The sequence below is a fragment of the Anopheles ziemanni genome, chromosome 3, assembly GCF_943734765.1.
Source record: "Anopheles ziemanni chromosome 3, idAnoZiCoDA_A2_x.2, whole genome shotgun sequence".
NCBI classification, from domain to species: Eukaryota; Metazoa; Arthropoda; class Insecta; order Diptera; family Culicidae; genus Anopheles; species Anopheles ziemanni.
In genome coordinates, this window is record NC_080706.1 from 8,400,300 (window position 1) to 8,471,132 (window position 70,833).

Genomic DNA, 70,833 nt, shown 5'->3' on the forward strand with positions numbered 1-70,833 from the left:
GGATTTTTCCATCGGGCGGCATTAAGTTCTTTATTAGCCGGGGACGGCTGGCAGCTTCGCCTGCGAAACCGTGTGGCGTAATTGTTGTTTCCTTGCATCGCGCCGTATGCACCCGTCGGTTCCGTTCAATAAAACCGAGCGTCTTAAGACGCGATTCCCGGGGGAAGGGCCTCGCAAATCCGCCAACGGGACGCCAGCAGGGCCGCGGGGCGGGTGGGACAATAAATCCACTTTGGATCATACTTTTCAGCAGTTCGCCGCGCGAAGCAAAGGTGCTATAATATATTGTTCGCCTGCAGGTCGTAAAGGTGCAGGATATGTGCTCAGTGCTCAGTTGTATGCTGCTTTACCTTCTTATCCGGCCCTCGAACCGGACTTTATTTGATTTTATATTTCGATTACTCCTGGATCGTTCTAGTGTTCATACAAAGTGCTAATAATTAAATTGATTGGAAATGAAATAAATGGATTGGATTAAGACAGAGGAGTAGCGAACAAGATGTGTCATGCTTTTTTAACAAATTCGATTGATTTATATACAACCACTTAGCCATTTAACTAATGTTGCTTTGAAAACAGTGTATGATTTATTCGATTAAGTTAGTCGCGTCGAGCACGGACTACGATCGAAAAATATACGTTCGAATCGAGTTGTCAAAGGTCACTCAAGTGAAAAAGCGCGGGAAAAATTTCACTCATCTCCCCTTAAATATGTTCATTTTACCTGCCATTTTGAATGTGAACGAAATGAACTCTTTGGGCAAATCCGTTCGTTCCCGTTTGTATTGGAAGAAATCCGCGAGGTTTTAAGCCGCGGATTCTCAACGAATTCGCACATTTGAGGGTTCTTATTTAAAACAAGAGTGTTAATCGCTTTTCTGAGGATGCTATTTGTAGTTTTTATGAATTAATTATCTTATTGTATAATTATTGAAATGATTACTAACGACTTCGTTTGAAAAGAAACAATCATCCATTACATGGAAACACTTCAACGCTATCGGTATAAACGAAGCTGCAGGCTTCAAAGGAACCTTTGAGCATGAAAGGTATACACGCACAGAGTTCATTTTTCACCGACCGTCGAACGGATTTTATCCGATCGTAGTCCGTGCTGTACCCGAGTATTTAAAATATACTGTTCTTGTGCCTTGGTTCGTTTAAGAATAGATTTAAAATCACAACAATAGTGAGTTCGTAAAGATTTTGGTAAACTATTCCAAGAGCAAATTTGACGGTCTTTTCAAACTGATATCAAAGTAGTCCAGATAGATGCACATAAAAGAAGGACATCTCGAATACGTTGGCTAAAGCGGTTGCAGTTGTGGAACCGGTACCGAATGAAGATGAGATATCATTAGAAGGGGGTAACCTAAGGCTAAAGCGCAGTGAAAGCGCCACGTACCTGGTCATTTCTCAAGTTTTGTCACAAGAAGCGAACTTTTGAAAAAGTTGTGAATCGCTTTCGAATGAATAAATGTAATCCGACACAATTTAAACGGCTAGTCAACAAAATAAGAATGTCGGATTGAGAGGGGGTTATATCAAAGTAGTCTAGATAGATGCATATAAAAGAAGCAAACCTCGAATACGTTAGTTAGTTGTTAAGCAACCAGTCAACCCGAAGCATTTATTATAAACCTGAACCTGAGTTCTTTAATTACAAGACAAACGATGGCAATGTAATACTTATGTAACTTCTGCCGAGTAATCACTGGAAGCTTACCAAAACTACGTTTTTTTATGTTAAAGACTTCAAACAGGAGTGATTGCTGAGTTTTATTAATTCTTGTCGGTTGGTTTTATTTTATTTTATCTTTCATTCCCGCTATTACGTGAAATTTAGTTTCAACACATAATTTAGATATTGTTTTATTTTCAACTGATCGTCTATTTTAATATTCAATGTTACTAGTATTACATTCTCCCGATATTGTTTTATTCTTGCAGCATTAAGGCAACGGAAAACAACATCACAAGAGAATGGTAGGAAAGTTGATCGACATTTGCCGGACAGATTGCAACATGAAATCAAACATGGAAAAACTCCCGCTTCCCGAACGACGCGCCCGTGACTTCCTTCCGTTTATTTAAACATTCCCGACAGCCGACCGTCCCGGTTGTTCGATGTGTGCAATCCACGCCAACGCAACACGCGCCTTCCCACTTCCCTGGAGAAAAGTCTCCCTCCCCTCGCTCCACCACGAACCCCAACGGTGGCTAATTGATCCTGGCTGGTAAGATTCCCCCCCCCCCCCCCCCCCCCTCCCACGCAACTCCCTGGAAAGACGAGGACGTGGCAGTTGGACGTCGTGCTCGGGCGATCAATCCGCTCCGTTCCGTGGGTTTCGCTGGCAGAAAGGGCGTCGTCTTATCGTCCTTAAATCTCTTCTCCACACCCATCCCGTGGCAGGAACGGCAAACACTATCGGACACAATCGGACAGGTAACGAGCAAGCCAACACGGCCAGCAGCTTCTCACCGCGTCACTGTTTGCACTTCGCGGCCTCACCGGGTCCGGCCTCCATCGTGATCGCGGTTCGATGCCAACCAGATTAATTGAGATAATTAATTTTAATTATGAAATAAATTTTATCTCCATCTTTTCTCACTTCATTTTCCGCCCGATGTGGGTTTCCCTTCGCTTGCCAAAAGGGCTTGCGATCCTCGGCCGCAGCATCTCAACCGTCGCGATGCGTTGTCTTTGGCCGTTCACGGCGGCGATAAGAGGTAAGATCTTCCCGGGACAACGCTACGTTGTTTAAGATGATTTTATTATACAATGCAATGTTCCTCCCCTATTTCCTTGTTACTTTCTTTCGCTTTTCTTCGTTGCAGCTCCGTTAGACAGAGATGAGAATTCGATAAGATTGCCCTCGAGGAGCAAGGGCTCTATAATGCATTTTCCTTCCATTCTGTAGTTGACAGAATTAAGAAATGAACCACCGGCAAGTACCTTCCGCAGGATGCCATTTCGGTGCGCGAAGGGAGATTGATTGATCTTTGCTGTACGTGTGTGTCTCCGCTTTCAAAGTGTTGCGTCTAAGTCGTTAATGCTACTTGCAGCTCGCGGAATTCATGTCCACTCTGCGGTCGACTAGATTGAGATAGCACCGTCGGGTGGGAGGGAAAACAAGAAAAATGAAAACCAGAGAACAGAAGGCAGGGAGAAGCCGGTTGGAATGTCAACTCCCAAAGGGCGGCTGCGGACGAATCACTCCCCGCATTTGCGTGATCCTTGAGACACTTTTCCCGGCCGCTACTCGAAGTGACATTTTGACTGTTTACGGATTAAAGCTCTTTCTCGAGCTCGCCTCTCGAGGGGGGCGTGCGTTTGGGGTGCGTGTCCCGTCTACTTTACGTTAGTGTCAGTCCCAGTCCGGAGCCGGTCTTCCTCCCACGAACGATTAGCGTGATGGCGGCGGCAATGGGAAGCCGATGGCGGGAAAAGATTGATCGATCCTGCCCGGCCACCGAACAGGAGTCATAAATGTACCTCGGCCTCGGATCGCCGGACGGTTTTTAACTCATCTCTCGCGGATCGGCCGGAACGGGGGAACCGGCAAGGTGACGGATGGTCACGCTTTCCAGCGTGCGGCCGAGTGGAGTAGTACAAAGTTGGCTGGAAAATGTTGAAAACGTTCGTCCCGCGTGCGAGAGTGCGGGATACTTTGCATAACATTTCCAGCCGACCTATCGACTATCTCTTAGCCAGGCCTTAGTCTCGTCCGTCTGGTCCGCGGACAGTGACAATCGTTCATTTTCGCTTCCCGAAGCGAGTCAGTTCTGACCGGTGGGTGTCAAGGCGCCTATCTTGCGCTGGCGATCATCTTCCGGCGGAGGGAAGTCAGCCACCTCTGAGAGAGCCCTCGCTGCGGTGTACTAATAAAACATTCGATATCTTACGCTCTTACGGTGGAGGACCCCGGTGGACCTCTTCAGCAGTCCCAGTATCATCATCATCATCATCGTCGTCATCGGAAGGCTCATTATCGGCGTGGGGAACTCGACGGAACGGGTCTCCGGCCACCGTTACGATCGCACGCGGGGAGATCGATGATCCTGCAATAATACAAAAAAGTTAAAAGTACCGTTCCAAGTGCCAATGCTTTGCCTTCCATCTTCCCCAACCGCCCCACGGTAGTACAACTCCCCCAAGGAGTGTTTGAAGCGAAAGTGTGCCTTTAGTGCGCGCATTATTGTGTGTCATTTGTAATGTTAGGCCACCGCTCTGGCTGCTTTTCCTCCAAATGTTTTGTTTCTCCTCCCCTACATTCCCCCTCCCCAAGGGAGGCTTATCTTTGTAAGAAGGCGACCGACCCTTCGTAGGGTTCCATCCCATTGCTGTTATGAATGTTATTATTCTTGGTTGGATTGGGGGCTGCGCATTCGTTTGCCCCAACACAAGACACCCTCTCCAAGCCGGGCTGTGTTTGTGCGCCACCCTCCCTTTTATTCGCGCCCACTCTCGAGCGCCCAGCTCTCCTCAGGGAATGGCTGGTTTGAAAAATCTTAAGCAGCTCGACTTGCACTCTATGATATGCAAATGGATTGCATACACACTCGACGCCCGAGCCCGCAAGCTTTTGAGTGATTGGATGGAATGCTGCTCAAAGGGGTCACAATCCACACCTCCACCGTGCCACCCTTTTTCCGCCACCTCGCAGCTATGCAGCCGTCGGAGCCACCGTCGAGGGTAGGATACCTTTCGCACAAACAACTTGATACAGGACGCACCGAAGCCAACGCAAAGATGCCGCCGATCGCGTATTGTTTGCGCGGTGAAACATTATTCGGAGGATGCGCTGCGCCCGCGAGACGCCCGGTAGGCATCGCCCAATAGTTAATTATGGTCGCTGAATGACTGACGTTTTTCTGTAGGAAGATGCCACGCGATCTTCACCGGTTTTTGGAGAGCGCGGGGGGGAGGGTTTTTGATTTCCCCAAGCCGGTGGAGGATGGTTTATGCTAGGTGAAGATAAAATAATGTGCCACATTTTCTATTGAAGACGGGATCTTCCTTCTGTGGAACGACTCCCACGTGGATTGGAGGGAAGGAATAAAAACTTATCGCAACATACTTTTGCGTAAGAAAATAAAGCCCAGCGACAACGTAACGTAAATGCCATCACCATGGCATAATTATGGCAATTTGTGGAAAAGTATCTGCATCTCGCGTGTACCCTTTGATAGTAAAACTTGATTTGATTGGCTCTACTGCTGCAAAGAAAAAGAAATATTTTGCGGCACTTATAAGAATAAAATTCTCGTATGATTGGAAAGCATCTAATGTTGAATATGTTCTATTCCATTTTCATTTCCAGTAAGTGTAGCGGTAGATATTACGAATTAACATAAGATAGATGCTGCACATTTTCATATTTCCGTCATATAAACTAGTTTAAGGCTATACTAAATTCCTCTGTTCATTTCGCTATCCATTTTTTGGTTTAGTTGTTTAGATTTACTTAAAGCTTAACTTAATCTCACTCAACATAACATACAGTAGTTATTATTTTGAAATCATGTATTGCGAAATGTATATGAATCACTTGATCCATTGTAAAACTTGAATAAACATGGCAAATTTTAATAAATATAACATTCAAATGCCGTAATTCGTTAAACTGAATTTTCAAATAGTTGAACCTACATGAGTCCGGTCTCTTTTGCGGAACGGAACTCACATTCACTCATCTTGATGAGTGTACACATTCATTTAAGAATGAACCAATGAACATGCCACTCAGATTCGCTTCAAATTTGAATTTGCATTAATGCAACGGAAGTGAAATGGAAAAAAAACGTTAAGGATATTACTTGAATAAAATCCAAGAAACGATAGCAGATATCACATCTTGATTATTATTTGTCATACAAATTGAGTACAATAAAGCGACCATCGTAATTGTATGCGCCTCGTACGCGCGTATATATTTTGTAGTATCGTGTTTGCAACTCTTACTGGGTGTAGTAGTATCATCTGCCAACGAAATACCCACTGTTTTTATTTTATTGCCAACCAGCCCGGGGTCGGTTCCTCACCAACGACGGTTAAAACATCAAAAAATCAAATATAAATATCCGTCCACTTCTTCGCACCACTACCGCTGCGCGCACAAACTGCAACATATTAAAGTTATGTTTTTTTTTAATTCCCTCATCCTCCGCGTTTCAATAATTTTAACTATATATAAGAAATATATATCTATTTGCAATGTGTATGTATATGTATACTCTATATACTCTATAATATAACTCACGTTATGCACCTGGTGTGTACGTTGCTCTTCAAATCTATCTTCCCTCGTGCTCCCTCCCTTCGGTTCGCTCAAAGCAAACCTCCCGACAACCTTCTCGGCGTCAGTGGAACACGCTTTTCAGCACTTTATTAATTGTTGTTTCCGCCGTGCGCTTCCTTCCGATTCGGGACAAAAAAAAAACTCATTCCAAACGACTTAAAACGGCCCTACGACGGACAGGCGGAACGGAAATGAAGGCGCTACTGAGGGAACGGAACTCTGAGCTGCGAGCGTGTTTAGTTTTTTTTTTGGTGGCGCCTTCTTACTCGTTGGGCAATGGAGGAGGGGGAGGAAGGAAGGAGGAATTTAGTTTACTTGTCAAGAATGTGGAAAATCAGTTCAAACACAATATCGTGCTGGTCGAGGTGGAGGGCGGTGGCCTGGCGTTGCAGCATGCCCATCACCTCCTGACCGAGCGCATTCGAGTAGAGCGGGGCCAGTTTGCTGCCGCCGCTTCCCGCCACGTAGGACATCTGAAAAGGTGATGGAAACAAGCAAGGGTTGATGAAAATGGCTCGAAAAACTATTCTAATTCGTCGCCGAACTTACCTGGCCGCGGTTTGAACTGATCCGAAGAGCGATCTTCGAGTGTCCGTTCGATGCGAGCAGGTCCAGGTATTCCACCAACGCCTTGCAGGCACTCTTTGCAACCGTTTCGGAAAGTTTCGACATGTTGATCGGATCACCGGGATGGTTCGATTCTTCGTCACCCTTAAAAATGAAAACGAAAACTTGGTCCATAGTCCCATATCACCCCAAATGGACCATTCCCTTACCTTTAGTACGAAAACCTCCGTCCACCGGATGATGTGGTTCGCGTTGGAATAGTCTGTCCCACGCTGCACGCGAATACTCGGCACGCCATCGAACGCCTTCCGATCGATCGGCGACGTGACACCGATGTTGTAGTTCAGATCATTCGTCGTCCACTCGATCGCGACCACTTCCTTTGCCTGCTCGTCCACACCCGCGCCTTCCCCGCTCGGGCCACACACGATCTGGTAGTTTTTCATCGCTTTCAGCGCTTCCTTCACCAGCTGCAGTTTGACCGGCGGAATTTGCACGATCAACCCGTCCTCCTTGATGATGCACATGCCCGTCAGGCCCGCGTTCGGTTTCAACGACCCATCCAGCACCAGAAAGCTCGCCCCCGTCACCTTCCGCGGTTGCCCATCGATGTTGATCGCGTGCGTCGAGTACTGGGTCGCTTCCGGGCAGCCCGATTCGGTGTTTTGGATGCAGACGAGGTGGCCGTCCGCCAGCTTGCTAAAGTTGCCCGCCACCGCCATCAGCTGCTCGCTCGAACCGTCCACCACCTTCACCATCTGCTCGTAGCGGTTCCGCGGGATCAGTATGCTCGTCTTGCGGTGCTCGATGTGGATCGCCATCCCGCGCACGGTCGGAATGGTGTAGCTAAAGTGCCGGAAGTCAGCCAGCAGGTTCACGATCGTTTGCGCAATCTCCACGTACACTGATTCGCGCTCCCGGACGCTTACGTGCGGCGAAGGATAGTACCGGTAGAGGGCACCGAGGCGTAGCATCAGCCGCAACGGGAGCACCTTTGCCCACGGCACTTCCCACCGGTGAATTAGCAAGCCGATCAGGTACGGTGCTTCCGGCACGATCACCGCCTTCATACACTGGTACGTCGGTCGGACGTAGAGGAAACCGCCATGATGTTTAGAGCCGAGAAAATTGTTCGTACGCGCCGGCGAGAAACCAAGCTCGATTATAATATGCCCACGGGATGCGGCCTCGCAGTATATCTCATTCAGATGCGTAAAGATGTCTTTCGGAAGCGTTCGCGAATCACCAAGCTCCAACAGAATGATGATCTCATCCTGACCAACGTAGTGTAGACCACGTGTGGTGAAGTTGATGACCGTCCGATTGACGCAACACGCCAAGTCGACGATCGTCACGTGCACGTGGAAGTTTTTCTGCACCGCAAACGTCAGCGTGACCTCACGGAGACCTTCCACCAGCGAGGCATCATTCTCGATCTCAACCAGCTTGCTCTCTGTCGGACTAATGCGCTTCAGCACCGGGGGCAATTTGTTCTCCTCGGCTGGAATCAACGAAACCAACGGCGTTCCGGTCGAAACCATCGGTAGCGCCGGGGCTCCTTCCTCGTCCGCCCCGGGAGGGGTCTGTACGCGCGGCTTGCGAGTCCTCGGAGGGGAAGTTCTCGTCGGTACGGCGTCCCAGTTGTGATCGAGCTCCGTCAAATCGCACCCGGGTCGAATGCCATCGCTGAAGATGACATTCTTATCCTTTCGCATGCTTCGTGGCGCTCCGGCTCGCTTGAGCACCCCGACCGGAACCATGACCGATATCGGGGACTGCGGCTGACTGCCTGCGGCGGCCGCCTGCTGAAGCGGAGGAATCACCGAGCAGTACTCCATCGGATTGTTCGGGTTCGGCTGTCGTTGACCGGCGGCGACGAGGGGACTCCTTACCGCTCCCGCTACGGTGCCTCCCATCGCCAGCTGGAGCTGCTGTTCCGCCTCCATCGCTTGCTGCAGTTGAATGTTTAATATCACGTCGCATTCGATGCAGATGCGGGCCTCAACGTCACCGAGATAGTCCAGCTTCGCCTTCAGGCAGCAGCAGGAAGCGCAGAGCAGCTGGCCACAGGCTCGACAGTGGTGCCGTCGTTTTATGACGGAAAACTTCTGATTGCACTGCATACAGAATTTGGTGGAATTGTCCGGCACCCAGAATGGTTGTACCTTTCCGAGCTGCACTTGCGCTGGGCTGAGAATCGGAACCACGGGCATCCCGGATGACGAGAGGGCCAAAGGGGATTGAATGGGATCGGCCATCGGAAGTCGGGCGGCCAAATCTTCCCCCACCATCGTTGGGGGTTGTTCCGAAGTTGTTCGCGCACCGATCGAGGCGACAAAATCATCCGAACTGGTGGATGAAAGTGTCAGCCCATGGTCCGGATCCATGACCCGCGTGGAAGGTGGCGTGTGGCCAGGTGAAGCACCAAGCTCCACACCCATTGCGGCGGTCCCCGTTAGCTCGAGCGAAGTCGGTCGTTCCCGGGGACGCATAAGCTCGTGCTCGTCCTCCGGGAGCGCGACATCTGCGATCGGTCGCTGTTCCGATTCCGTTTCGGTGCAATCGATGAACCTTATTTCACTACCATCTTCCTCGAGCGGGAAGTCAGCTTCGAGTTCGGTATCGGCGGGAACGGGGATTTCCACATCCGACCCGTTCAGCGGTATTTCATGTGGATCGTGTACATCCTCCACTGGCGGGGTGGAAGCCGTCGCGGCCGTAGCTGCCGCGGCCGCCATCGCTAAGTCGTTGAATTCCAACGTCGAAGCTTGCGAAATAAGATCTTCCTCGTTTTCTCCCCGGGATGAACTGGGACTTATGTCATCGTCGCTGCGACTATCGATGCTGGTGGCGTCGGCCCGATCTTTTGGAACCGGAGGTGGTGGTTCTTCCGGTGTTGCCGGTACATCCTCCACAACAATTGCCGTCTCGGTTGGCTCCACGGGCTCTTGCGTTTGCTGTTCAGCTGTTTGTTCCACCCCGTCGGGTTTTGGCGGAACCGTCGACTCAACGTTTACGCTGCGAAAATCAAACTCTTCCAACTCCTGCAAGTAACTCTCGAGCTCCGTATCGGAAACGTCATCCATGGTCGACTCAAACCCGACCACTGGCTTCCGAGCGTCATCCTCTTCACCCTGCTGTTTTCCCTGCGGTGCTGCTTCATCGTTTTCCGTTTCGATCTCATCCTTCGCCACCGGTGCTCCTACCTCCGCCTGCCCATTCTTATGTCCTGCCTGGCCGCTCTTTGTAAGATCCACCGCTACGATCGACGAGATGGACGAGATTCCTTCCAAGTTTATCACATCGTTGCTTAGCGTGTCCGAGTACAGGCTGTTCTTGTAGGAAAAGGCGGACGTGTCCTGTGGATCGCTTGGTGCGGCCGTTACCACCTCCACCACCTCCTGCCGCTGACGTTCCTCATTGGTGGTGGCTAGTGTCGTGATCGAGGACGAATCGAGCACGTAATCTTCGGCACTGAGAGAAGACAACTCTTCAGGAAGCTTCACATGCCCCGGGCCCGGCTCTGCGTCAACGTCCTTGTGTGCTTTTTCCTCTTGCCCTTGCTCGCCTTCATCACTCGAGCTTCCCGAAGACGACGTCGACGACGACGAGGAAGAGCGGCGCGAAGCCGACGACGACCTGGAGGAACTGGCCACCCGTGATGAAGACGCCGACGTAACGGACGAGTCGGGCGAGGAAGCTGGAGACGATACGGTCCGCGGGGAAGATGTGGTCACCGCGGGCGACGATGTCTTTCCGACGTCCGACGAGATGGATGAGGTCGATGGTGGTGTTAGAAGGGGCTTTCGCTCAATCGGTATGGTCAGTTCGTTAGCTGTGTCTTCGCTGACCACTGGTGGTTTTACGCCTCCCAGTTCCGTGCCTCCCGCATTCACGTATTCGTTGAGACTAGAAAACACCGTCGACACGTTAACTACGTTGGCCTTAAACTTTAACTTTTCCTGCGCCGATGACGCGGCTGCTGGTGTGTTTTCCGTCGTTCCATTCACCACGGGCGTTTCGTCACGTTTGTTTGGTTTGGTATGTTCTGAAAGGCAAAGAACGGAAGAGGTAAACAAATACACCCGAAGCGGGTCACGGGTTGTTTCTTCCAACTTCTCACCAACTGCCCGTTGAAGTATGCTGTTGCCATCGTCTTCGTTTAGCTCGAGGTCGTCCAATACCTTATCGATATCCACCAAGTCCATCGCGGTGTCCTCCAAGTTCTCGTCACAAGACCTGCAATGATCGGAACATGTTCGACTCTACACTCCAGTGTTTAGCGCTGGTCCGCTAGTTTCCAGGGTTTGCTTATCGTCCATGGTAACAAAAGATGTCCGGATAGATTATTTCAGAGGCACAAAGGCGTTATTTACCTGCTTATCTGGCGAGAACAATTTACGCTGCGATTCAACTAGTGTTGGCAGAATGGGGATTCGGAAGATCCAAAGATTCGATCCTTAGACGGATTCCAAAGATTCAAATCCCATTTGACGGATTGAAAAGATTTGATTCGTTTGGGATTCAAATCAAGTTTGATTTGTTTGAAATTTGATTCAGATTTGATTTGTTTGGGATTCGTATCAGATTTTGGTTTGGGTTCGAATAAAATGTTATTTGTTTGAGACTCGATTTGATTTGTTTTGAAAAAATCAGGAACCTATTTTAACAAAGAAATACAGTAGAACGTCAATTGTCTGAGCTGTTCTACCATTGCATTTAACCCACGGAGTCGAATGCCTACAAAAAACATCATTTACACCCGTCATTTGATTTTCAAGATCAACATAACTACTTACAACAGGGAACCCCACATCGGAAATGTGAGGCATGTTTTGATAACTTAAAAATGGAGCTACCAGTTGTGATTTGATGGAGATTCAAATAAGGATAAACTATTTACAGACCAGAATTAATTGGTTTACATCGTCTCGCGACTGTTTGATGGATTGGGATTCGAGTTTTAGGAATCGAGTACCTCGGAGTGATTCGTTTTACCCACCACTAGAACAAAGAACAATCTTCGATAACCTTGGTCACAACAAACAGCTGAATGTGGTTAATTTATCAGTTGCAAAATGCAAAATAATCCCATTCGCATCAATATTTTCTGTTAAAACGAACTCTTCTATTTCGGGCATACTCGTAACTTCTAATCTAAGCTTGTTTTAACGTTTAACAATGTTTTATCGTTGTTCCTCTACGTTGTGAAGACGCTGACCCTCGCCGATGACGAGCAGTGCAAGTTTAATATTGGTTTTCGTTTCAATGCTCTTATCTCGGATTACGTCCGCCTGTTTCGTCAACACTTTGATCCTCATTTCTACAAACCGCAACGCTTCGTCGATGGTAAACTCAACGTACACCTTCAATCCGATGTCCACCAGCAAGCGGCTAGCATTATCGGCCCGCGCCTTCATGAACATGTTTCCTCCGATGTTTACTTGCGTTTTGAAACCTTCACCATTTTTCTGGTTGAGAAGAATCGTTTCGATCATGTGTTTCAGATGAACATACTCTACGGTTTCTGCGTTAATTTCATTCAGCTGCCTTTCGTACACTCGAAGATCCTCCTTTAGGTTTTCGTGTACGAAGGTTTTGATGTTTTCGGAGCTTGTTAGTTTGTCCATCATCTTGGAGCTATAATTGAATTGAGGATGAAACTATTGTGCCTGGTTTTATATTAGAAAATTACCAAATTACCTGTGAAGTTCATGTTTTTTACGACAATTGGTTGAAGCGGTTTGTTTACTATTTTCCCGCGGATCAGGATGTTGAAGCACATGACAGTTGTGAAGAAAAGAATGACAGATTGCAGATGGCGCCACCAGCTTGGATTAAATAAATTTGAATTTAGTTTCGCCCGTTGCGTAATGTACACATTTATAAAATTGAATAATACTCGTTGAGCAATCACGGCACATCTAACTATTCTTATTCCCCCGTTTCAAATACCAATAAACAACACACATGTTTTAAAAGCGTAGATTACGTCACTGATTGCATTTTTGCAAATTGAAATAACATCTATTTGATTAGCAAATAGAACCAAATTGCAATGATACGACAATCAAACCAATTACAATTGTGATTTTCAAGCACATCGCCATTTGATTGCATGCAGTAGAAACTCAAAACGATCCGTTGTCCAAGCGTTTTTCATTGCGTATAAAAGTACCGTCCATCAGAGGAAAGATTTCCATTGTTACCGCAACGAGTTTGAATTGAAAAATGAGCCATTTGAAGTGCATCGTGCTGTTCCTGACGGTTGTGGCCATGGTGACTAATGAGTCGCACGGGCGAAGTGTAAGCCAATCCAGGATGTTTTTTTTTCTACCACGATAGTAAGGTTTATCCTATTTTGCAGCTTGACCGAACGGTTCGAGATGTCGTTGCCGATGGCGTTGAAGTAGACCTGTCTGTTTCCGGCGAGGACAACCGGGCCGCGATACCCGTGATCAGCGATATCATGCGGGTGGAGAAAATTGCCGATCTGCTGATTTCCATCGGTGAGCGCGTGCTTCCGGCGCTATTGGACGGGCTGGCGGAACAGGTCACTACTGCAGCCGAGCGGAAGCTAAAACCGGCCGGACAGCACACCGAGAAAACATCTCACGAGAGTATACTGTCGTAGTGCGGAGAGTGTTGTTTGCTAATGAATATATCCTGGGTCGATGCAGCCGGGGACCTATTTTTCTGGTTTTGGATCGTGATAACTTGTTTCAATGGCGGACCAAGTGTGAAAGCCATCATTCGTTATGGATTTACTTTATTAGCACCAGCTTTTGGAGGTACATTTCGTCAGACTTAACTATAGGTACGTTTTGTGGCCACTACAACGCGAAATGGGAACCGACCGGTTCCTGGCAATACTTTCTCTTTCCCCTACGCCACCTGGAGTATTTGTTGCGGTTTCTGACTCGACTTGTTGTACGCCAAAAACGTGGTCCAGATGAGGCTGAAGAAACCGGCCACGATGATCTGGTTTTTCGGCTTGATCAGCGAAAAGTTGACGGTTTGCACCACAGGCCAGTAGAAGAAACCCACCTTGTAGGTGTCCCAGAACTTGGCCTTCGCCTCGTCGCCGGCCTGCTGCTGTGTCTTTCGCTCGAGGATACTCATGCCGTAGAAGAAGAACACGATGGCGAACGGGTCGTAGGCGGCCTGCTCGGTGAACGCTTTGGCCAGCGAAGACCGGAAGTCCGTCCGGGGCCACATGATGTTGGCACAGCGCATCCACGTGTAGAGCATCGGGGCCGAGACGAACGTTCCGTACAGGCTGTAGCGAAGGCAGCGCTCCCAGTCATACGTGTGCAGCCGTTTGCCCTCGAACGTCTGCTGGATGAGGCTTCCTATCGGCCAGAGTGCGGAGTAGGAGAGCATACCCCGCAGGATCTTGTACTCATTCGTAACATCGACGATGAATTTCCACCACATCGTGTCGTAGCGTCGTTACCAACCGAGGGACTGAGGACAGAAGGGAAAAAAGTAATATTAACCGTGGAGCAAAACATGGAAAAACAAAACAAAAAAAATTCAGAACAAGAGTCATATACGCCTCGCTGTCAAACCGGCGTGCTAGTCGAAACGGCGAAGAAAAATCGATAACGTTAAAAAGTAGGCCATCCGGCTACCGGGTTACAACCACCACCGTTGCGTCGACGGCCGTCATTTGACGGTCAAGACAGGTTCAAGGCTCTCCGAAGCCGTCTCTGCCAACATAGGGGTTGCGATAATGATGGTGCTTTTATGTAACGTACTGGGGTCGCACATGACGCGAGTGAAGGCATCGTGTTTATGTAGCGTTATTTCGCAGGTCTACCTATCAGCCCGGCTAGCTCAGTCGGTAGAGCATGAGACTCTTAATCTCAGGGTCGTGGGTTCGAGCCCCACGTTGGGCGCTGTGAAACTTTTTTTTTATTTTCTTGAAGGATACAGTTTTTCCTAGCAATAATTTCTCCTGTAAGAGGACATTTTTTATTCCGGATGTTTGTAAGTTGACTCAGTCGCAAACTTGCCTTCTATTATAGACCAGCCTTAGAGTGGGCAACTAACCCATCCTCGGCGCATGGGTCGGTTTAATAATTGCACATTCTGAACAACTTTCCGACCAAAGTTTTCTAATTTATGCGGCCCGTTATCTCGGTCGGAAATTAGTGCACAGGGAGGGAGATCACAATAGGCCACGTGAAGCGCTTCTTTAGCTTCCCGACTTGCTCCGGAAGGTCAGACTATAATTTAAAGAAATTGTTCGAGAGAGTTTGTCCCTAACAAACCCGAAGCGAACTTGCAGCCTTCACACCAGGGACGGGCTCTTGTATGCAAATTTCCGTAGCAAAACTTAAGCACAGCCAACTTCTAAGACTTACCGAGGCCGTGGGTTGTACAGTTATCGAAACAATAATTTATTATTCCGAACAGCGACGGGGGCTTCTTTTACACAACCGACCTTCCGGTACGTGGAGGAACGTTACACTTCTTCAGGTCGGTGCTAACGCTTCCCGGTCGATGGGGGAAAAAGAGGCTATGCAAATCACAATGAGTGTCGTGCTTAACAGGAACCTCCATTCCCAATTGCTTCCACGTGGGAAGGTAATCTCGTTCACATGGTTTCCATCCAACAAAACCCAACATCAACAACGCGCTTGTGGCTGCCAATTTTGAGACGAGCTGCTAAAGTGTTGCCAGCGTCCCGTCGATAAAGGCGAAGGCAACGGAAATGTTGATGCCTTTGTCCGGCCCCCCCCCGAGCATAGGGAACGTCGTTAGAAGATAACAACACACCAGTGACGCTGGGTTGTGCACAAACCAACCAAGGCGAGAGATGATGGATGAAGGACTTTGGTGCAAAGTTGAACACACCACCAGACAAACGACAAGTCGCATCGGAATGGCGTGCAGCTGCGCCAACGTCCACATTGTGTCGACATGATTCGATCTATTTATCTCCATAGCCCTTGTCCACGCTATGGCAACCGCTGGCACGTCAAACGGACAAATATGTAACGCTGGCCATAATGACACATTCCATAAAGTAATGCACAACACAAGATGACGACGACGACCACGAGGAATCGCGGTTTGCTTCCAAGACTTTTTGCGGCGAAACGTGTCGGACGGACGCGTCGTCATCGTGGCACCGTAATTACATATTTGCACTTCCTCCCTCCGGTCACCCAGTACCCTTGCCCTCCTACCCTGTGTTGGTATGGTGAAGGGAATGCATTCACACTCTCGCCACAACGGTTGTCCGGGCCAAACGGATGGATTCCGCCGGATGAGGAATTAGATAAAATTGGCAAGTGAGTAAACAAGTCAAACGTGTTCTTCTCGCGCCTCGCCTTCGGAAGAGGGAACAAGGCTTTCTTAATGAATGCGCAATTTTTATTTCCCCCCCAAAAAGAAGAAAACAACAAACACAAACATCAACAGAAACAAGAAACACAGAAATACATCCCTTTCTCGGACGGTAAGGATGACAAATTTGCCGGACCCGGCCGTAACGTAAATAGCGAGAAACGTGTTCGAGTGGTCAACGAGCGCGTATTCGAAGCCGATACTTTGTTTGTCCGCATCCGAGTGGGACGTTTTAAGGAGTCACGTTGGTGGGTTTCAAGAGGACAACGTCAAGCTCGACGCCAGCGAAGGGGGTTTTTGCTGTAGCTGGCTGATTGAAATATTATTGCTAAAGTCTTTTGACACAGTTAAGCGCTTGAAGGAGCGTTCCGTAGAACCTTCTCCGAAGGAACGTCCAACGCCGAGCAAGTGCTTTTAAAAAGTGGTACCAAAATGTAAATCCATCCAAACGTGGTTCGAGTCGTAATCCAATCACCCATCGCCGTTTAGTGAGCGGCTAACGACAAATCATTACTTTAATTATGTTAATTTTAAAACGCAAATTGGCTGCAACGTTTTCGGGCGGAAGGATGCTGATTGCGTCGTGCTCTGATTTGAACCCATTTTTGCGGCCTACGTGCCATCAAGGCGAGGGCATCCGAGGAGGCGTTTCTTGGGGCACGTTTTACGGAAGCCATTCAAATGGTAGCTCATTTTTGAACCTCGGTGCCGACGTTTTGTGCCACTTCATTCAGATTGGTTGATAGATCGCAGGCGACCTCCTCTTTGGCAGCACGTGCGTCTCGGTTTGAGCGATGTGTATTAATATAATTTAAGGTCTACACAAGAGAGCATAAAACCGAACCCTCCCCCACCGGGCATGCCAAGGAAAGCCTGGACTATTATCCTCGATGGAGAAGACCCCCTTTGGTGTAGGTGTTACCGTTATAAATAATCTTACGAGCATCCAGCCATTTCGTTCGACTTCACGTAACGGTACGGTGCGTGCTCGAGAAAAACTTCAACCCGTGGGAGGGGGAGGTTTTGAAATTTTTTAACATCCACATGCCGGGCGACCCGGTAAGGCTTGCTCCCGTGTGTCCTTTTCGCTATGCGACGCACGTCTGCGGAACGGACACATGGCCTCGTAATGAACGTGCATTTAATCATGCGAGCTGATGAATTAATTGTTCTGACAGTAATGGCCAACATGCCGGGATGAGACGGTGGTACTGCGCACGCACACTTTTGCGGCTTCGCGCTGCACGTGTCACGTTCGCAGTGCAATGCTGCAAATAACCGCAGTTGATCTAATATTTTTTCTCATGTTATTTCCCCTTCAACTGTTTTGATAGTTGGTTCATGCAAAGATTGATTTATGGTTCGATAAATTTGTTTCATATGAAAATAAAATAAAGTAAGTAGAGAGTTGGCAGTGGAACTAATTTCTAGGAAAAAACCATTATATAAATTTGATAAATTAACAATTGCCGGTTACTGTAAAATACGTAAACGTTAATTCGTGCTTCTAAAATAAATTGTTTAATTCTGTGCGAATCTACAATACATGTTGAACAAATATTTACCGAGCTTAAAAACACATTTCATTTCCGTGCCATTCCGAAACATTTTTATTTCTGTGCAATAAAACTAACTCTAATCCTTACAACCATTCGACATCGCCCCGACCAATATACCCTTTTGTGGTGGAAAAATGATCCTACTGCGGACCACGAAAAATTGCTACCACCGACCGGTATCGTGTGTGTTTGTTGGGAAAAATAAAATATTTAATCAAAATGGATCCCCAAATCCCCCGTAACGCAGGTCCTCTCTGGCCACGTACGCCACGTACGCGTACTGTTGTGGCTTCCGTTATTTTCTTTTTTTTACAACCTCACAAACGCAAACGCATACGCAAACGGCATTATGTAGCAAAACGCAGCGGTACAAACAAACATGCCAGACTGGTCGGAATTGCGTGTGGCTGCGTTTTTGCCTTTTTATTAGTTTTATTTGCGAAAAAAAAGGGAGCCTAACAAAATACGCACATTCAGGATGAGCACGGGAAAAATAAGTGCTGTCTAGGTGGAATGTATGGACCCTTTGCCGGCAGGCTCGGGAAGGAAGGTCGTGACCGAAAGGGGGTGAAGTGTGTCCATAAAAAAAAGAAGTCCCAATAACACAGCATTTCAAGCGAGGGACGGGAATTTGTTTGGGCAGTTTAAAAAGGTATAAAATTTTATCAGCATTAATTTCTGCCCATCACACGTCCCTGGGTGGAAGATGGGCTGCGAGTGTGTCAGCAGAGGGGTGTCGGTGTTCGTCCCGAAAGGGAAATATAATATGCAAAATGACGGAAAAAATAAACGCCGGTTGGAATTGCCATGGGTCCGGCATCATAATCATATTGAACCGGGGTTGATGGCGTATCGACCGGAAGGCGGATCGGTTTGGGAATTGTAATTACGTTTGTAATAAAAACGGTAATTTCGGAGACTGTTTCTTACCCTGGCCTCCAGTCTGGTCAACCGAACTCATCTGGTCCGGCGTTGGTTCGGGATCACTTTCCGGAATTCCCAGGATAGCACGGGGTTTTCTAGGGCACTCTGAGTCAAATTCAGGGATCACGGCCACCTGCCGAAGGCGATCGGCATGACGAAAGTTTAACGAATTTAAATGGCGCAAATGCCCTCGCGCCCGCCGGGACCCCCCGAGTGCGATTGGGTTCCGCAATATTTATGAACGCCGCGCTTATTTATGAGGTATAAAATTAATTATGTTTAATGCTCATGTGTATCGACCCGGGCCGCCGCGAAGTCCCGGTGCATATATATATTTGTGGCGGAGGGTTCGAGTTTCTTACGAGGTGCGATAATGGTCGCCGGCGACCCTGGTCAGGGGCTTGGAACCCCCCCGGTGATGGCAAGAAACAAATGAGCAGCAAGCAGCGAGCCGCTCCCGAATGATCCGTTTCTTCGAATCACGTTCGTCGAAGTCGACTTTTACGAGTCGAGCACTTTTTTATTCTTTCCGCGAGATTCGCTTCGGACATCTTTCGCGTGGCTTCGATCTCGCGCATCTCGCATTGCCTCCACACCTTCACCTTCAGCGGGAATGCACTTACTTTGGGTGCAATTTTTATTGCACCTCATGCACCGCCACCGCAAACCGACCTCGTTCGATGGCTCGATCGTTGCACCCGCGGGGTTATATCGTCGTTAAAGGATTTTAAAGGCCCACATCGGCTTCGGGTTTTACGGCCCAGGTAATAAAATTTCTATCTGCACCGACGGCCGATAAACATTTCAACAAATTAGCCACCGGTCATACGGTGGACTCGGGGGTTTTGCACCAGAACGAAATGACGCTAATTAAACGGTCGTGCGGTTAAAGGATGCCTCCCGGTGGTGGTCGATGCAAAGGATGGAAAGCTGTTGGGCTGGCTAGGGGGTGAATTATATTATAGTATTATACCACTCTTGCGCCAGAACTACCGTTTGCGTACGCACCAGAATGTCCACTGGCTGGGACATCTGGACTTTTTTATGCGTCGTTAAAACTGAATAACTGAAAGAGCTACATTTTCCGACCGTTCTAAGTATTATTTATGGTGATCCTGAAAAGTACTAAATTTAAATAAATTAAATTAGAACATAGAACAATGTTATTAACCTATTATAAATGGTTTAAAACAGAAGGCCTTTTTTTTCCGTATACAGCTTTCTGACCGAAAACACACGAATGTAACTCTCTGGAAGAAGCAAACATGGATAGGGTAAGCAACTGCCTGGGGGCTCCGAGGCTTACAGCTTGATAATTGGAATTATGTTTATCTTGCAAACTCCTACTTGATGCGGTTTTGGATTAAAAACTTGAAAAATCTGGATTGTATATTGACGGTGGATGGTCACCAAACGTAAATATATCTCCCTGGCCAGTATAAATAATTATGCTTATTATTTAAATTACAAATGAATTAAACTAAATTAAATCAAATATATAAACTGAATTGCAAACAAAAGTTTTAACATTCATTTATGTAATGTTGCGACAATGTCAGTGTTTAACTCAAACAATGTGCGTAAAAATATGGATCAATACTATAATATTGGCGTTGCTTTTTAAATGATGATAAGAACAACAATGCAGTAACGTATATTAAAGAGATCACTTTTGGGAATTTATTAAAGACTCTGAAAATGATGATGATCTGAGGATTATCGAGCAAAATAAATCCCTAGCATATTTAAAATATACATATAATCCTCAAATGTTCGCTTATTTCAACGCCTACGAATAAGACAGCCAACCGGAAAAAAACCTAGATGATATTTAAAAGCTCCCAGTCTGTGAACCAAATTAACTTAACAAACATTACCAAACCTTTGACCGTGTTGTTCCATCTTAATGGATTGTTTTTCTTGCTTTTCCATCTTGATAAGTTGGCAATCAGACAATTTCCAGTGAATTCTAAAATAAGAAGAAATCGAGAGTAATCCAACGAGCCAACCGATATCGAGGAATTCACTGGAAGGCACTTAACGAGTCGCGGCAATTGAGAGATTAGAGTGCTTTATAAAGATAATTTTACGATCTAAGTATACCCCGAGATCTGGAGCAATCAAATTAAAATAGCTTCCCGCGTGACGACAGCCGATTGCGCAGAGACTCCCGTTCCCATTATCGTTATCAAAACTCGTCCCCCCTCCGAATGCCCTTCGTCCAGAGGCCTGCGTGACCTACTGTATTGTTTATCAATCACGTCGCGGAGGAGATTTCGGCCGGATAGGGCAGCGCTCCGACGCAGAATCGCGATTGCCAGGAAGTAGGAGTCGCATCGTGACCGCATTATCTTGCCGCTGGCCGCGAACTGGTGCCAAATCGCATCGCGAACAGTCCGCCGGTTCGCGTCATAAATCGTCCCTAGCCCCTTATCGCGTCCATCGTGCTGCCGGCGCTTCTTCTAGCTGCCGTTAATTACTGAGACGCCCCGAGGCCGTGACACATGGCAAACAGGGGCTGGCGAATGACACACACGCGGCGGCGGCTCGTTATCTGCAATGCCTTCACGTGGGATTTTCGTTTCACTGCCGGAGCGTGATGCCTATCGCAATCAACCCGCCCTCGTAACAGCTGACCACGAGGTGGCATCATCAGCTGATTGCGGACCGACTGTCATCGCCTGTTGTTCGTCATCCATCGTTCGTGCTAGACGGTGTGCATCAAGCACATGGACCCTTCAAGAGGTTGGGATGGAGGAGGGGGTCAAGAATGCCGATCGCGTCACCCGACGGCCAGCACGTACCGTTGGCGCAGACGTTGGCTGATAAGGAAAAAGCCTGGGGGATTGTTTTCCGTACATCCAGACCGCAACCCGGTTTTATTTTGGTTCGCGCACTCTTTTTTATAGCCTACCCTTACCCCTTCGGCCCGACCCTCCTCTTACCCGAAAATGACACAATCTTGACCGCGGTCTCATCGATGAATGAAAGGTCTGAATGAGACCAAGAGGCGATAGGGACCGACCGGGCACGACCGGGTTATCGATTGTTGACAAAACAATTGAACCGCGGAAATTGTGGCCCTGTAAAAAAGGAGTTGGGGGGTGGGCGAGTGCAGCTAGCACGGGGTTGTAATGAGTTTATTGCACTTGCCGAGGTGGTCCGTGGTATGGGAGGCTTCATTTCGCAACACTCTGCGAAGTTGCAGAAATCAAAATACTTATCGGGGACAGCATGGAAGAGTCTTTTATTGCATGACGAAGCTGGTCGTCTTATCGTCTGCCATGGATTGCATTTCGTTTACAGTCCACTGAGGGTTTACACAAGCATTATTAGTTGCTGTTTCAGCAGCATCAACATATGGCACTTCAAGGATCTTCAAGAAGGGACAACAAAGAATGCATAAAATATCTACATAGAGTAAGCCATTCGAACTCAGCACATTTTTCCCTCTGACCACACGAACGAAGTGCTCTAAATTCCAAGCCTTTTCTCCCCCCAAGCACACGGTAAGAATGTACCCAAGAAACCGCAGCAGATAATTTATGTCCCACCGTATCCCTTCCGGGCCCTTCGCCCCTCCTTCAGCCCGAACCACAAGGCACAAAGTGTGAAAACGGTGCTCATTAAAATGCAGAAAATATGATTAATCATCATTTTTATTTCGCCGGCGGAAAATTTCAGCGCCAGCAAAGGGAAATAAAAGTGTGCGTTGGTCAAATGCCCCCACCGCCTTCCCGCTCCCACGGTTTCTTCAGCACCATTCGGTGGCACGTACGTACGTAAGGGACGCAAGGGATTATGTAGATCACGATTGGCGAACTTAATTAGCTGCCCGGCGTGGTTCGGACTCGCGTATTATTATGCACTTCGAGTCGTCGTACGATGAAATCTCAACAGCTGCTCGTTGAGGGCCTCGACTGCTGCCGTTGTACCGGCCGTTGATTAATCTGGTCGAATTTATTTCCCTTCGATGCCGTCGCCATAACAGCTGGCCACGGGGGGAAAAAGTGTTATAAATTACCGGGAAATAATGGATGTTTGGAGTTGGGGCCATCTTGCGTTACAATTATCTTTCCAATTACCCTTTATGAGGTACCCCAATTTTGGCAGCTGTAATTGTTTGTAGCATTGAAATGCTTTAATGCAAGCAAAAGGCACTTCAGCTCAATTCAACCGAGCGGGTGATCGACGGGTATTAATTGCCGATCATACTTTCCAGCGTTGTGTTTTTATCAATATCTCCGGCCAACTCGCGTCCCCCTGCCAACAAGGGAAGGAGAGCTGTCCGATGGCTAGGGGTCTATTGTTTCGCTTTCGTGCCAGATAGTGAAGGGCCGTTTCGACCTTTTTTCCGTTGTTTATTGATGCCCACCATGAACCGCGGGAGCCATTCCGCCATTCGGGGCCTCGATTATTTATTGCCCCGATTTGGTCAGCGTCGGTAATGGCGCAGTGGACTGCATTGTTCCTTTCGGGCAATCGCTGGCTGCGAGACGTTGGCCCCACCTGTGGATTGCACGTTGGGTTTCTTCGGCCGGGACTTCGATGCCCCTCCCGCCGTGCCGCGTACGTGATCGGACGTGAAGCGTATACGTGGTGGCCATCTTCGATCGATCGGGCTGGCGAGCGATTTCGCGTGTTGTGCGTGCCGGCCGAATCGGGCGTTTCGGGCGGAATTATTATTTATCGATAGCGATCGCCTTCAAACCGCCCGGCCACTTCCATGTTGGCCAAATGTCACGGGTCTGGTTCGGCGGTGTGTAATCAATTTTAATTGCCCCAGCGGGGTAATCGATTGCGATTGTGTTGCGGGACCCGGGCGAGGGCCCGGAGTGAAACCGAAACCCGCAGCAACCAGCCGGCGCACAATTGCCGTGTTGCCGGGTTGAGTGCGCCAGTGGCTGCCTAATAAAAATGCCGCCCCGAAGATAGATGAAGTGCCATCGTGGTTTGCCATTGTGCCGAAGAATGGCGCACGAGGAAACCATTACACTCGCGCTATCAATCGCAATCGCGCGGACAATGGCGGCCATCAAGAGTCGGATCGCTTCTTCTCGTGGTGCGCTACCGGGACTGGTGAAGAGGGAGGGAGGGAGGGGACTGTTCCTTCTGGAAAGGAACCTTCGAGCGACTCCAAGGTTGGTAGGCGGACGGACGGGTTTGTTGCCAATTGATCCCCGGGGAAATCAGAAGCGTTTCGGTCAGTTTGGACATTGTATCAACAATTCGTTTCTCGTTCGACCAGCAATGAAATTCCGCTCGACCGAGAATAACATCATCGATGGCTCGTATTTTTCAATTAAATTTCCTTCCAGTTCAGATTGGTCTAGGTTGAACCAAATCGAGAGATTTTTACAAAACATTTGACACACATTTTCAACCAAAACAGAAATGTTTTCATTATGACGATTATTTGTGGTTCGCTCAATATAAAAAGTGTCCAAATTTATATTATTAGAATAAAAGTGTTAAGGGCACGGTAAACGAAGCGTAATCGCTGGTCTCTCGTGCGTGTATAGCGTCATCTTTGCTTTGTTTATGCTTTGCAATTTGGTGAAAATTGCAACATTTCTTGAAGCTACTGCTATTACTTTGTTGTTTATTGTTAAAAATACAAAAACTGCGCTAAATAATCATAGAAATTTGACAAATAATCAAGGATGAATGAACCATTTATTCGTATGTTTACGTTCTGACAAGATTACGCATGCGATTATAGGGTAGGTGAGCCAAAATTCTTTTTGACAAATTGACCAGCAGAATAACACGATTGCGCTTCGTTTCCCGTCGCCTTTAAAATGATTCTTATTCTAGTTTTATTTTTTAGTAATTGTTCAATTGACAACTATTAATGTAAGGTTTTCTATATTAGTTCATCTCTGGATAAATTCTATAATATACAACCTTTTCCTTCTGCTCTCTGTATTCAACTCACTCGCTACTGTTCATCACTCCTTTTTAAATCCTTCTCTTCTTACTTCAATGATAACTCGATTGCTATGTCTACTTGGTTTTTTATCCTTATAGTTCCAAACTGCATTTCGAGTAAAAAGTAATTATAATGGGAAAATGTGGCTGAGATTTTTTGTTTATTAAATTTATAACTCCTCTTTTTTTTATCGATTGATTAAAAATATTGAAATAACCCAATGAATCACAACATGAATTTATCTTGAAAAAGAAAACCAACGTTCATGGTACTTCTGCATAAAAACAATGTACGACTTGTTTAGCAATTATAGTTTACTTAAAGAACATCGGTTAAGACCATCACATCAATTGATTTATCCGACCGGGAACAGTGCTCGAGATGCAAATAGAACTCCAGTAAATTGATACACTTACGCAATGGCGGAGCAACAATACCGAACCGGGGATCGAAATGCATTCAATCAATCGCAACCGGAAGCGCGTTGACCAGCACCGCCGCTAACCAGTGTTTCCGGTGGCCGGTTTCATAGATCACACGGTTCCAGTTGGTTCGGAAGGGTCATTTGCAAATCCCGGCCCGCTTTGACTGCAGCCCGAACAATTTCCTAACTCACGGCGGGACGCCCATCAATAGTTGCAACCAATCTCCCCGGCTGCCCGTTTTGCACAACCGATGCAAGCCGATCCACCCGAGCGGTATACCGAGTGGTGGCCATTTAATATTTGAAATTTGAATTTTATGCTTGATTTGCTCGGACGAATAGAGACGACCAGAAAACCCCAGCCGAGGGAGGTTTAGGCAGCGACGGCTCGGTCGAGCGTGTGCAGCTCGAGGTTTTCCCATCCGAACGTGATTTCCATTCGAGAGCTCCAGTGAGCTGGAAGCGGTTTATGTGCCACCCTTCCCCCCGCTCCCTCCGGTGGGTGGGATGGGGTTGGGAGGTGGTTTGGAAATTAAATGAAATACGGCCGGGCGTATATGCGCATAGCGTTACGCATATGGGGCGGCCCCCTTTTCCGCTCTGGCGAGGCCAATATTTATTTATTCATTTGCTGTTATTGTTGTTGCTCGGGCCATAAATAAATGAACTTCACAGGACAGCTTCACCGAAGCCCACTTTATGTCCCGCGCGATCGATCCCTACCCCCGGTCCTTGGCGGCGGTGGCGGTTTGTCGCAGCTGAGTATATGTTTATTCAACATATTTATGCTACCGCTTCGGAGCGAGAACGAGAACCGCTTCTTCTTTATGAGCGTCGAAGCGCGCGCCCCGGTTTGACGGAGTCCAAGACTGGCGGATGATGGCTTCGGGTCGTCATCGAATGCGAATGCCGCGATTCTCTCGTCCTTCCTTCGTCCTTGCCCTCCTCCGTCCATGGAGACAACGTCGTGGTGGTCCGTCCCGAGTGGATTGAATTTCTTATCGAGTCACATATGGCGACGGCACGGTTTCGAATGCTTTCACTTCCATCGTGCTGGAATGGAGATAAACCAAGCCCAAAGAACGCACTGCTCGATTCTGCCCGCCGGGTTCGCTTGTGTCGATTTCGTTCGATTTGGACAATTTCGCCCTCCACCGGTTCTGTGCTCGTTTGCATAAAACTTTACCGTATCAATATTGATATTATAATGCACATACGAGACATCGAAGACGTTGGAGTCTTCGGCGCATGTGTCCTCGTCGTTCGATTCAACTCCCCCGAAATCGTTACTGGAACGAAGAGCCAATAGAAAATAAAACTTCTCCGCAACCAATTTTCAACCCGGCAAGACGATTGGAAAGATCTTTCGATAGGGGTAACCAAGCAAATCGACGTGGGAGATAAGTTTCCGAAGCGAAAAGAACCCCATCCTGACCTTGTTCGGGTCACACCCTCCCATTATTGGGGCGTAGGGTTTCGCTCGCTCTTTCTGCGTGTCGGTGGTAATGAAAGGACCAATTTGTGTAGCCATTTTTGATGTTCCCGCGCGGCCATTTACGGTGGCGGTCGAATTGAACGACCGATGGAGGCAACACATTTGCAATTCGTGCACCATTTTTGTGTGTGTGGTGCTCCGAAAAAACCGATTACACGACGAAGACGATGAAACTTGACGCGCGCGCTGCAATTTCATTTGCGTTGCTCCTAGAAAGCCGTTTCAGAAGCCGTTGATTTGAAATTATCCCTAACGGCCCAAGTTTCCGAGCGGTGTTCTTTTCGCGTATTTCCATCCCATTAGCATACTCATTGGCGCTTTGCTGTGGCCCCGAAACGGCGTCCATTCAATTGCTCGCCTTTTCACAGCTCGGGGGAAAGGGAAGAAAAAAACAAGATAGCAAAAGGTTTCCAAAGACGCCATCCGTTCCCGTCGATGTTTGGATTACGTTTTTACGATGCTACACGATTCGGGACGGTGGCTGGATGAACGCAGATCCACAGCTTAGGGTTGTGCAAAATTTAGACAACAAACTCTGGCGCGGACTTTGCGTAAGTGTGCGAATGTCTTCGCCCGATTCGTAAACTGTCACCGACAGCGAAAGGTCACATTTTGCCGCCAGACGGTTGAGAACTTCGACCGCTGTGTTGTCTGTTTGTCTGCAGGGCCTGCGATATTAGTGCCATTCGGTCGAGGGCATCGTCAACTAATAACAACAATGGCGGAAGCGGGCAAAGAAAGTGGCGGCATAGAAGTTATGGCAGCAAAACGACAAAGGCAGGAGAGGAAAAACAAGGAACGAACGAGCGCAGAAGAAAAACATGCACTCGCTGACGTAAATTATAAACATCAACGGAAGCATCAAAATTGAATGTCACAATCATAAAAGAAATACGCTCAAATGAGCAGAACAGAAGGACGGGTCGTTAAATGGAAAAGTTTGTACAAACAACACTCTGTTGTGCCGCTGTGTGCGTGTGTGTTGGGGTGGTGTTTTCCCTGGAACTGTCGAGGACGGAACGCTGGAATGGTGGTGGCAACAAACCACCCCCCCCCCCCCCCCCCCAGCCTCACCTTGGTGGAGGATATCTTTTTCCCATCCATTATATGGCATATGACATCAAAGAGAATGGTATTATTTTTCTTATGACGTCGCATGGAGGCAAGGGTCTTTAGTACGACCCGGCGGGACGTTGTGCAGAATGTTAAACATGCGGGACGGTACGTCCACCCTCCCCGTCCGTGGTCCGGGAAAAGTTTAGCCCCTCAGATCGTGGCGTGTTTATTTCCTGCTCCAGTGTAGAATACATAATTCAGGCGAAAATAGTATCTAATTCGAGCAGGCAAGAGAAGAAGAAGCGGGGCTCTGATGGCGTCCCTTTCCCATTGGTTGCCAAAAACTAAGCAAGAGTACGAAAAGATTTTCATTCTGCCTAAAAACGAGACGTTGCTGGGCTGGGGGAAGAGGAAACCGGGTTGCATTATCGATTTTACGTACTCTGTGAGGGCTTGCGGAAGACGAAGGCACTTACAAAGTTTTCATTCCGAGACCGGCAGGGAACCGTTTTAACGATAATGTCGCTCATCTTCCAAGTGGCCCATTGTCGCGCTGGAAACGGTTTTCGGATGGTTGGCGCACAATTGCCTCGCTAGAAGTGCTTCCTTTAACCTCTTCCCGGGTGCGATAAAACCGAATACACATTGCCAGGACATGGTTTGGAAAGTGAACGGTTCCATGGTTTTGCAGAATGGCAGCGAGAGATTAAAATCGGATCGGATCGTTACGGGGTGCGCTCCGGCGGAAGGATGTTTTGCCCGGGTGACGATTGTCACGGGGGCTGACGAGCGGATTCGAATGGCATGGCACCTGGGAGCGATGGCAGTTGGACACGGCACGGCACGATCAAGACGCGGCGATAACAAGTAATGGGATGAGTGTGCCGTTCTTTGGAAGGCCTGCGGAGCGGCAAATAGATTGAATTTCATGCCTAGCATAATTAGACCCCCTGGCAGTCGGCTCGACGTTCCTCGGGTGCCATCTGTAGTTTGCTACAGAGTGTTCCAGAAAAAGCGAACGTCTCGTTTCGTGCTCGGAAAGCTGAAAAGAAACCCAAACTTTGCAGATCAAAAGTAAGCGAGGTAGCTCGGGAAGCGCTTGTCATTCCATTCATTTGCGACGGTTACATAAATAGGCTTACGGTTATTGCGCGAATGAGTTTCGGGGTAGAAAACTCGTTCCACCAGTTCGAGAGGTTGATGTTACCCCACAACCCTTCCCGTTTGCTCATTCTTGGAGGGGTTTTTAGCCACCACCGAAGACAAATCGACACCGGATGAAACGGAAAATCATTGTTTGTACCCGTGCCAGCCACGGAGCCATTTTGATTTTTCGGCAAAAATCCTCACGCGACACACTTCCACCCTAAGGCGGTACTTTACCTTATCCAGGAGCCCATTCCCGACGCCCGAAAAGGGGCCACACTTAAGGGCCTACATTATCACGGCTATTATCGTTGAAACAGTCGACAGTTTTGATAAATATTTATTCTCCGGATCACACAATTTCGTCCCTTTTTTTTCGGTTCGTCCCTTCGCATTCGCGTAACGGTTCCCACCCGTTGCGGGAGGGTTTTGCAAAAGGGACGAGGGTGGCATTTGGCTGCGACGGGGGTGACGTTACCAGCCCTCTTAGAGCGTGTTCTCTTTCGCAATAAATTTATGTGCCGCTCGTGGCCATCCCGCCGAAACCCGAAATCCTTCGCATTTCGGCAGGGAAATTCCGCCTTCGTCATGGAAAACGGTAACGCCGGTGATGTTTCATTGCCATTGGCTTATCGACAAATAACATCGTCCCAATTGGAACGGCAATCACTCCTGGCCTGGTCCGGAACATGAAACGTGCCCACCGTGAGGGGGGAGATTATCCGAACGTTGGTGGAAAACCAAATCTGTCCGACCGAAGGACTCGGCCACGTGGCGTGGAAATGTTTTCCCGCCGAAGCCTTGGGGGAGAAAAATTGACCTTTAATTAAGTGGTCATTTGTAGTTTGCTGGCGAACGGTCGCGCCCCTAGGGGAAAGCCGTCCTTACGTGCTTCTCGCTCGAAAGGGCACTTCCCGTTTTTCTAGACATTCCTGCGAGCTCCGGGTGCTCGGAAAAAGGCTCTCCCCGGCCGGAAGTAGCCGCAAGGATTGGGAATGAAATTATCAATTTAATGTTTTTGACGTCTGCAGCCTCGCCCGTAGCCCCCAAGGCCATTCGGCGTGGTGTGGCATCCGAGTTCAGCCAAAAAGGCAGCAACGAGTTGAGCTCAAATCCGGTCAGCACGAAACCCATTTCCGTCGTCTGGTCCTCCGGGGAGGAGCTTCCGGTTGCCGGTGCCCGGTGGTTGGTGCGGCATAGGAAAGGGCAGGAAAAACTCGATGGGATGTCTTGAAATGCCCGGCATGTCGGACGACGCCCGGGCGCACGATTCGGCCGCAGTGCCCGGAGTCGAAAAGCGGAAGGATGAAATGAATTTATGGGGACATGCAATGTTTCATAATTTAATTTGAAACGCTGAAAACTGTCATAAATAATCTTTCTCTTGTTTTACTTTCGTGTTCCGTCGGGCGATATGGGGGGGAAAAGTGCGGGGTTTGCTCTAGGGATGCCTTTTCCCTCTAACCTATTTTTCTTTTTCATTCACTCCTTTGAGCTCGTTTTTCCTTTTTTCTTCCGACCATAAACTTTAAATGTCCTCCAAGGTCCGAAGTGACACTGCGTCTCTTTCTCTCCTTCTCCCGCTCTCACTCCTCTACCGGTTGTTTCTAATCACGGCGGGGTTCGTTTTGCAGCAGCCCGCACATTATCATCCTCGAGCGAAGCGGGTCGCTTACGGTTGGTACGTGAACGAAATGATAAATGACACGGATGAATTGGTCGGTAACGAGAACCGAAACCGGCGTCCCGGCATCCCCCTCTAGGCTAGAAAAACAGCCACCCTCCTACCCGGAGGTGTTTGGAAAATTGGGCCAAACCGGGGCACGACGAAAAATCTGTGAGTTAAAGAAGGAGGCAACCGAAAGAATAAAACGTACAATTATGTACTCATTTTCTTTTTTTCGTTCAAAAAGTGCCTCATTGTACAATTCCTCGCCCCGGGCGGACCGTTTGAAAGAGACCATTTTTCACGCTCTTACTTCTCTGTAACGTCAACGTAATTAGAAGAGCTTGTGTTGGACCGGAGTGGACCAAGTGTGCCAATTTTCCGAACCGGAAAAGATAAAACGTGCTCCCGGTTGAAAACTTCCTCCGTTTCCTTGGCGAAAACCGACCGGAATGGGGTTTTCCTTCCCCGGACCAGATGGCAGCATAATAGACGCTGCGTAATTTGATTGATTAACTCAATCAAGCGCCAAAGAGCGGTCGGTATATTTTTGCCGAAAACTCTATCGGAAGGATCGGTTCGGTTCCAGCGACAAACGCCTTTGAAGATGAAACGGTAGAATAGGTTGGAAAATTTCCTTTCATAACTCTATTTGCCAGTTTTCTTGGCGGAAGAAATATGCTTTTAAGTCGTGTGGTAAAATCTTTTTCTGGAAAATCTTGTTGTGTTTAATGACGATTTTCCAACAATATTAAGAACTTGAACATTTTTAATTTCAAATACTAGCTCACCTACCCCGAATAAGTAGCTTAATTACCAACACTAAAGAATTATCGTGGTTGTTTCCGTCCGGCATAAAAGCAGTTCAGTCTTGCTTTTCGTTTTCAGAAGGCTTAGGAAAACAAGCAGAAGCGGACGATGAAGGCCACTTCGCAGAAGTGCACTCATTAAACTCAATTTCCATTATTATTCAAGTGAAGCACTGGTGTGAAAGCAGAACCCGCTCTTGACGGGAACACATTCGTCTGCCGTCTGGCGCATCAGCAGGACCGCTGCATTCCGCTGTAAGGGTTACCACCCAAGCAATTAAAGCTGAAAAATGTCGTTCCTAGCATTCCAAGCCATCGGGGGCTGCTGCTTGAATTTTCTACGTCCTGATGAAACGTGAAAATACACTCGCTTTACGCCCCGAACGCCACATGTGCCCGCAGAAGAAGAGAGCTCCGGTTGATAATCCGTATCGAATTGCTCCACTTTGGGCCGGCCGGGACCGGGTCGGCTGCTGTACATTTGAAACCGAAAAGTGTCCGTCATTGAGCTCGTGCCATTTTCCCGGACGTGCCATTTTATTATCCGCGCTCCATCTCCCGCTCGCCCTGCCCTTCACCGTGGAACGTACGGTTCTTTCGGGCTGCTGTTTCGTTACTTTTTACGAGCGACCGTGTTTCGTAATTACATAACGACACTTTATTACCGAAACACATGTTTGCCGACGGGGTTTTTGTCCTACGCCGCTACGGATCCGAATATTGCGCAAGGGTCGGGGGCGGCGACAATCCCTCCAAGGGACCAGGTCCTTATCGTTGTAGCGGCTTCCTGCCCGGCTGCTGCAATGTTTGCGCCGGGCTTTTCGTCGACCTGCGTGTGCACAAATTCGTATCTTATTATTTCCGCAAGCAGTTCATTTCCGTTCCGGTTGGGGTTGGCCAAGCACGGAGTATGTGGAACAAAGAGAGAGGAACGTTAACAGAACTACCAAATGTTTCAAAACATGTGGAGCTATCTTGGGGTATTTTAGAAACACGAGATTTCCTACAAACGGAAACGATAACAAAAGTTGTGTAACATCTTCAACACGGGTAAAGTTTTAGATAAGTCAAACTTTTCTAGGAATCACTCATACCTCCACCAGCATGGATAAGTAAGTGTTCAGCGTTTCTTTAAATCTCTTTGCAGCAAAAGAGCTCCGGATAAATATTTGATGAGCGGATTGGAATGAAGTGATGGCTCGGCAGACAGATCGTTATGTAAGCAATATATTATCCCGGCAAAGTTGGTTGGTATTGAAATCTTGTGCTACGTAAGAACCGCCCCAGCGCTAGAGTGCTGACTGTGAGCGAATGCCAGGAAAAGCGGCTGAACGATGCCCGTACAAACCGACGGTCGGGAAAAACCTCACCAGCAAAGTGGAGCAAAAGTTTACGTGTGCATCCTTTATTGGATTTTCTTTCGGCAGACTTGTCTTGTCGGCGCTAGCGTCTTCTGCCGGGAAAAACTAAGAAAATCTGCTACTCCATTCCCTGAGTTCCTCCAAGGCGCATGCCGAAGACAGCGTCAAGAAAGGCGAGCGAAATGTAAAAGTTTGATAGTACACGCGAAGTTCTTTTGCTTTTGTTATGAGTCTGGAATTTTGCTCGGCTTGCAGCATTGGGTGTAAAAGTTCGATAACAACTGCTTATGCAAGAAGTTTCATTGAAAAACTGGCGCTTGAATCTGGTGCTGTGTCATATTGATTTTGTATTCTGTTCACGACGGGCAGTTGAATATCGTAAGTTTATTCCATTTTTTTACCATTCATCAACTTCATTTGGAAGAATCGTAAATCCTATAATTGATATATTACATAACATTCAGCGAAAACATTGAAATCAAATAAGTGCTGCCTTGGTGTTATACTGCATAACTATAAAGTCGAATTTTACCTTTTGAAAACGTCTTCCAATGGAGTTCTCAATAATCTGAAAAGAAATATTAACGAAAAAAGAAATTAAGAAAAGCATTGTTCACTCATTTTGCCATACAAGCTATCTTCGAGATCCAAAAGGCATTGCTCATGGTTAAATATTTAAACGATAACTAGCGGCCGTTATTGAATACAAACAGAAGGGCTTTGTAAAATAAACATTAGCAGAATGGCAATTTATTTAGAGAAACTTTTGCCCAACATCTGTAAATACTGATGAATATTTCCCATCATCCCTTTCTCAAAGTTTGTTTTTTATGTAATGAAATGTGTCGGGAAGAAGCAGCATGATTCAGTTTGTTTGATGTTATTCTTACGGATGAAATCATAATATTATTATACCGCTCGAACCGGAACTCATCACCATTAAACGTGTTTGGATGGTTGGGAAGGATGATACCGTTCCAGGTTTGTGTGAAAGGAAACGATCACGGCTGCTGGTCATCCCATGAGGCTAATTTCGATTTATTCTGGTGAATAAATAAGACATATACATTCTCACACCTGCAGCAAGGATACTCAGGTACATAGGTGTAGAGTTCTTGCTAAGCTATTTTGAAGATTTTCTTCCGGCTCAAACTGTTCACATAAGCCAATCTTCGTTGAAGACAAGAAATAACGAACGAACCATTGCTTCTTGCTGAACGGTTACCCAGAAAAAGGAGGAGATGAAAAAAAAAGGAATGGAAGTTGAAGCCTTCTAGGATGGCATAACGGGCAGGCACTCGAAAAGGCTGCGTTGTTCTCTTTTGTTGGTAGCGAACGAGATTCATAGTGACGAGGTGGCCGAGTGGTTAAGGCGTTGGACTGCTAATCCAATGTGCTCTGCACGCGTGGGTTCGAATCCCATCCTCGTCGGATAGTTTTTTGCCACCCAAGTTCTATTTTATTTTTTCTCTGTTTTATTTTTATTCTTTCCGTCTTCAGAACAGGTGTTGAAATTGTTGTGCTTTTTCATCACTTTCGTACAAAAAGGAAACGAAACTGAATTACATAATGGTGAGGCATCTTCCCGGCGATCAAAAGGGGCTTTGAACGAGCTCTGCTCATCACGGGGACGTAGCTCAGTGGTAGAGCGCTCGCTTCGCATGTGAGAAGTCCCGGGTTCAATCCCCGGCGTCTCCACATGTGTGACTCTATGAAATCTTTTTTTGCACAGTTTAGAAACATTTCCTTTACCGTTTACGACAACCCTCCCAAACCCACCCTACCTGACCTTTTTGATTGATTCATGTTTGTTTGTTTGTATTCTTTTATTGTAATTCCCCCGCGTTGGCAACCCTCGTCTCACGGTATTAGCCCATCACGGAACCATAAATCTGTCTGCGATACGTTCATTTGCTTTCGCCCCTTGCCTTGTCCCTCGGAACCGTTGCTCTACCCCGTCGCATCGGGGCATCACTCGAGTCACCCCTGCGTCGGACGGAAAAGATGCACGAAGAACGAAAAAAAACACACACACGGACCGTCTACCGCGCGATGAGAGATCGTTTATAATGTTTTGATTTAGGGTCGAACGTCAGCGGCAAACCCGGGACACATGTCATGGATTGGGTGAAGGGTTGTGTGGAACACGAGTGACAGGGGTTGGAGGAAGTGGCCATCGTTTCCGTCGCACGATGCCAATCCAATGACGTACGTGTGTGCGGTGGACGTCCCACGAGGGCTTACCGGTTGTGGTCACGTTGTTCGCCGACTCTCCGCGTCGGTCGGTAGTTTCGGGGGGGAAAAAAGGGTTTTCCGTTGAATCCGGGGAGCTTCTGTTTGCGCGGAGTAAACACACACACGGCCCGTGATACGCGATGGAGCACGGTTTGCGTCCGCTGCAAGATGGAGATTGAGAAGCAAATGAGAAGATTTATTGATTCGCTCGATTTCCCAGCGCTGTTGCGTTCGTTCTTAGGTCGGTTCGCAATTGGAGACAGCGCACGTGTCCAGGGGGCGTGCTGGCCGGAAGGATCGAACCGAGGCACAGGATTTTCGTGCCCCGTTCTAGGAAAACCGTAGACCAATCAAGGAGTAATGGTTTAATACACATGTGAACTCTAGACTGCTTTGGGTTTAGAGTTAATTTATCATCCGTTGTACATAACCTGCTTTGATAATACGACGCTCCAGCATGGAAATAGGTTCGCTCAAAAAAACATATAGCATTAAGATGAGCCGATATAAGTTTCATTCCGTTTGATGTCTTTGAACTCGAACGTACAGAAATGTATGTTGGAATGGATGCAGCATTGAAATAACTACTTCGGAAAGTACCCTTTCTTTCGATTAGATGATAATGCTGCACCGACAAGTTTAATTTAGCCCCGGAGCGTTCCCCGCCACGCACATGCTCGCTCTTTGCCAATTCTTACGCTCCGGGGCTAATTTTAGCGTTCCTTTTCTCTTCGCCCCAATCGATCGGCTCCCGGCTTGGCAATTAAAATTAAATGCATTTCATAATTTCGGCATAAATTATTCAAATTTCAAATAATTACACCGGGATGAGGTGCAGCCGGAAGGTGAAATATGCATGCAATTGCATGCCGGCCCGGTTCGACCCGTAGCCAAGTGAGATGGGAAAATGTAGCACCTGAAAAGGGGGATAGGAAAATGTTTTTCAAAGGGTTCACTGGCCAAAGAACCGCAATCGTCCTCAACGGTGAGTTTAAGGCGGTTTCCAGACGACTATGCTTCAACGAACCTGCTTAGAAAACATGGCGGAGGAAATGATTCCGTTCGAGTAGCCTCATCGCTTTGGCCTCGAAGAACGACCCTCAGAATTCCCGTGTGGAAAACGCAAGTGTCCATCAGGTCGGGTCGGCGTCATCCACTTCACCATCCAATCTCATCTCGCATCTCAACCGGGATGGAATGAAAGAAACCTGTACCACTTTTTTGCCTCTTGCAAGCATTCGTGAAAATTGAGAAGACTGCCACCAGACTGCTGCTTTACACTAACACACATTGCATGTCCCGGGAATGTGGTCCGTCAGGATGAAACAAACCGAGCGAGATGAGATTTAGCTTTCACCGTTTTTTCCCGACTGCACACCACCATCCACCAAAGGTTACAGTCTTGCATGTCAGGATCCTTTCAAAAGAACGCTCGTGGAATGTCGTTTCACTTCTTGAAAGAAAAAACCTCTCACTCCGAAGATCCGCTTTCAAGCCAGAGAAAAACCATATGGCAACCGAAGGCCAACCGGGGGAAACGAAAAACAACTACAAATTAATAAAACAAAATACCCCAATATCGTCTCATCCTGTTCTTAATGTGTTTTACAGCTTCAGAACCATTCCCCCGGAGGGACGAAAATCTCGTAATCCTGTGGATGACTACCATTTACTTTTTGGTGGCGTTGCGTAGCCTGGATTTCGATGGAACGTAACTTCGAGGATGTGCTGTGTTCGACCAGGGCCGTTACTTGAGTAGGAGCCCTCAAACTTCAATCTCGTTGTATTGAATTGCATCGAGTGCCAGAGGGAAACTGGAGAAAGGAGTTGTGAATCTCAACTGACATCGAATATCATGTTTCATCAACGGCATGCATTGTTATTACGTATTGAACTATGGCTTCTGAAGTGCTAGATTTAGTTACGTTACTTTAGACACTATGTTACAGGATAGAATCTCATTTATGAAGAGATTGTGGAGACGAAGAAAATATCACTTCTGCAATTTTATACACTCTACTTAAGCTGAGAAGTCGATATGAGTGATGTGATTGCACCTCCTCCCACCCCGTTCCTATCAGCACCGCTCGTGAGAAACACACACACAAACAAGCCAGTCAAGCACTAGAAGAAAAAAGCATGACTAAAAAGCAATAATAAATGTTACACATGAAGGCGCACTCGGGGCCAAGCGCTGGCCCTAATTTAATTAAAATATCAATCAACGGACGGCCAAGTGAACGTCGTGACATTTTGGGATTGCGTGTGTTCCACGCCCCTGTTCCGCCGGCCCCCCCCTTTCCCGCCAGCCGCCCATGTTTTCCTCGGCAACAAATCATCTCCAGCGGGAGAATCGTGGTAGCTCGCTTGTAGCACTTCGTTTTTATTTTCACACCACCAACGCGAACACCGCATTCCGATGGCGTCGTCGTCGGAGGCAATCGCACACCATCGTCAGCTTTGATTTATTGGAGAACGTCGTGCCCGGTCGCCGGGCAACCTGGCGATGGCGGTTAGTTGTTCTCTGGGCCGCAGATGTCAGGGCAAGAACCCACGGTTACCTGAGATGTTGTGATTGGGAGGTTCTCTTTTACCGGAACTTTACTCAGGAAAAAGTAAATGATCATAAACTTAGCTGTGCTATACAGTTAGTACTAAAAGTTACGATTCTTTTGTTGAGGATTTCAAGCCTTTAAGAGACATTCTTCTAAGTTCGCAATAAGTCGACATTTTGTAGATCTTCGGCATTTAAAAACTCAAAAGTTGGTTGTTACAAGCATTCAAAGCAAGGTTCCGTAAAAACATTTGTCATTTCTCTTACGTGAATACATCTTCCATACAGATGCATGCCTTCTTTTTTGTTTTGACATCTTAATGATAACCTGTTCTTTTGCATTTGTTTGGTGTTTTTTACGTCAATTGAAGCTGGTGAAACAGAAGCCTATGTTACAATTTCGTTTCTTTGCACTTTGCCTAACATTTAATGAATCGAATCGTTGTTGACACCTTCGTATAGCAGTGCGTCACAAGAGCCACATCATCCGGAAAAGGCAAGCCGGTAACGCTCCGAAACCAGTATAAATACCGTCCCCGGCGAACCGAGTGAATCAAGTCGAGCCTTGTGCCCTCCAGTACTCTTTCTGTCCTCAGGAACTCCAGTCGAACCGACCCAATCCTTCCAAGATGAGAGCGATCTTCATCCTACTTTCCGTGTTGGCCGCCGTCCTGTTCGCGAGCGCCGCCAAAATAGTGCAGAACGGCAAATCCTTGGTCCTGTCCGAGTTCAAAGGTGTACCGGGAACCGCCCGGATTGAGTTCTCCAACCCAGCCGCTGCTGCCAAGGCCGCCGGAAGCATCGCCAGTGGGCTCATTAAGAGGAACCTGTAAAATGTTAACAGCAAGCGACGCAGGCGACGCACAGCAAGCACACACGGACATGGACTAGACTACACCTTGCTGTCCGGGGGAACCGTACTAGACGACCACTTTCTCCCGGGCGGAACTTCAGGGACACGGGATGAATGCAATGAAATAGAAAAATTGCCTGGCGGTGCAGGTTTTTGTTCGGCTTCAATAAAAACGTGCGTTATCTGACAGGCATCAAGCATTTGGTGAACTCGGCTTCCACCGTAATCATATCACAGGAACATCTCAGCCAATATTCTCGCTGAACTGAATTGAATTCTTTCGACGCGTCTCATTGTGGGCTTTGTGAAAAGTATTCGTTTCAATATTAAATATGTGGGCTTGATCAAATTCTTCACAAATGCATTTAGTGATTGCGAGCACGCCAAGCCGATAAGACCACGTACAGGCTCGACACCACCGTTGTTTACCTAGTCCGGCCATCCAGTTCCTCCACGCCCAGAACCGAAACACAAACACTGCTCGTAGGCCGCACGAGTCGTAGGATATTTTTTGTGGCAACCAAAACTGTACCGGCCATAAATCATCACCGGATGGAATAAATAAATTCGTAGCCCAAATTGTGCGATTGCGCATGGTGGCATGGCTTCGACGTTGGCGTGGCAAGCGTCACGGAGGACGAGAAAAGGGGTAAAAACATTGCCGTGACAGGGCATGTCGGTAGCAATCGAGAAGAACACGGGTGGCCATACCAGAAGAGAGCACCAGGAGTGGCGGTAGGAAAGGGGTGGACATCTTATGCCACGTCATTCGTGTGCGGTGTTCATAAGATGCCAGGCATCCGGAGCTACAGGATGCGGAAGAACCGGTAGACGAGTTAAAGAGGCCGCTCTTGACGACGTAAATCGTGTGGCACAAAAAGGAACGGTAGCGACTACAAATATTTCTCGAGACGCTAATGGAGTCTATCTCATGCAAAACATGTCTACCGCATTGGAAAGTTTGGAGTTTTTGGTTTAGAAGTTTTGCAAGCAAGTTAAAACCAAATTTATGGCAATGTTCTAAAGAGTGTCCCAAATTTAAAGAAAACTCGTTTAGTCGAATTCACGATGAAAAAATAAATTAGGCTAAAGACTAAAATTATGAGCTATACAATAATCTCAGCAAAAACGCAACTCTACAGCAATCTATTCCGATGTTTGTTTTTTCTATCCTCCTGCTGAACTTCGGCGTGGAGTAGGTCAACACAAGGAACCAGAGTCCAGAGGCGGCCATCGTTAGAGGCACCGAACGAATTATGCGATGCATAGTCCGATAGGTCGCGCAGAGTCCGCAAACAAAGAAGATAATCAAAATTAATGTGCTCGTGTTTTCACCCTTCGTTCCGTGCCTGCACCGGAATCGGATCGGTGTCCTTTTCGAAATTCGATCACTCACGCGGCCAAAGAAAGATGGCGGGTGGATGATGCATCCGGAGGTGGGCAAAAGCAAAGAGGAAACAAGAACGACCGAGAGTAGCGCCGGGTGTTAATCAATTTAAATCAAGGTCCCCCTTCCCCCACGCGGCTCGGTGAACTTCCTGTCCCTTTGTGTTCCGCTGCGGGCGGACCCCTCGGCCACGCTTTATAAACGCCCGAGTCAGCGAACGTAATTGGGCATTTAAATTCAGTTATCATGCGAAAAAAGGGAAACGAGTTGACTGTGGCGTGCATACGGACGGTTGTTTGTGGCCCGCCATGATTGACCCTTGTGCAAAAGCACATGGTGTGGGTGTGTGTGTGTTTGTGTGTAGGGCAAAGGCACGTCAAACGACGGGGAGGATGGAATGTTATCAATCAAGCAGGTTTATTGACGCTGTCGGGGAGTAGCTTCGAATCTAGGACAACACTTTTCCTCGCTTCGTTAGCTGCAAAATAAACCAATTGTCGGCCAGGAACAGCCGATGGCGTCCGCACAGTAGGACCGCTCGGAGGGTTGAGGAAAAATATAAAAAAAAAAATGTTTCTAAACACGCACATCTTCACGCCATCACCATTCGGGATTCAGAAAATCGTAAAATGATAATAAAACCAGTTGATTAAAAATATACCATTTTATCATGCGGATAAAATATTACGACCGATAAGCCGCGTCTCGATGGACCGGGTTCGAAATGTCAGGCGCAGAAATAAGCAGAGACCAAGTCGCCTTCCGCGACGACTAAGCCGATTAGACATCCCAACAACACGGCATGAAACCAGCCTCCGTTAATCCTGTCCCGGGCAGCCGAACTCACCGAACTTACACACCCCAAAAAAACGCGGCTGCAAATCTATTGCAGAATTAGCATAAATTAATTTCACGACTCGGCTCGAAAACCGGGCACTATCGGATAATCATATTATTCCATCGGTGGTTTCTGGGGAAGACGTTGTAAAATATGGGAACCGGCTGCCCGCGACCGTCATCGGCCATTTTCCAATTCGTAAATCATCGAACACTTTCTCCACGCCAAACGCACCCTATCTCCGGCCCGAGGACTTGCCGGTCGAAGAAAAATGCAGGTGGTCACGATCGCAATATAGGATGTTGGAAAGAAAATATTATTCTTCCATTGCTGCCGCAGTTTGCGAGATGCAGTTTTCGGTTTGGGGTTTGTTTGTTTGCCTTCCGCTTTTCGGTGATTATTTATTTTTCCCGATGCACCGTAAGTGTGTTTTTCCGGCACCAAATGGAAAAAATGGGTCTTTTAACTGGCCGGCCTAACGTCGGAGGGATGAGAAAAAGGGTGCATGGTTCTAGGAGGTTGAAAAAAGTCAACAAAAAAGGGAACCAACCGAACGAGAAACATCAGTGGTTAAAATGTTCGAATCAAGAGGGAAAACACGGTGTGAAATATTTCTGTTTGAGCATCAGTCCATTTTCCATTAGGTTGAGTTGTTCGGGATGCATAACACTCAACAATCATTCGTGAAGCTAGAAACTCACACCTTTCGATGGAAAACATCTGCCCAAATGGAAGACATATTGAAGATATTCTACCTGCTGACACATATAAAATTTTCTGTAAATCTTCTAACTACTCTTCTTTAACTAGTTGAGTTTAACATTGTTTTGTGTTTTTGTTTTTTAATATTTTCCTTGAAATGTTCGTTCGTTCAAGTTTGCCAATAAAAGAATCACATTTAAACTGTTTCTTTTCCATTCGTCCGCTCGTTCCATTAACATTTTGAAACAAACAATGCACTTCGCATAAACGTGCGACTGTGAATTAGCCATTTCATACTCCCAAAGCGAGTCTCTTCAGTGTCTGCATCAAACGTGAATGCCGTCCGTCGTCCTACAGTGGAGTGGAGTCCCGAGTGGAGACCCTCCGAGTCAACAACATCATCTCATCAAAAGAATGCAAAATGAGGACATAAACGGTTCGTTTGCGCGATGTTCCGGTGGAGCGGGCTGGAAGTTTGCCCGCTTCACCCGCTTTGGGGCTGATTATCAAAATGACCACATTACGGTGCAGAGAGAGAGAGAGAGAGAGAGAGAACCCCCAGTCGGGCTGGGGGAGGATAGTCATCATTGCCTCCGTCCCTGTTCGTGGAAAAAGGGTCGGAGGAGCTGTTCGGAATGCATCTGCTTTTTGTTTTTACGCTCCCAGCTCTCCGGTCGGTCGCAGGATGGTGAAGCTGCAGGACGACGTTTGTTGATTATGACGCTGCTGCTGATGATGGTATTTTTAGCCCGTTTAATCGTTGGCTTATGTTGTGCTTTCATCAGCAATGTCTGCAAAGTTCGCAGTACGCTCTTGCTCGGGAACCTTGCCTAGGTCATCGCCGTGGCGCGTGGAGCGTGCGGTGGTCCTTCCTCTGCCCAAAACCCCGTCCGCCCTCTACTCCCCTCCGGCGCTCGGGATTGCAAACCTTCCGAATGAATGATTGATAGAACGGAAGCCACTTGTGCAAATAATCAACAGCATGAGGCCGGTGCTGTTACGGGCGCGTGGAAGCGAGATCCGGCCCCGGTTTGCGCGTTGAATCATATTTGTCCACTGAAAACACCGGCATGGGTTCCGTCGGGGGCGGGGGCGAAATAATAACAAGTCCGTAGTCCCGCACCAGGAAATATGCCTTTCATCCCAGGGCGCATGAATGTCATCGCTGTCATCGTCGTTTGGCGTCGTGGCCGTTTTCGCCGTAATCGGATGCCAAACATCCATCGGAACTGGCTCTGAAAGGCGTCGACCGTATCTCCCACAGCGATGGCGTGTGTCGCATGCTGGCTCATTATGGCATTGTGCTTCGAAGAAGGCACGTACGTTTATCTTTAAGCGGTTGATAAGAGTGTTGTGTTAAAATATAAAACTGTACGCCGAATGTAAGGTTTATCAATATTTAAAACTAAAAATTTATAAAGATTGCTATCCAAAGAAAATGTCTTTTGACGAGTTTAGTGCTCTACAACAAATACTAAGTTTATATTAATCGTTCAGAAACACATTTCGCAAGAAAATAACACAGGAGAAAAGAATTCCATTCCGCCCCCTCTCCCCTTTTTCCAAGCTGCTTTAAACCCATGTGATGTCGCTGCTTGCACATTACTGTATCACCCCGAAGGGAACGTGCAATCGGTCCGCAAACGTGCGCCATCGTGATACTCGGTCGAGCTTCTAGCGGCGAAACCATCCCAAACGTTATAGTCTCGGCTCGGGCCGAAAACTTGAACTCGAATCACGTGCGGATGCCATCGTTGCCGGGTTGGGTTTGCTCGCCGAGGAGAGTGGCACCGACAACCGGCGAACGGGAACAACAACAGCCGGAATGTTTATGATCTTATATTGAAATTTAAAATTAAAATTTTTGGTTGTTTAAACAATGTTATTCCACGTATGTCTCGTTGCTCGCTCGATCGTGAGGATGCGGTACCGATGCCGTTTCGGGGCCCTGTTTCGGAGGATGGTCTATTTATTTGGAAGTTTTCTTGCATTTCGCGCCTGCTTCGCCTATTCTTCGCCCACTTCCCGTTCCCGAGCGGGTTTGCAGGAAGAATCCTAGTGCTCATTTGCTGGAATGTGTTTACGGAACGGAGCGAGTCTACTTCGACTTGGAACGACAGCACCGTGCCGTAAGAAATATTGCCAGGGATTTGGTGTGGCCGGGACTCTGGCAAACTCTGGCACGTGAATCTTGAGTCAGCGAAAGGCGTTTTGCTTGATGGGAAAAGTTGCTCATGGTAATACTGTTCTTGCTTTGCGGAAAGTTCGTCGTGTGCTAGTTTTTTTTTTGTGTGTCTCCGCTCCAGTTTTCCGTTTGTCATCAAACTTTCCGGTAGAACCGGCGGGGCGGTTGGAAATGGGTTAGGTAAGTTTCCAGATTCAAATGAAAGATAGTTTTTACGGTGGCAATAATCTCTCCCAATTAAAATTTTACTTACCACGACGTTGCATTTCGTTTTCGTAAGAACTATCAGCTAACGAGTTATTTTACTTCAATTTTTTAGCAATCTGCCAACCCACTAAAGAGAACCAAGGGAGCATCACAGCTAAGAGTGGACGTCTAATACGCCCCTTTTCAACTGGAATAACACGCCAGAGCGACGCTGATGATGATGATGAGTTTCGCAACGAGCCCGGCAGACCAGAAATGGGCCAGACATTCGTAAAATATATCGACTGCACATGGTGGACCGCAGAAACGTACCCAACGGGGCGTTTTGGTGCCCTTTCGCTAAATCTCTTTCCACTCTTTGCCTATCCAGGGATTCCGCTTGGAGTCAGAGAGGACGACCTACAGTAACTTCACGAGGGCAACACCAGGCACCCCGCGCAGCCCCCAGCTACCACTTGACCAGGGAAATGGATGAAGTTTTCGTGCCCGGGCATGCATGCACACTTTGCGCCATGTATTATGTGCCCTGCCCGGTGGGTTTGGTGGGCCATTTCGCATTCAAATTTATACTCCAATTCGTTCCCTCCGTTTCGTACGGGCACTCGCCAACGTAGAAGGATTTTATGTTACCATTTTCGCTAGGATAACACCCCGGTGTGGGGGAAATGATAATGCACTGTGGACCAGTGGACTCACTCGCCCAAAGGGTGCTGCAAAACTGGCCTTTGGTACGGAGGAAGGAAGGAAAAAAGTAAGCCAACCAGGATGAAGAGCAATTATGGTTTTAAATTTTGCAAACGAACGAACTCAATGGACCTGCATTATTATGTCCGAGGCTCTGGTCCTTAGGGGGTAGCCCATCGCTTGCCAGCTACCCAGCGCTACGGTGCTTTATATTACACAAGATGTTCCATTATTCATTGCCGGAACGGTGGAAGTTTCGCCGAACGCCACTCGGAAAAGGATTCACCTCCGTCTGGATGCACGTAGTAAATCTATTCTGATTTACAATTGAAAATATGTTACATAAATAATCGCACTTTCGAGCAGCGACGAGTTCTCACGGCGTGTTGCGTTGTGTCAGTGAGCTAGCAGGATATAAATTTCATAAAGATAATTAAATAAATTGTTAGCATACAAATGAGCTCTCTGCCTTCCAAGTGCATGGTATAAAATATTAACGCCATGTTAGCTAATGCTTATGTAGAATTTTAGTAAGAAAACTGTTTTGTTCTTTGTTATTCAAATCAAACTTCTTCCAACTTAGGACACATGGACATGGATGGAGTAGCGTCCAAGAATGAACTGAATAGTTTCATTAAGCTTATGATATTTTATATGCGTCCACCATAAACTACATTCCGGATGTGGGAGTGCACTTTTATAGCCACTTTTCCGCCAACCCACTACCACACTCCACCGTTTCCCTCACGTGTTAGGGACGGACCTGGCGTGGATCTTACTTTTTCCCGTAACACTCGTTACAGACTAGACGTCCGGGCCTCGGCGCAGTGTGAATCATAATTTACGTCACATTTTTCAATTAAAAGTACATTTTTAAGGCATCATAAAATTCATCCTTTCCCTCCAAGCGGTGGTCCGTGTTCAAAATGGGCCTTTGTGTGTGTGTGTGTGTGAACTATGAGGTGTAGACTTACGAGAGCGTTCCCTAGGAGGAGGATTTAAAGCGAACTCTACCCGCAGTTAGACGGTCGAGTCTCGGGGGATCTCCATGATTTTGCTTTCCACTTTTACGTTCGATCGTGTTCCCATGTACTTTGCGTTACTTTTCTGTTTGGGTTTTATTGCCGTGCCGGAGCTCTCCCGCATGGCCATCCCGCTGCTGGAGATAGTTCTTGGCGAACGTCAGCGCAGCTCGACGTGCCCGGTTCGTGGCCGAAGCGTGAAGCGTGAAGCATGTTCCCGTGTCATCATTTATGATCCACCTAACTCGCTGTGACGTAAATGGCTTAAGGACCCACACACACACACAACATCATGGGTGTTTCTACACAAACTCCGGGATGCCGTGCAGGCAAACCCTTGCTTACTCAGAATTCCGGTGCCGGAACCTGAGCCCTCATCAACTGCACCGATTTGTTTTGGGGTGCATCCCCCTTTTGGGCCTTTTATCTAGTATGCTGTGTACGTCCACCACTACCACCGCCAACGCCATGGTCCTGTCCGGAAGGGGGTGATAAACAAAACTTCCACTGGGAAAGGAACCCCCTTTTCGAATGTAGCCATTTATACGTACAAAAGACTACGTCGGGCGCTTTTTTGGGACTCGATTGGCTTACCACATGGTGGCGAGCTCTGGGACGGCTTCGTTTCTACTTCCCTCCCCTTTTTGTCCTCTCCCACTACTTTCCCTTATTCCTTCCACTGCTGGTGACACATTTCATCTTAATTTATCTCCATTCAGATTGACTGCGGTTACGCTCGATTCGATGTCGGGCGACATTTTTCAATTTAGAAGATATCCGGGCGTCCTTTTGTTATCTAGTTAGCCTCGAGAGACCTCGGACCCGTTTCCATACGTTCCACAAGCGCAAGCAGCCAACCAAGTTCGAAGATAGCGCAATGAATGAGCGTTCGTTCAAAAAAACCACGTTCTTGTCATCCTTTTGAAAGTCGCTGGTGGTCCCACTTGGAACCGTGTGGTTTTTCGTCTCTAGCTGGTGGTGCACTTTGGCTTTTTCCTTCTTGTTCTCTCGCTTCCTTTGCTTCTCCACTCGACACGATAATAATCGGGAGTCCTATTATCTACATGGCACATGGTTTCCTTCTAGTTGGATGTGACTTAGAGTCGGATCGTAAAGAGAAGCTCTCGGAACCGTGCGTGGGAATGGCAGCCAGTGTCGGAGCTAAGGCTGGTGGATGAAGTATGGAAAGCGAGGCTGGAGAGATAGTAGTACAAGCAACGATTTAAAATAGTAATCTAACTGCCAAACGAGCACGAGACGACGTTTCCCTATGCCGGTAGCATTATTATCACACTTCGCGTCGACTCCGACGCTGCCGTAATGAAACGGAAAATTGACGGCCTTTTTTCCACGCGAAACTTCCAGCGGGGTTTCCAAACAAAACAGAAAAAAAAACGAAGCGAGGATATGAACATTCGCGATTGAGCATCGGAATCACCGGCCTCCAGGCCGTTGTGAATAAATGTATGGTTTTATTGTTACCTCCCTATATTGTTATTTTCAACAATCGATCATTATTCGTAATTTTATGTTTATGGAAAGATGAATTATACATGTACCACGCCACGGTTGTCCGCCCCGCCAACCCATCCCAACCACCCACCCACCCCCGGGCCAGGACTTGCCGCCCACACGCCGAGAGCCAGGACTGGTTCGGTTGATTTTCTTTCTGTGACTGATGAATGAAAATCAGATAATGAAGCGAAGGTATAACAGATACAAAAAATATAAAAACATCAATGCGGGAACCTGTGAGCCTCCAGCGGAGCCTCGGCGTGTGAGAGGGCTCGTATGCGAACGGCAGGGGAGCGAACATCGGGCAGGCGAAACATGAAATTGTATAAATTATTCCGCACGATCTCAGCTCAGCCAGAAGTCCACCAGGACCCCACCCCCCCTTCCACTTTCCCCGCCCACTTCGGCTTTACCCCCGAAGGGATGTGGTGGTGGTGGTGACGGTGGCGGTTCGGTAAAGGTGCAGCGAATATAAATTTATGATTAATAAATTTATGCTAATTAACCTTTGTACACTCCGGCCTTACGATGGCGTTTTTCGGGGCCGGAATTTTATGCTCGCTTTTCAGTCGATTGCGTCTCGGCGGGAGTAAAAAAGCCAAACCTGCCCGCGAACATACACGGAAAGCGTTTGACGAGCGTGTGTGCACTTTGCGAGCCTCCCGGTCCGGTTCCCGGTCGTTTTTCCTTGCGGGATGTATTTTTAAGCAACAGACAACAGGGTTTCCTTCGCCCGGGATGTTCGGGATGTTTATTTTGTCCGACCTGGCTCACTGAAGCCCGTTCGGTTTTTGTTTCGTCCGGAGGAGGTTTTCGCGCTCACATTCGGTTCGGTTCATGGCTTCATTCATCCGGAGACTGATTGCTTCCAATTCGCTGAGCCTTGGGCATCAATCATAATAAAACAAGGTCCTCCCAATCGCGTTGTGGTGGGGAAAAAGGGGGGAAAAGGAGTGCAGTAATCGTCGGTTTCTCTTTGTCTCTCTCTCTCCGGCCAGGGTTTCCCAGGGTACGGTCAAACTATAGTGGTCAATACGTTCGGCTCCTTTCCTTTCCTAGCCTAGCAAAATTCCTGGTTTTTTCCCCTCATGGTTTCGCCCGCCCAAGCCTCAACCCAGCGGTGGGTTTTATTTCCTCTAACCGACGAAAAAATCGATGAGAAGTGATTGATTTTCAGCGCACCGCATCGTTTGCCCGAAACACCGCACCGAAACGATTTCACGAAACGCTTTGATTGATGCGGTTGCTACGCCGGGCCGGGCCTCCCGGGTGGGTAGGTGGGGTTGGCAAGGGGAAGACCGATGCCCGCGGTCCCGGGTCGGATGGGATGGTCATAAAAATTAATCTAGTTGAGATTAGGAAATGGCATTCCAGGCTTACCGGAGGGATTAGAGCCTAATGCGTTTTGCCGCAGTGCACCGGGCGGGAGGCGCGTAGCATCGTATGTTGCCGCCAACAACCGAGGGCAACATAAAGCAGGGGACAGGGGGGAAAATGCGGCCACCGAGTGTGCTGACGGAGGAGTTTTATATTCATCATTACGCGAGCGGGCTGACTCAAGCTCTCGTTAGTCGAAACATCCGGATTTTGCAAGGGGGGAGTAAAAGGGAAAAAAGGAAGCTTCATGATGGATGGGAATGAGAACGAATCGGTTCGGGAAATGGAACCGAAAGAGCGCACCGTAAAAACATTACTTGCTGTGACAAAGATCTATTAATCTCCGCTGTTGTGATGTAAAACTTCTATCCACGATTCATTTCCGGTTGGGGGAATAAATTTATTGTTTACCATTACTTAGCTTATCTTCAGCATCTTAAAAAGCACAACAATACATCCGGCAAATCATATTTTTATGAGTTCAGGATGGATTTAATACGTCTACCATACGATGTCGAGAGAGTTTTTTTTTTCACTGTAGAAAGATTAGATAGGCTTTGATCGTTAAAATGTAATTAGTTTTGTTAACAAACATACTTTAATCAAATTCTAATGCAGCTAATTATATTAGTAATCAGATAAAATTAATAATAATGAATTCATTCCACTTTGCAAACATTTCCTCAACTTTCAATAAAAAATAATATTTTTGATAAATTTTCATTTTGAAAACAAAATACTTTGGGAAGAGATTACAAACAAATTATTAAACCAGAAGAAACCTTGTTAATTTTAATAATTTTATTTTGATTTGTCGATTTGTGTGTGTATCAAACCCGATGGCTATGTTAAAGATTGGGACATAAAAACTAACACTTGTAGTCCTATTTTTATTTAGCTGACCCATAATGCCTCATTGATTTATTAATCCGGGGTAAATTAACTTCGTGTGATAAATTTCAAAACATTGAAAAATTCAGGAATAAAACTTCGGCTGAAGTATAAGAAATAAATCACGAAAGGAAAGGTTTGTCCATACGTGTCTAAACTAAACGTGTTTAAAAAGTCATAAAATTGTGCTCTCGTAGCCAAACTAATTATACTCACCCGCGTGCCAGCGAAGGGCGTAAAAAACACCATAAGGCGTGATTAAATTACATTCGCGTCATACACACACACACGCACACTTAACTCCCCGGCAGACACTACTTTTTCAATAACTGTCACCGTCGCCAGAAAATGCCACCCAAACCCCTTTTTTGCGACGCCCCGGGAAAGAGGGCGTATTCGGTTGCGGTTATGGGTTTTCATAAATTACGCATTCCCCCATGACACATTTGCGCCTACGACATCGCGTTGTCTGTCTCTCTCTCTCCCCTCCCAGTCCCCGTGTCTCGTGCCAATGATGCTCGAAACCGGAACGTCTGTGGGAACACGTATTTTAATTTTCCCACCGCGTGCACAACATCGTTCGCGTATTAAAATGTGCGCTTTCTTTTTCCATTCGTTCGTCGTTCCTTGGGCCGCTTCTAAATACCACCCCTGCCGTGGGGGTGTTTTATTTAATTTTTCTTTTCCCCGGGTTTGTCTGGCCTCGCAGCGCCGTCGTCAACCTAATAACGAATGGCAATGCTGCCCGAAATCAGCTGCGTCCGGCGATGGGTGTGTGTGTGCGTGTCTGAGGAGACGGTCGCGCCACACTCTCTGTTGACATTGTCTATCAAACCGTGTTTTCGTAATGTAATTCCGGCCTTTTGTGTTATTTATGCCGTTCGACAACCGGGCCACATGTGCTGGCTGTCAACGGAAAGGAAAAAGGAAAAACCACACTCCCAAGCGCGACACACGCGTTCGTCCTGCCAGTTCGTGGTAGAGGAAGTCCTCTGAAGAAGTCCAAGGTAGAACCGTTGGAAGCGGTCCCTCGTACTCGAATCGATTTCGTCCTGCACAACCGTCGCCAACACTTGAATAAATAATCTTTCGCACAACGCAACGGTGTCCCGCACTCCATTTATCATGTCGCGTTCGCGCACAATGGCGCTGGGTTTTCCGTCCCGGAGTTTCCAATCGCTTCGAGTGCCGGCGGCATCTGCCCGGGCGTCGACAGGGACCGAACGTGCCGCTATTAATCGACAGCAAATTGTGTATCGACGACAATGCCTGCTCAATAATGATAATGTTGGTGGAGGGTGTTTTTGTAGGGGGATAATTGCGCGGGCCGCAGGAAATGCGAAACCAAGACCCGGGTTGGTGGTTGTCATCCAAGAAGCGATAGCGATTCTTCCCATCCCGATCGCTCGGTGGGTAACTTCTTACGCTACCCATCTCCCGGAACTCGCTCCCAATTTCCACGACCCCAGCTGGGATCCCAAACGGTGGAGCAATTTTCTTTTCTACAATTTCCAAAGTTTGCTAAAAATTTTCCCAAACCCATCATCCAGCTGCTGCTGCGGGCAAGAAGAAGGGCCCTTTTGTAATTGCTCCGACGACTCGCGGTGCCTTAAAACGCCATTTCCTGATTGGGTGCAGTTTGGCCCTGCGAGTAAGTGGCCGCTACCCCCTCCCTAAACCCCCGCGGGCGCTTTCCTTTCCCGTGCGCGAAGTGCATTTAAGTTGTCGCAATCAGCTCGCAGCTAACTGCACTTGCGGCCATGGACCGCAGATGGGGCGAATGCGAACGAGAAGGGTTTTTTTGCTCGTTTGTGTGCGAGTGTGTGTGTTACTAGCGATGAAAATTGCATTTATTTAATTACCGGTTGCTTTCGGGCGAGTGCTATTAAACCGAACGAGCTGATCGTGAGCGCCGGCGAGCATGTTTGGCGTGCGATGGCATTAGATGGAAAGTAATCAATAGTGGTGGAAAGTGGTTCGGTTCTTTTCTGCAGCATGGCCCTTAGAGAGAGAACAGCAATTACCAAACGGCTGAGGCTGCAAATTCGGCTCCGTTGAATTGTTTTTAAACGTAACCATTAGCTCGACAAGCTGGGATATGAATTATTTATAAACTTATCGGTAAAAGGTTTGATTATCTTGATTTGAAACAAGCTCTAATATAATGGCCTCTTGATGGTACAATGTAGCGAACGTTTGAATGCTGCTGAAATAGAACTTGGAATACATTAACGATTGATAGGCCATCTGTGTATTAAACAAGGTTTTTTGAATTTAACTTTGAGGTTTTATTTTTACGAACTATTTCTCCTTCATCTGCTACTATTTAAAAACAATTTTCACGAGCAGCTCAAACAGAAAGGCAGCAAATTATTAACGTTTTGTAGTAATTTCTACTTCCAAACAAATTTAATGATTTAACAAATTTATTATTTACGATTTTTCTTTTGCTATCCAGCGCTCGGAAGTGGCTCACCTAGACGAAACTTATGTTTCTCCTCCATGGTTACCTCTCAATGCACCCAACGACAGCAATCATTCCTCAATCAAACTCATTGGCCCCAACCGGTGTCTTCCATTGCTGGGAAGGATGTTGTGCGCTACAAATGCGCTTGTCAGCAGCGTGTTGTACATCATAATCATCGCATCGCATGGCGCAGGCAAGGGCGCTTATTTAATACAATAACGCAAACCGGGCCCGAGACGATCCACATGCCCATCCCGGCTACTTTTTGTGTTGTTCCCTCCCGGGGCCGACTGCTTCGCCGACGATCGCCTCGTATGAGAAGAAGTACACGAGGTTCAATGAAAACAAAAATACTGTAATAAACGCGAACGCTTCCATAAACACACCGCACTCGCCCAAATGGCTTCGCGTGGCTGAGCCCCAGGGCGCTTAGTGCTTGTTTTTATTTCTTCTGGGTGCACTTTTGTGCTCCGCCGTTTCTTGCCGACTCGCCGCATGTTTAGACGGGGCGAATCTTTTAACCGCCAAACAGCGCATACCCCTATCAACTGCGCAGTGGCATCGTTCGCCGGTGCATGACTTACATACGTGCCGGACTCCGGTGCCCGGCTGTGCTACCGACCCCGGCGTTATCAAATAAAGCCAACACGAGGACGCGAAGCCGAAGAGCCGGAAGAGCGTGTGGGACATCGCGATGATAGCTAAAAGCGAAAGCATCCGTCCCAACGCCGGCTTAGGGAGTGGCGTGCTGTAGGGAAATGAAACAATGTTGCCCGCGGACAGGGCGTTAAAAAACCGCCATCGAGTGACAGCAATCCGATCATGTAACCCGGCTTCATTCGCGGGGCCCTCAGTTTGTGGTGTTCTCCGCAGAGTGCACTATTTTTCTGCCCGACTTTTCCGGTCCGAGGCGCACGCAGCGGTCGTATGTTTCATCTACTACATGCCCCCCCGGTCGCTTCCCGTCGAGGCTCACGTATCCGGCGAAGCTACGCGCTATGCACGCGAACTCACGAGATAAATGTACTTTATTGTTTTATGACGTTCCTGCAGCGTCAGGGTTGGAATCGAGTTGGCCGTGGTTTTGCGCGCTAGTGTGCCACAAAACCGCATGACGGTTCCCAGGCCAGCATAAGGAGGGCGGCATAAAAAACGAAAAGAAAAAGGAAACGTTCCAAACGAGCGCCGAGCAAATGCGGTTATGAGCTCCGACCGCACGTGCTCGTGTGTCCGCGAAGGTATTTATCACGAAATTACGTACGGTATGTTTTTTGTTTATGGCCCCAACATGCGACGCGAACGCCCGGCCGGTCCCAGAATGGCTGCGTGCTATGATTTTTCACGACAGATTTAATAAACGAACCGCAAGAGTTATAAGTGACCGTCATTCCAAGCGGCGAAGCGTGCCGCAAAATAATATACAGTCATTTTCCTTCACCCTGACTATCGCTTATATTCTGCGATGTGGGAAAATGGCTTCACTAAAGTATGATACCAATTTTTAAGGTTAGTTCTTATTTGTGGCTGTAAAAGGTGTTTTTCACCGAAGCGTAAAAGTAACCCACAAACTAATTTTATCCTCGCCATTCTGTAATCATTTCGACAGATTCTGAGCAACCTTCCCGAAATATTCCTCCTTGTCGCAAATCGATAAATCATTTCACGGCGACACTGACAAAGTGACGCACAGCCTTGCATATGCCGAGATAAGGCCGATTCCCCACCGGCGATGGTTGGGAATGCAAATGCGGGAATTAATAATCGCCCAGGGTTCGTCCATCGAACAGTGCGAAGCAAGATGGTACACACCAAGGGATAGCGTTCCGGGGATGATTGATTCTGGCCCATTGTTGCCGGATCAACACGCCCGCCTGCCGCAGGCTGGCGAACAAATTGTACCGTTCATCCCGGGGTTCCGGTTTACCGAACGCTGATTAATATGGGCTCTAGAATGAGAGGGAAGTTAAGAAAAAAAAACCGGGCTTGGAAAAATCCTCACAGTTCGATCACAATTGTAAATATTTAACAACGACTTAGAGACGGCAGAACTTCCTGCCGCCGGATGCGTCCTGGAGGGGGGTGGGGAAGGTGAGTGAGATTTGAAAAATGTATTCACCCCGGGCCTAGGGGAAAGGAGGGGTGCGTTGGTGGCCAGACAAAGTCAACACCGGCCCTGGGCAGGCAGTGTGTGTTATTTATGCTAAGCAAATGCGCTTCCTTCGCTTCGTGCACGGTTACGTGCGGTACGTGACACGATAACGACCGACACGCTCGCGTCGGTACAAATGGCCGCCGGGAATTTGTGACAAACAGCCCCACACAATCACGCTCACACAAACGCGGGCGGAAATGGCCTGAATGGCGGGTGATCCAGAGAATGGGAGAACGGTTATCCTTCGGAATCAGAGGAAAATCAGGCCGTGACTTTAAAGAAATGGTAACGGAATGGAATAATACAAGTATTTAATTGACATGGAAATTAAAATGAATCATGAAATCGATGCTTGCAGCAGAGTAGAAAAAACTGTTCAAAGTTATAAAACAAAGGTAGGATAGAAAAAAGGATTAAATATAATCGATACAACCAATCCATTTTACCATGAAATCAATAAAATGAAATTGTTATCTATTAGCAATCATTGATTCGTTTCACTGTAAAAAAGATTATTTTCAAATAGAAAATCCTCCTATTGTCACACATCCCAGCCCGGGTAGAGATACAATAATTAGCCACATTCGTTCATGCGCTTCAATTGATGTTTATAATTGATTTGAAATCAATTTAAACCAACGGAATTCAATTATCTCTCCATAAATATATAAACCATGCCTATACACACACTCGCGCGCATGCATCACTTTGACATTGGAAATCTGCTCGTTCCCAAAGGACGGCTGGCGCAATAATGAAGGCCGTCATTTCAGCGCTCTGCAATTGATGCAAATAAAAAAAAACGAGTAGAAGCCAAACTCAGAACGACCGAATGCAATCGCTTTATGCTGATTGATAAATTGGTCGTTCCGATAACGGGCGAACAATGGCCGGGATTCGTGGGATTTATGCTGCAGCCCTTCGTGGAAGCCCCAGCCTCCGACTACCTCTCCGGAAACCACCCCTTAGAGGGGGCGACACTCACAAGGGGGTCATTAAACGAATGGCCACATCGGAACGAAATGGAAGATAAACAACAGACAGACGTAAACCACGCGGGGTTGGTTTTTTGGCCCGCGGGAACGGGTTGAGGCCACGGTCGGGTTGGGAAAGGGTATTAAAATTAATGACAAAATAATATAAATGTCATAATTACCGCTGGCAGCGAGCGAAACGCAAACGGAACGCGAACGGCGAAGCCTTTTCCAGGCCGCGTAAGAGGCCTTCCCTTTTATTTCGTTGCTTTTCATCTGAGCGAAGCACTTCATCTCGTTTGTGCCGGTCTTTTGCACTTTCCCGGTGCTGGAGTGTGCGTTTTCAGCAGCCAATGGGGGGAATGCTTGGCCTTAGTGCACTTTCGAAACATCGCATCTCATATCATGAAGCGTAAAGTACGTGCGGTAAAGAAAGAACCCTTTTTCGCGTACAATACCGATAGGTGGTAACTTTCCACACACACAGAAACCAGTGGACAACAAACCATAATAGAGCGAAGATGTCCTCGAATGTACTTCTCGTTTGATGAAGATTTTCAAGCGCTTCCCAACAGGCCCCTGGGACGGTGCTTTTCCAGAAGGCAGAGGTGGCTGAAAAGAAAATTCTACGCTTTGGTGCGTCACTCGAGTGTGTCTCCTGCCGACCGCGGGGTGAAGGGAAATGGAAATGAAAAATTGTCCCTCATTCGAGACATCACTCCAGCAAAGGGTGTTACTTTGTGGCCTCGCAAACTCCTCCGCGAAACCCGAAAGTCACGACGGAAATGCGACGGCGTGACGGTGGAGTACGCCATCGAAAAACACAGCCGGAAAAACTCCACCGGACGGAATGGGTCGTTAAAATGTTACGCAACTCACTTGCGGGCACACACAGTGCGCCGTTATTGTTAATGTGCTCGTAATGTGCTTTTTCGCCGTGGCACCTTTCCAAGGACGTGCTCTTGAGGAGTGGAGAAAAGCAGCACAATCGCGCCGGAACGACTCGTGTAGCAATCGTAAATAGTAAATAGGTTGCACCGGCGAACGAACGATGCTGTAAAGTTCGCGGTGGCGGGTTTTTTTAATGCCGATTCCTGTGCACGATTTATGCACTCGGTAGTGTCGGTTTTGTCTGGGACGATGTATATTTTCCTGCTTAAAGTTTCCACTGGCTCGGATTTAGTGCGAAGCATCCGGCGGGTTTTTTGTGGGACTTTTACAAAGTTAGCAATAAAATGCTCCACACACAGAAGCGCCGGGAAATTACGCAAAAGAGCGATTACTGTACGTTCAAAAACGTCCCTAAATCATGAGTACAGAAACCATACACCCGTTCGTTGCCAATGAAAATAATGACGCCGAAGAACAGAAGCGCTTGCTCTTAGCAGTGCAATTTATGGGATGTGGTTCCGCGATATGCTTTTCAAGCGATCTAATGATTTTTTACCCTGCTCCACATTGCAACCCGGCTCGCAAGAAAACGGAATGGGTAATTTGTCACGTCACCGGATGACGACACGACAAAATTTAATTGCATTTTGTTGCTCCAGTGCACACACGTACACAGCTTGATGCCGTCGCCCTTCGCTGCGGCATTGTTGTTTTATCACCCATCCGTTACCTCAGTACGCCATTGGCAGTGCTGGTAAAACGCTATAGGGGAAGGGAGTGTGTGTTTTAAAAAGGAAAAGGACTCTTCGATGTACGACCGTGAAGTAAGAAAAAAGGACTCGCACACGCGAGGATTTCCCAGTGCCTCCTGTGAGGTTTGAACTCACGACCGCTGGTTTACGAGACCAGCGCTCTACCACTGAGCTAAAGAGGCTGACGGTCTCTCCGTTGCTTAAACGCGTATAAGAAAACAGAGTGCGTGCCAGCTGTTTGAAAGGCAGCCGACTTGCCGTTTTTGTATTTTGGAACAAACCCTCGTTTTCCATTACTTTAAGGGAGGAATTTATATGCCACGTTCGTTTTCTCATAGAGAACCAATAACATGTAACCGTCTCCACGATAACCGTAAACGGAGCCGAAGGTATGGAAGAACATTGCCGGTTAAAAACGGTGTCGGTTCAATTTTATCCAGAATCTGTTACGGGGATGGAATTTGCCAGCTTCAAACAGGACTACATCCGGATCCATTACAGGCATTATCGAAGGTACGCCTTAAACATGCCGATCGCGGGTGACGTGTGCCGCGGGGCGTAGGGGTGGATAACAGGAAACAGCCGATGCCTTATAGGTCACCCAAGTACACGCTAAATCAATTATAATCGCTCGTAATTTATTATCGATAAACTATAAATTATACGGAGCTCCTTCTTGGGCGGCGGATCGGGGGAGAGCAACGTGCCCAAGTGCGTTGCCAAGACCATGTGCGCGTCGTTCGTTGGTGTGCCCGTATGTGTGTGCCGCAAATTAATGCCGGTATTTATTGAACGCACTCAAAACGCGACCCATGATCGACGTGCTCGTGCGCTTTAAGATCTGAAGAGGCGAACTTTGAGCCCCGCACCGAGCGGAAGAGTGCGGTGTGACGCATGCACAGGGGAGGGAAGGTGAGGGGGAGGATGTTAATAGTAACATTTCACGCCTCGTTGCAAGCGTTCGCCGTCGACATCGATGGGCTTTCGCTGTCGATTGTGTTCGTGGCACGCTGGATTCGGCAGAAAGGAAATGGCTTGCCGGAGAAGGTGAACGATAATAATACACAGATCAATTAATGTATGTAGTCCCCCCCATCGCTCCCCTCCCTCTTTCTTAGCTTCTTCCTGCATCGCCGAGTGTCATCATCGCTGGTAGACGATCTTGGAGCCTCGCCTCGCCTCCCGAAGGGGACGCCGCATTAAGCAAATAAAGATAAATTAAGTCGAATGACCGACAACGTAAACATTTTCACTCGGCCGGGCATCTCGACAGGTTCATCGCCGGGGTGCGCCACCCCGAAGCAGTCGATCAAGATGGACGCCGATAAACTCCGCGTCCCTCTTGCGCCCCGTAATGGTCGGCCGGCCGGGCAATTGAATGGGAAAATAAAAAGCCCTCCGCGTTCGGGCTGGACGATGCGCACAAAGCTGCCGAACGCCGCCATCGTTCTGCGGTTTCACACACATTCTATTGACATATGCGAGTGGATTTTAATGGCGCCATTTGTGATTGTGGCCAACGCCGTGTGTGTGCCCGATGATTGTGGCTCGGAGGACGCGGGACGGGACGGTTCTGGGATGGCCGGACGAACACATGCTTGATTGATTTGCCCCCGACGAGCCACTCGCACACAAACGAGGCTGCACAATCGGCTGCATTCTCGTCCCAGCATATTTGTTTGCCTTCCAACCACCGGACGCACGGTGATCGATAGAAAATGTCCAACATTATCATCCCTCGACCCCGGCTCCCTGCTCCGCCGTGTAAAGATCTCTCTATCTCCGCGCGAGGTGAATAGTGAATAGTGTACATTCATTAAACTTTAAACGAATCCATTTTTCCTTGTCACCGCTGCGAACGCTGCGACGGATATACGTACGGGTATGATTTCTCTACAGTAACGATGCTCCTTTACATGCATAGATGTTGACGATAGAAAGAACCTATTGTGCTCCATTCAGTTATTCAATTCAAGATTTTTATGGTAACAAAGCTTCAATCCTGTTTGTGATTGATGCCCATTACTTGGTTTCAAAAGCATTTTATTTTGTAATAAATATAACTAATTTACATTAGTTTTGTGCCTTATGAATCTTTAGGCGAGATTAATTCATTTTAATCTTTTACCTAAGATTCCTTCAGATGGATTTACGAATCTTTTGGGATTCGAAGCTTCAAACGTTTATGGATCTTTAAAAAAATTAATGAATCTTCATGCATCTTTCATGGATTTGTCACAAATCTTCATGATTAGTTTATTGGCGTGAATCATGCGAGCAGAAAAAAAAAATCAAAAAGAGGTCCCTCTACCCATGTTTTGCTCATTTCTCTCTAATCTCTAAAACGCAAAGAATCATTCAGATTCATGAATCTGAATCTGAATTACAAAACTCTAATTTAGATCAAATATGCTTCTACGTGTGCGTTCTTGATAAATTTGATTCAAAGCAATCGTCGCAATGCTGCAGCAGAAAATGTAATAAACAAGTATACGGTCTTCATGATTTGTGTACAAAGGCGTTCAAGACTAGCTTCAAGATAATAAATGGAAACATGGAGGCCGTAATCTCACTGTGGCATTTATTTTTATTTTCAACTGCGTTGGAACGAACAAAACGAATTCGTGTACGTAAATAATATCGTTAGTGAAGCAGTGCATTCCCGCAAAGCCGTTGTCAACGTGACCACGGTAAGTTTTTCCTCGTAATTGGACGTGGGACGTATTCAGCCCTCGGGGGGGGCGGGGAGGAAGAAAAAGTGAAACAACCGTACACAAGCTCGGTCTGTCGCTTTTCCTAGGGCGCATGGAGAAGTAAATACCCGACCCGCGTTCGCAGAAGAAAAGCCAGTCAGAAGGTGGGGACGAATTTTCCATAATCCGTACACGCACCACCATAATGCCGCACGTGGCGTATCATCTTAATTGCTGGCGGCTGTCCCGCCTCGACGGTGGCATAACAAGATTTCCGAATTTTCCAACGGAAACGGAACTACCGCCTCCCCGCTGGCCGTTCTGCACCGGTGGACCGTCGAGGGTGGTCTTTCCGCTTCTCTTCACCTTCGAGCGCGCGGACGCGACCCACCAAGACGCGGTCGGACGCTCGAAATGTTAAACAAACGGAACCGATATCGGATGGCGGTGGGAAAGGTCGCCGCACTGGAAGCCGGTTACCGGGGCGAAAAGTTGGACGTCGAACGTCGAAACCTGTTCCCGGAGGTGGGCCTGGGGGTGAGTCTGAGGGGCTACCTTCAAATAGAGTACAAATAAAAATATCACCTTTCATCGACGGCCTGCGCAAAGTAGGACTTTTCGCGTTCAATTTGAGCATTCCTCGAGAATATTCGGCTTCCTCCGGGGAGGGAGGGAAATGCAATGAAGCACGCATACACACACACACGTACACGTTCCGCTAATTTCATACCCACGTCGTGTCGTATCGAATGTCGAAAGTGTTATTTACAAATGCCAAACACGCATCTTGCGCGGAACGCAATTTGTAACCCGATAAGCGACGTCGATAAGTAACATCGCCCGGGAAAATTATCACCCGATCCTACCAATTCGCTGTCATTACATCCATATCGCCACCGGTTGGCTTTCAATTTGCACGTGGCTTTGCGTGGCCATCTCCATCGTGGGTCTCCGTATCAGCTTCCGATCGGGCGGATAATAATCCAAACACAGTTCCACTTCCCGTCCGGCGAAACGGTCCACTCAACGGGGCCAAACCACACACCACGACCGATCCCAGCTCACGGGATCCCAGCTATCTTTTCCGAGTCCCGAGACGACGAGGAAACTTCAAAGCGATTTCATCATAAATTTGTTCCCGACTGGCCAACAATGTATTTAGGTCGGGGCGCCTTCGGGTGAAAGTGCTCGGGCGGAGAGCCGGGATGGGGTGGTGGTTCTCTCACCCAGCAGGAGGGGTTACTTAGTTGACAAACCGGGAGGGGGGGGGGGTTTTATTTACAATCCCGCCCGCCATAATCCCGCCTGTGCCACCGGCGTGGAGTGCAATTTGCTGCGGGCAAACGATTGGTAAACAATCGTTAAGCGCGAGGCTTCGCTGTTCGGTGGCGAAAGGGTGCTTATGGAGGCCACACACACACACTCGGCGTACCAGCGTTGGGCGCGTTATCGTGCTGGATGGAAATGGCATCGGGAGCCGTGTGATCCGTTTATTACACCGGGCAGCTGGAACGGCGCGTCCGGGAGTGGGCTTACGAGAGGCTTAAGTGAGGAAAATTTCATGGCAAACGGTGGGCAAAGAATTAAATGTTATTTTAATGACTAACCGGAAGCGTTATTTCCTCCTCTAAGAACTACACAGAGATGGTTACACGAGATGATTCAATTGAAGAAAAGTTAATTGCAAATTAAATTGTTGGAAGGAATGAAAATTTCTACTTAGAATTACAGAAAAGCTACTTTTCTTTCTCGTTTAGCGAGCAACTTTCAGTGAAGATGGAAACCATTTATCTTTTTTCTTTAATTTAATGCTCCGTTTATTTTAATATGGAAGCAGATTTAAATGTCCTCCATATTTGAAACCTTTAAATACCACAGGATTCAAAAATGGTCTTTCTGTTTAACATTTTCCATTTCTAAAAAATGTTTTCTTACTCGAAAAAAAAAGAAGATACCTCTGGTAAAGAAATGCGAAATGCATCAACCTTATCGGGCATCGGCAGCTGTTGGGCCAGAAATGGACGAGATTGACAAGCAATGGAGTAGCGGCTGATGTTGACGAGCATTCACTGTTGTTATCCTTTCTTTCGCCCCCTCAATCTGCAGGCTCGAGATTGACATTGAGATTGCACCCATCGCGCCAGGGCTCTCTAGGGCTTCTTCGGGCTTCAAGCGAAGGACGGAAGTTGCCCGTTGCCAAATACTTCACCTGCAGTGATTGCTGTGCTTGACGCCTGAAGAGCGGGATGAAAATGCTGGTCCTCGCAGGCACGAACGGAGGGAAAAAGGAAACAGACAATGACTCGGCCATGGGCCCGATCGCCACCTGCTGCGAGTAAATTTTATGCTACAAGTAACTTTAACCCCGCACGCTTTCCCCTCGGCAGCGACGGGAAGAAGGTGGGTAGAGAGAATGGAGGAATTCCACTCATACGCTCCATTGCCCGGCACGTTGCCTGTAGCAGGCAAACAAATGAAGGAAATTATAAATAATGGGCCTCGAAAATATGTATTTCCAATGTTATTATTAAAACCCGCAGTGCACTGCATTGGCGGGGAGAAAGGGAGACGCGCGGCGGGTAGCTTGCCGGGGAACACGGGCCATGCCACACGGGGTAATAACAATGTCCCACGGGCCGGCGCACTGATGAGTCGTCATTTTTTCTCAAGCAGCCATCGGGTCTCGCCCACCCGATGCGACCCGACCCCAGGCCCAGGGTTTTCCGACTCCCACGGCGACGGGATGCGGGCGGGCGGAAGCGGAACAAAAGGCACGGGCAGCGATCGATTCGTCATTCGGTGCAATTGATTTGGGTGGATGGGCCCATCCCGTCCGTGGCTTGCTGCAAGATGCTGCCTGGAGCTACATAATGCCACCGACGCAACGTGCAGAGTTTTCCGTTCCGAGAAAAATCTTTCATGAGTTTGACCTTCAACGAATCGGTTTGGTGGACATTTATTTTGTTATGTTCGACGATTTTTTTTTCGCAACAAAGAGATGACATCTCGGGGTCTAAATGAAAAAAAATAAAAATTCAAAATTCAAAAACAACACATGAGCGATTTTTGAAAACAAAACAAAAAAGCAACTCTCATGTATAAAACATTTTTGCTACGCTTTCTCCTTCCCGAACATGTTTAACACCAAATAAACATGATTCCGCTGCACAGCACATGTGCGCTGGCCAACAATATAACCAATCCGTCGACGCCTGCCAGCAAATGGAACCCATTTGCTCTAGATAAAAATGGAAATTTTATGACACGGAGCTCATTGATGATTCACGAGGACGAGCGCGTATGCGGGAATGGCCGGGGCTTTATTGTCCTTCAGCGATGCGGTGGTGGTCGTCACATTTCGGGTTTTATAGCCATCGCGCACAGCTGCCTGCCGATAGGCCTCCGATGTCCCTCGGAGATGGTGCGAATTAAAACATATCACGAACGGCAGATACATTCCGCGCTTTTGGCAGGGCTCGGGAAATGCCGACAGCTGCCAAAATGTAGCGTCGCTAAGAATAGACGGTAATTATTTGCAAAACACTTTCGCATCAGACGCTTGAAAATGTGTTTTCATTCCGTGTACGTAAATTGTGGAGAGTATTATTTTCCTTAGAGCGAACCCTCGCTTCATCGACGGAAAAAGCCTATGATTAGTGTATTGATCAACATAGCGCGGCCTCCACACTCCGGGCATTATCTTTCGCCATTTGCCGTTCCATCCTTTGCACAACTAGCCCGATTCCACGTCTAAGATACGCGCCAACACAATGTGCGCTAATAAAGATGTAACGAGCGTTGCAGCACTGCCGGTTATTTACGGCCCGTCTCCCAAGTGCCTGGCAAATGACGCCGCGATGGTTTCAAATTTCCAAACCCGATCGGTCCGGGGTCTGGTTGGCAATCGATGCCTCGGTGGGACGTGCCTCGGATCCCTTTATCATGCGGAATCGCATTGCAAAACCCCCCCGCCATAATGACGCGCTGGAATGGCGAGGACGGGGTGGATGAAAATGTCAGGCACTTATCTAATGATGGCTGATGATATGACAAAAACTCCTTCAATGAGAATGTTTTTACTCTCGCCGCGTGCTATTAAACTCGTCTGGCGCACCATGAATCATCACCGAGGCGAGGAAATCGTTGTGCGAAAAGAAAAGCTTGATTGCGAGGAAATAAAATCTCTAGATGTCAGTGGCAGAAGAAGGCAGTGCGAAACCCGGGAAACCCCATGGCCATATGGTCGCGCGGTGTAAAGTACGTCGGGCACGTTTCGGGTGTAATGAAATGCACCGTATTTAACCTCAAAAAAATTTAAGAGAACCCCGAAAGACCGGACCGGAAGATACGTGTCGACCGAAGGCGAACCTTTAACAGCTGAATGAAGTGGCGAACAAAGTTAAAAAAAACTCGAACCAAAAATTAAATTCAATCGAATTCGAAAAAAACGTGCGATGACGGTGAGTCGACAACCGGTTTCATGGGGAGGGCGGAAGCGCGGACATAAAAAAAAGAAGAAGAAAAACCGACCGTAAACTAACCAGACCATCCAAATTGGCGTGGAATAACCCCGAAACCGATATCTGCCACGATGATGGCGGGGAGGACAAACCCATTGGCCACGCAATCGCAGTCGAACGACGGTGATGGTGATGCCGACGATGCGTCAATGTTGGCGACGGATGCGATTAGTCGGAGTGGATTATTATGCCAGATGTTTTAATGAGTCCAGCAAGCGCTCGAGAGGCTAGTTTGCGGAGGAGCAAAACATTCCACTCCGAAGGCCATAAGTTATTAAGCGCGATGATGGTCTTTGGGGGTGCTTCCGGCGTGGCGAGGACTCGAGCTGGAGGGAGGGGACGGGCTGTGTGTAAGTGCTGCCTCGTTCATCCGAATCTCCCCACGGGTGTCCTATGTCCGCTTATTAATCTTTGTTTAAAATAAGTTAATAAGTTGATTAACTGCAGCTGGGAACGGAACACTGTTCCGTTTCGCTACGATCTTTTATAGCGGCGCGCGTTTTGTTGATTAAAAAAGTGAGATAAGTGGGTAAACTATTTGGACGGTAAAACTCATTTCTATGGCAAAAGTGTGAAATAAATCTCGCTCAGATTCTAATAAATCAAGAAACAAGATAAGATTATGACTGGTAAAAAAGTTCATTGTTCTTTGGTACCTTGGGATGAAGCGGCACGAAAAATTGTTTAAAATCCATGCCTCGCATCCATCAAAGGCGATAAAACCGGTGTTTGCAATTGTACCATTGTTGCAAACAGTCGTTTGGATTATTCCGTACACGATATTAGATACAGCAATTTACAAAATCGTCAGCGGAAACCCGGATTGTGGCTGATAAGATGTTTAGGATTCCGTCGGCGGTTTTGGGAATGCAGCCCAGCATAATGACAACCCCAGCACACTGACGACAAAGACGCTGACGACGAACGCTATTCGATAGATTATCTACGCCCGTGTCCCCAAAGGAGGAAGCGAAGTGGGAAAACTTCAAGAGGAAACACCGCTACAGACATCGAGAAGGGTCACAAAAATATAAAACCCCGTTTAATGTGGCCCTCGGTGGCGAAGGTGACGGCATTTTCGCTGACACAAGCCATTCGAACCGGGTTGACGAGGGTTAAGAGGAGCGAATGTTGGGTGTGGTTGGAAGAAAGGTTGCTCCGTATTCCTCGCCGCAAACATTGGCCTGGCTTTGACCTCGCGATAAAAAGGGGTTTAATACACCACCTTTGGTGGTTCGGGAACCGGGCGGGGTGGGTCCGCGGGTTAGATAACCTTAGCATAAATTTTCAATCTAATTTCCTAAACACCGAAACAAAACACACCGTCTCGCATATCGCGCGGAGTTGAGTGCGATAAGAGAAAATATTTCTTTTTCCTTGACTTGTGTGAGTGTTTTGTTTTGTTTTTTATCCTTGCTTTTAGATGGTGCCGGGAAAACCATTTCCCTATCTCGAGCCGGCGCGGCGGAGAATATTTAATGTTCATTTCGACCGATCCTGGTACAAGTTTGGTGTGTGTGTGTGTGAATGTTTTATTTTTCTTTCCGCTCCCAAACGAACGCCAAACCGGTCGTGGAGTGGCTAGGTCTTTTTGATGATTATAATTTAATCATCATTATAAATGCAACCCATGCCAGGACGGCCATTCACGTGACCGGTCCTGAGTGTTCGCTAAAGACGGGAGACCATGTCATCCCCGAGGGTCGGCCGGTCCGTCCGCTGCACGAGACAAAGGCCCGCAGGAAAACCCCTTTTTCGGCCCCGCCGGTGACAGGCCAAAGCGGTATAAACCACTTGAAAGGCATTTAAAAAAAATAATAAAAAACCGGGGTTGCAGTGACAACATTTGTTGGGAAAATAAAACTTGAAATGTCAAGCTACCGTAGCCGTCGGTCGGACGAACTTTCATCTTGTCGGACGTTTCGCCGCGCGGCAAAGGCGTCCCTTTCGCTCGGAGTTGAAGGAAGGATTGAACTCGTGGTCAGTCATGTTTTATTTTCCCTTTTCCTCTTTTCCCTTTTGCGGTTTATCATCGCACGCAAAAAGGATATCCAGCATCGCCCGGGGCACGTTTCGCAACTGTTGACATCATTGTTGTGCGGTGGTTTCTGGGAGACCGCGTCAATGGCGCAACGAGCAAATGAAATTGTCGAACACGTTGTCCGCATCGCCAGCGTGGCCCATGCAGCATTCCCAGCATCGCCCAATTTATGCTTTCCCTCTTTTTCCTCCACCGTTCGTTTGGGGGAAACGGGAGCAACGGTAACACTTGTTCGCAGTTCGCACCGGATGGAGCTTTTCTCGGGCGGCGGAAAACCGCCTCGAAACGTTTTATCCTGGCGCCGGGATGTGTATGTGTGTATGTGAGAGAGAGAGAGTCTGTTAGCGAAGGCTCCCTGGCAGGAAGTGGATTTCGTTGCCGACATGAAAGAAATGGTAATGGTAATGGTAATTGTATGATTATGAATCGATTTAAATGTTGTACCGCGTGTTATGCGGCGTTTTCTCCTCTCTCTCTCCCTCTCCCCCTCTCGGTTCGGGGTTTTTTTCCAATTCGTTTTCCAGTTTTCGGCCCGTGGTACCCGTAATGCAGGCAAATGATGGGGTTCCCGGTGCCATAATTTTGGACGTTAGTTGGTGAATATTCAAAGAAATTAAGCCCTTCAACTATCCCGGGGAAAACGGGTGTGTGTATTTTATTTTTACCTGTTTATGATTCTGTTCAGCCAAGAGGAGTTCAAGGCTTCGGTAGGCCGGTGGAAAAGGTTGAAGAACAATGGGAAAAAGGGAAGTGGTGCGCAATGTTAATGGCATATTGATAACTAGCGCTTGAGTCCGAATGCAAATGGCGACCGGGCGGGAAAAAGGGTTACATTACAACCCGGTCGCGATTGGAACAGTTGGCCACTGCGCCCGGAAGTGTTGTCCGTATGCTCTCTCTCTTTCGTCAATTCGCCTCAGGAGGGCTGCCTGGTGAAACAATGCATGATTTATGATAAGTTTGGCATCAAAAGAGTCGATGGTCGGAGGTACTACATCCGGTGTGAAAATGGAAAGGGACCGGGCTAGGTTTCGGGATCTGGCCGCTCTTTGATAACGTTCGTCGTCATTATGGAGTATAAAACAAACGAAATTCGTTGATTGTTTCGTATGCTTCATTTCGTCTGCGCTGGGATCGTTTTCGACATGCAATGATCGAATAAAGCACTTATTACGTCAAAGGCATGTTTTACCTTACTTAGTCATTTACATTGTAGCTTTCGTGGAGGGTTTAAACATGGCTAAAGCTGGCGTTACGTCCAAAAACCACCTGCATTTATTGAAATTTAGTTGAAACAGCGGATTTACCCGTAATAACACGCATAGGATGTCGAGTATTAACATACCGGTGATTAATTTAAACTAACTGCTTGCTCCCAATTCCATGAAATTATATTGAATAGGCCATAAACATTAATGGGTCTCTGTCATTCGAGAGCCGGTTCGACACTAGTTTACGTAATTCGAAGCTCGTACCAAATAGTGGCATTAAAAAAAAGCATGATTGTAAAATAGGTCCATTTATATTCGGTCCACCTGCCCTCCTGGATGGTGGACGGATTTTTGGACTCGTTTTTTCTTCGGCCCGACGTTGCTGGAACCGCCACCGCGTCATCCGTTCTGCTTATAAATGGCTAATAATCATCAAATTGGCTTATTTGGCACGAACAATTGGTCGGTTTAGAATCGAAATAGCCTTTACAACCCTCATCGCCATCGTCTCCGTCGTCGTCGTCGTTTTCGTGGCCACGTTGCGATTCGATTGGCATTTCACTGACGGAATTGATGGTTTCGTTTTTTTTTCTTCCTCCTCCTTGGCGCGCTCCGTGCTTTCTCATCGGTTTTAACTTGCACGAATCATGTTCCGCGTGCGTGAAGGACCGAATTGCCGGTGGCGCATAAGGCAGAGGAACAATACGGCAGAAGAGAGAAAGAAAAAAAAGGACAAACCCCGCCGACTGACCACAGCATTCCGGATGTTGACCTTCGCGGTCGCTGCGTGCCGGAGCCATGCTCTTTCGGCCGAGGTTGCTTATAGGAAATTTGTGTGCCACATTCTGCTTTCTGGCGGCCCGTTTTGGTGGTTTCGATTTTCTGCACGCTCGGCCGCGGGCTTCGAGGCGAGAATTCCAAACGCGTTCGGTCGGTTTCGGGCAAAACACGAGGGAAAACATGTGAATTATTGACAGGCGAGGCGAATAATGAAACGCAGACGCAGATCTACTCCGGGGCCCCGGCGTAATGCTGAAATGCAAATCTGTCGATAAATAATATTTACGGCCGTCATTCTTGACATTCACTTCGGCCGTTGCTGTTGCTGGCCTTTTTCCGTAAACCACAATCGCTTCACGTTGTGGTTCTTGAACCTTAAATGGGTTTGCCCATAATTCTTGTGTCCGTTTAATTGCATATGTTGTTGCGCTCGGACCGAAAAGGAATAAAACCTTTGTGCATACAAGTTTGGACAACAATCTAAAATGTAGATTAAAATTGAAAACGGACTGGCTTTTTCCATACATATGAATGTTTCGAAAGGAAATTTGGTGCATTTTTACTAAAAGCTCACTCCGCACTTGGAATTTTAATGGAATTTAAACACGCGTAATCGAAGTAGATTTTTAAATAAAAGTTGAATAATTTAATTGCTCATAATCCATTCCAAATTCAATATAAACATTGGATATAATCGATTTCCAAAATAAATCTTTCGTGGAAGCATTAGAATCGTTTTTCATCCGCGGTATTCCATTTTCCCGGAAAAGTGATTCTATCGCTCCCAAAATGGATGGCATTCGCGATGCTGCCAGCAGCAAGATTTTCACTCCAGAACGCTAACCCATATTTAATCCGTTCAATCGTGCGGACCCGCCCGGTGCCAGACAGACGGACAGATAGAGTGAAGCCCTTCGCCGCCGTGAAGCCTTTCGTAATGACAATCATCCCTTCCCGCATGGTTTAAATTTATCCGTTCACTTCCATCCCGGCGTTCGTTCGCCTCGTTCGACAGTAATCAAATCACTTCATCAATCTTTCTCGATCTCGCCGGGATCTCATTATACTCCAATTTCCCTCCGACACTCGCGCACGGACGTGCCACGGTGGGAAGGCTCGCACAGGGGGTTGATCAGCCGCCTGGCAACAGCTTCCCTTCCCTCCCTTTCACCCCCAGAGAGCCGGGGCTGGAGTGTGCGGGTGGGGATTAATGGTGGCGCGCGAGAGATGCCCGCCGCGTGGAAGCGATAGCTCGTTTAACCTAAAACCTCAAGCCCGCACCGGATCCGGCGGTTGTTCTGGGAAACAAGGAGTGAGATTTTCCGTCCCGCAACCCCCGAGAGGGAGAGAGAGAGAGAGAGTGGAAAGAAGCGGGTTGTAGCAAGCACGAAGGTTCTTACTAATTTCACGAGCTCAATGAATCAATTTAATTTAATAACACACTCCCTTAATACCCTGCCTTTTTCCCATTTTCCGCCATTCCGCCAATCGTGCCTGACAGCAGCAGGCATGCGGCGCCAATCTGAAGGAAAAGAGAGCCCCATCGAGAGAGCGAAAAGGGTGAGAAAACGGCGAAGAAGAAGACGACGACGAAAGCAGTAGGTTACACCGTGGATCGAACGGAGCTTCGGTTACGGCGGGGAGAAGGGTAAACAGCTCCAAAAGCCTCCCCGGAGCCTCGGGGCGTATTAATATCCGATGGCCGCCACAGATGAACCCCGGCCCGAAGCCCGCCCGGTTTGGCACGCCCGGGCTTGCCAGATCGGCAATCATTCTCACAATGGATGGCTTCGCGGTTTTCCCAGCCCGGGCAGAAAATGAGCGCGAAACTTGAAGAAAACTACCAGCACGGCCGGTGGAGCGCCATCGATCGCTCGGAACTGATGGCTGATTCATAGCCTTTCATAGTGATTATTTTCTCCCGCCTGAAACTTAAAGCAGAAACCTTCAAAGAATTTCCACCAAATCGATTGTTCTAGGAAAGAGATTTTTGATTACGCTGAAGAGAAATAAAACCATCAGCCTTTCGAATGAATGGAACTAAATGGGTTGAATTCGTTATGCTTGTTTCCTTCTGTTTGCGATTAATAACCGGCAAAGCAAAGTCCATCACCTCAAAAGTATACCTTGGAAAAGATTTTTTAATCCACTCGTTTGTGATGTATAAAGCACACTTTGTTTGACCAGCTTTATTTGAGGGTGAATCATTAATTCATTCTTCAGTGTGCCAACACTAGACACCGGATTAGTCAGCGGCCAAGCCTTAGAGGTGGCCGCCGAATCAACCCGCACGCCTCACGTTCGTCACTATGTAATTAAACGTACAGGCAGGTGGGGTAAATTTCCGTTCGGTCAAACCACTCAGCTCTCAGCCTTACTTGTGGGACCGGCAGTGACTGTTTGCTTTCAAAATATTATATTTCGACGGCGCCAGTCGAAACCCCCTCGTCTAGACGCGGACTTGCGGCCGAGAGGCCGCTTGTAAAACACTTGAGGGCTCACACAGTTTTGGTCAAATGTAGTGGAGATACTCGAACATCCATTGACGGACTGTAGGAGTTATTTAGTAAAATTAAGTTCGGTGTTTTAGTTACATTCCGGCGAGCAGCTAGCATTTGATTTGCATCGAACTGGTAAAACACGGAACACAAAGCTTGAAACAAGCAGTCGACAAGTCTGCAGTACCACCACCACCGTTGAAGAATCTACTTCGAAAACCCCGTGCAGCATCTTGAAAAGGCCCTTCGGGGAACGTAAAAGTTCAACCTTTTGTTTGAAGAGATGATTCGACAGTTCTCCCCCGTTCCTTAATGAAGGATCCTCAGACCGGTACGAATGAGCGTTCGTCATAGAATTCGTCTCGAAGCGCGACCTAAGAGGCCTTTGTTTAAATTGGTAAATTGTTTGATGAAAGTTGATTGAAGCGGACGGCATGATTGCATTGGCCTAATGTTTTCTTTTCCAGCTTGAGCGGATTGGGAAATCGACCTCGACGTGGATCAGGAATAAATTATCATTTTGCCCGTCCGCCACAATAACTTGCACGACATGTGCCCTAATGGCGTCCGTCCCAACGGGATGCACCATCATTGTTCCACGGGGAAATCCCATTAGCAGACGCATCCTTTTTGCAGCATCAGTATTATGCAGTGTGCGCGAGGGATTTCGAGGCAACATCCTGTTAGAATAAATCTCTGCCCTTGGGAGTGAAAGTGTGTGTTCAAGGCTTGCTCGGATTTGTTGCTGCGGAAAACCTCGGGTGCTTGCTGAGGAGGAGAATAAATTTTAATTACTACACCGAGTG

General features: G+C 47.6%; 4 protein-coding genes and 4 non-coding genes across 9 annotated transcripts; 4 read left to right on the forward strand and 4 right to left on the reverse strand.

The window, feature by feature from the left end:
- Window positions 1-5,890: 5,890 nt before the first annotated feature.
- Window positions 5,891-11,314, reverse strand: LOC131289241 (zinc finger FYVE domain-containing protein 9). 2 transcript variants are annotated; one of them, XM_058318455.1, is made up of 5 exons: window positions 11,246-11,314; window positions 10,993-11,108; window positions 7,079-10,917; window positions 6,852-7,013; window positions 5,891-6,775 (listed from the first exon to the last, which is right to left on the reverse strand). In XM_058318455.1, the coding sequence occupies exons 2-5, from the start codon at window positions 11,075-11,077 to the stop codon at window positions 6,614-6,616; spliced, it is 4,248 nt and encodes a 1,415-aa protein (XP_058174438.1). In that variant the 5' UTR covers window positions 11,078-11,108; window positions 11,246-11,314; the 3' UTR covers window positions 5,891-6,613. The 2 variants fall into 2 exon arrangements, with proteins under 2 accessions (XP_058174438.1, XP_058174437.1); XM_058318454.1 differs by having other exon boundaries at window positions 10,993-11,134; window positions 11,246-11,268.
- A 673-nt stretch (window positions 11,315-11,987) lies between these two features.
- Window positions 11,988-12,505, reverse strand: LOC131288133 (protein UXT homolog). Its single transcript, XM_058317244.1, has one exon. The coding sequence runs from the start codon at window positions 12,500-12,502 to the stop codon at window positions 12,056-12,058; it is 447 nt and encodes a 148-aa protein (XP_058173227.1). The 5' UTR covers window positions 12,503-12,505; the 3' UTR covers window positions 11,988-12,055.
- A 595-nt stretch (window positions 12,506-13,100) lies between these two features.
- LOC131289694 (uncharacterized) lies at window positions 13,101-13,503 on the forward strand. The gene is made up of 2 exons (XM_058318992.1): window positions 13,101-13,175; window positions 13,237-13,503. The coding sequence occupies exons 1-2, from the start codon at window positions 13,101-13,103 to the stop codon at window positions 13,501-13,503; spliced, it is 342 nt and encodes a 113-aa protein (XP_058174975.1).
- Window positions 13,504-13,754: 251 nt separating this feature from the next.
- On the reverse strand, window positions 13,755-14,306 carry LOC131288659 (mpv17-like protein). Its single transcript, XM_058317818.1, has one exon. It carries the CDS (start codon window positions 14,304-14,306, stop codon window positions 13,755-13,757), a length of 552 nt encoding a protein of 183 aa, XP_058173801.1.
- Window positions 14,307-14,697: 391 nt separating this feature from the next.
- On the forward strand, window positions 14,698-14,770 carry Trnak-cuu (transfer RNA lysine (anticodon CUU)). Its single transcript has one exon. It is a non-coding gene; the product is annotated as a tRNA-Lys (tRNA).
- A 19,177-nt stretch (window positions 14,771-33,947) lies between these two features.
- Trnas-gcu (transfer RNA serine (anticodon GCU)) lies at window positions 33,948-34,029 on the forward strand. Its single transcript has one exon. It is a non-coding gene; the product is annotated as a tRNA-Ser (tRNA).
- Window positions 34,030-34,224: 195 nt separating this feature from the next.
- Trnaa-cgc (transfer RNA alanine (anticodon CGC)) lies at window positions 34,225-34,296 on the forward strand. Its single transcript has one exon. It is a non-coding gene; the product is annotated as a tRNA-Ala (tRNA).
- A 22,098-nt stretch (window positions 34,297-56,394) lies between these two features.
- On the reverse strand, window positions 56,395-56,466 carry Trnat-cgu (transfer RNA threonine (anticodon CGU)). Its single transcript has one exon. It is a non-coding gene; the product is annotated as a tRNA-Thr (tRNA).
- Between the last annotated feature and the right edge of the window lie 14,367 nt (window positions 56,467-70,833).

Coding starts and splice junctions, on each gene's coding strand:
- LOC131288659 (XM_058317818.1), bottom strand. CDS start 14,306: ATGTGGTGGAAATTCATCGTCGATGTTACGAATGAGTACAAGATCCTG.
- LOC131288133 (XM_058317244.1), bottom strand. CDS start 12,502: ATGATGGACAAACTAACAAGCTCCGAAAACATCAAAACCTTCGTACAC.
- LOC131289241 (XM_058318455.1), bottom strand. CDS start 11,077: ATGGACTTGGTGGATATCGATAAGGTATTGGACGACCTCGAGCTAAAC. Junction 10,918..10,992: donor CATACTTCAACGGGCAGTTG/GTGAGAAGTTGG, acceptor TTTGCCTTTCAG/AACATACCAAACCAAACAAA. Junction 6,776..6,851: donor TCAGTTCAAACCGCGGCCAG/GTAAGTTCGGCG, acceptor TCACCTTTTCAG/ATGTCCTACGTGGCGGGAAG.
- LOC131289694 (XM_058318992.1), top strand. CDS start 13,101: ATGAGCCATTTGAAGTGCATCGTGCTGTTCCTGACGGTTGTGGCCATG. Junction 13,176..13,236: donor ATGAGTCGCACGGGCGAAGT/GTAAGCCAATCC, acceptor CCTATTTTGCAG/CTTGACCGAACGGTTCGAGA.